Source organism: Zea mays, chromosome 6 (assembly GCF_902167145.1).
Source record: "Zea mays cultivar B73 chromosome 6, Zm-B73-REFERENCE-NAM-5.0, whole genome shotgun sequence".
NCBI classification, from domain to species: domain Eukaryota; kingdom Viridiplantae; phylum Streptophyta; class Magnoliopsida; order Poales; family Poaceae; genus Zea; species Zea mays.
In genome coordinates, this window is record NC_050101.1 from 63,265,837 (window position 1) to 63,337,925 (window position 72,089).

The 72,089-nt window shown below is 45.0% G+C and overlaps 1 long non-coding RNA gene across 1 annotated transcript; it reads left to right on the forward strand.

Annotated features, from left to right (window-relative positions):
- Window positions 1-25,808: 25,808 nt before the first annotated feature.
- LOC103629355 (uncharacterized) lies at window positions 25,809-33,474 on the forward strand. The gene is made up of 3 exons (XR_554324.4): window positions 25,809-26,300; window positions 26,388-26,512; window positions 28,521-33,474. It is a non-coding gene; the product is annotated as an uncharacterized lncRNA (long non-coding RNA).
- The last annotated feature ends 38,615 nt before the right edge of the window (window positions 33,475-72,089 follow it).

Sequence of the window (72,089 nt, forward strand, 5' to 3'; positions counted from 1 at the left end):
CCTCCACGAGCTCCACAATCCCCTCCAGCACGCCACCCTCGTCTACTGCGACAACGTCAGCGCGGTCTACCTCTCCACCAACCCCGTGCAGCATCAGCGCACGAAGCATGTGGAGATCGACCCGCACTTCGTCCGCGAGCGTGTCGCTGCCGGTGACGTCCGAGTTCTCAGCGTCCCCACCACGCTTCAGTTCGCCGACATCTTCACTAAGGGGTTACCGTCGAGTGTCTTTTTAGACTTTCGATCCAGTCTCAACATCTGTACAGGATAGAGTTGTGACTGCGGGGGGGTGTTAGACTACCCGTCTAGGGTTTGTGTTATTCCCCTTGTAATGACTGTCATACCCCCAGTGTAATGGGCCTGGCCCAGTTACTTACTCTATTAATACCACTCCCAACCCTGTTTAGGGTATGGGTTCAGTTTCCAACACTTGCAGGTAAATACAAAACTTTATTATTGGTTCTAAATATGCTTAATTTTATCTTCTAGTATGCTGTGTACTTTTATTTTTTTAGATGATTCCTCATTGGTTCGCCGCGCATCCTGAGTGCTGGGAGAAGATGGTGCAGAGGTGGTGCTCGGCTGAGTGGGACGAGGCGCACAACGCTAGCCGGGAACGACGTTTAATGATGCAAGGTCCCTCCCACCATCAAGGCAGCCGCAGCCTGGGCAAATACGCGGAAGCATGGGTACGCGCTCATTTTTATTTAGGTATATAACTTTCGATTAGACATGATTTCTAACCATCTCATTGGTTTTCTCGCAGTCGGCAGCACTTGGTGGCGCGCCTTGCTCCACGTTCTCGGCATATGCTATGGCCCACAAGGGGAAGGCGACGTCCGACGTCACCTACAACCCAGATGACGGGCCCGAGGCGTACACCAACCCCACCGTCCACAGCCGCCTTAGTGAGTACACCGCCATGGCCAAGGAGGTCCATGGGCCAGATTACGATTCAAGGACCGAGGACATCGACGGAGATGTCCTCATGAGGGTCGGAGGAGGCAAGAGGCATGGGCGGTACTTGATTGCCGACGGGGCAATCGACTCGTCCTCCACTCTCACTCTCTCTCAGGTGCGAGCAAGGAGCACGAGCGCGAGCCCAGCCATACGACCTCGGCAGGACAGCTCACAGCATCGTATCCAGCAACTCCAGGTTATTCCTTATCTATTCATTGTTCATTGATTATTATACATCTTCTCTTTGCATTATCGTAACATTAGGGCGAAATATTACAGACTCAGCTAGATGATGAGAGGAGGCAACGTGAGGAGCCGGATAAGAGGATGGCGGAGATGTTCGCGTACATGCAGAGCCTTGGCACCGCACAGGGTCATGCTCCACCACCTCCGTTGTTCCCTACAGCTGACCCTGCTGAGTTTACTACTCCTGTGAGTATCAAAATTTTAGTACTGCATGATATATATTCATATGTTCTCAAACATGCAATCTCTTCTCTGTGCAGGGTCAATCGGCGGCGTCGAACAACCCTCACGCTTCGTCCAGCCCTTCGCCGAACCAGTCCAGATGCCCACCTCGTTGATGATCTGTTTTGTGATGATCCAGACTTATATTTGTGAGTGTTGGTGATGTTAGTTATACTTGGTCTTGTGAGATACTTAGTGAGACTTATGTGCTGTGAAACCTGATTTATGTGGTGATATTTGTGATATATATGGTGTTGATGATAAATGTGTTGATTCTGTGATGCGATTGATATATAATGTGATGTGAATGATATATATCTTTTGTTTGTTTGGATGGAACAGCAAAAACAAATAAAAAAGGGACTTCCTGGTCACTTTGCCGAGTGTAACACTCGGCAAAGGGTAGCTTTGCCGAGTGCTATGACCATGGCACTCGGCAAAGAAGGAAACCTGGGAACCGGTAAAGCCATCTTTGCCGAGTGCTGACCATGGCACTCGGCAAAGAAGGAAACCTGGGAACCGGTAAAGCCATCTTTGCCGAGTGTTGTGGTCAAGGCACTCGGCAAAGGGACTGGCAAAGGGGCCCATTGGAGGACTCTTTGCCGAGTGCCAGTCAACTAGACACTCGGCAAAGAAGCCTCCTTTGCCGAGTGCCTAATAGAGCTCTCGGCATAGGGACTGGCGGTGGGGCCCACTGGACCCGTCTTTGCCGAGGGCCGTGAGAGCAGACACTCGGCAAAATTGGCCTCTTTGCCGAGTGCCAAAGAAGACACTCGGCAAAGGATCCGTCACCGTCACTTGGTGTCACACCCGGTTTTAGAAGGCAAACCGAATGCGAACCATGTACGTGCCAGGATCAGTGATTCACGTACACAGCAGTTACATAACATGGACATCATCACACAGTGCTCAAAATAGTATTAAAAGGGAAATAATAGTCGATTACATCATACGTCTGAGACGTCCATATAGTCCTTACAATAAATCAAAGTGTGAAAACGAAACGTAGATAATCGCGGCCTTCACAGGCAGCCGACTGGGGGGTTGCCGCTAACCCACGCCTAGAACTCGTCGTAGTCTTGGAACTCCTGGAAGTCTCTTTCCACGGCTTCATCTTCTCCCGAGCAGTGGTTGCAATGCTGACAACCTGGGGATGGGGGGGTTTGGTGTGTAGAGCAAGGGTGAGTACACATCAACATCCTCAGCAAGTATCCTGTTTGGATGTAGTGGACTAGCTTTATGTGGGGATAAGTCAAGCAGTTGCTTTTAGTTGGTCAGATTATTATTTACTAATAGAAAGCCAGGTTTTAGCATTAACCCAAGTTATTAGCCCGATGTACCCTTTCCAAACGGAAAGAATACCACTTACCAGTACCATAGTCATAACCAAAACCATCAATCCCATTGCCACCTGTAAACCAAAGTATCTCTGATCAAGTACCAATAATAACTGGAGCTCCCTTGGCCGCTCATAACCGCGAGCACGGCTGATATATCAGTTTTCAAACACTCTGCAGAGGTTGTGCACTTTACCCACAAGCCGTGATTCCCTTTCTGCCTAGAGATCATGACTCTCCATCGATCACTACCAAGGTGACCCAGCAGGGCATCACTACGTAGCCTTTACAAAGATTCCCCAGGGCTGTAGTCGCCCGTTAGGTTTCCTAAATGTACCGCACTCCTCCCCAAGGGACGAATCAACCTTGGCAGAGCGAGCCGCATACATCGAGCCCCATTGACGGCACGACGGCTAAGCGAACTACACCCCGGTTCCTCTAATTATTCAGCTAAGGGCACCCCATTCCACCCTCATGGTTGCACTGTTTTCCCGGGCGGTCATCCATAGAACAGGTCCTTACGGAGAGGCACTCGAGAAACCGCTCGAGCCCCCTTGAAGACCACAAGTATAACATCATAACAGGAGAGGGGAAAACAGCGTATCATAGATAATCTCATCATGTTCATTGATTAGAGTTAAGCAATACCATAAAGCTAAACAATAATAATCCAACCCAAATAGGTAAACAAGGACATGGATAACAAAGCTAGTCAATCCTTAGGCATAAATGTGTAATGCGGGAGGTGAATTAAAGAATGAATAGGACAGAGATAGGTCAAGGGACACTTGCCTCCACCAACCGACTGCTGCTCAGGGGCTTCTCCTGCGAGTTCCTCGGGCTCTTCAACCGGATCGTTCTCTATGCGATTGCAAGCATACATACATACATCCATCCATTCAAATTAGGAAAACAAACAGTACACCATACAAGAGAACAAATAAAGTAAATATGCATAGAATATCACATACGATAATGAACTCACCATGGTTAGAAAGAAATGGGAAAAGGTCTCGCGAGAGTTAAAGCTTATGCTCGAGGTGCACTACGGGTAAACAAATAACTAGACGTCACGTGCTCTAGTTCCAATTGGTTCTAACAAAAGAATTAGCTACATGCACTAATGTAAACATGACCACTTTTAGTAGATTAACATTGAATGAGTTAGACGATTAGCTATACAAATTAACTAACGTAACCAATTTCCAATTTGAGACTCGTATCTTATTAATATGAACAACGGGATTAGCGCACATAGGGTAGGGGGGGGTAGACGGGGCGTCTGGGGGTAGACGGGGACACGACGGGTCGTGCTAAGGCACGCGCACTACGCGAGCACGCGCGCGAGGCCGCACGGACACGCCACGAACTAGCCGTGCGCACGTCGGGGCCGTGCGCTAGCCGAGCTCAAAGCCGCGCGCCATAGGCACGCTGGGCCAAGCTCGAGGCCACGTCGGGGTCGTCACGACGCGAGCAAGGCACGGCGGGGCGAGCGAGCAAGCATGCCGGGGCAAGCGAGCACGGGCGAGCGAGGACGCGGCCGGGCGAGGACACGGCCGGCCGAGGCCGGGCGCGGGTGCGGGCGGCCGAGCCGGGGCACGGGGCGGCCGAGCTCGCCGGGAGGCGGGCGGGCCGGGTACGGAGGCGGCGCGGCCGGGGACGGCGCGGCCGGGGGCGGGGGCGGCGCGGCCGGAGACGGCGGACGGGGCCGGCGAGCACCGGGGCGGGCGCGGGCGGGGCTGGCGAGCCGAGGCCGGGGGCGGCGCGGGCGGGGCTGGCGAGCCGAGGCCGGGGTCAGGGGGCGGCGCGGGCGGGGCTGGCGAGCCGAGACCGAGGCGGCGCGGGCGGCCGAGACGGGGGCGGCCGGGGCCGGGGCCGACCTCGCCGGGGGCGGCCGAGCTCGCCGGGGCCGGGCGAGCGCGCCCATGGCGCGGGGGAGGGCGCCGACGGGAGGGAAGGAGGAGGGAGGGGGAGGAGAGGAGGGAGGAGGGGGGAGGAGCCTCACCGGAGGGGGAGGACGGCGTGGCGGCGGCGCTGGGGAGGGGCGGTGGCGGCGCTAGGGCAGGGAGAGGGCGGCGGCGGTTAGGGTTAGGGAGAGGGAGAGAGAGAGGGGATGACGGGCGGGGCCCGCGGGGAGGGGATTTTTGGAAAAAGAAAAAAAAGGGGAGGGGGCGGTTGGGCCGGCTGGGCCCAAAGGGGGGAGGGGGGCGCGGCTTGGGCCAACAGGACGGCCCACGGCAGGGGAGGGGCGGCTGGGCCGCCGTGGGGCCAACGCGGGAAGGGGAGGGGGGGCGGCTGGGCCGCTTGGGCCAAGGGGAAGGGGCGGCTGGGCCAAAAGGGAAGAAGGGGGGGAGAGAGAAAAAGAAAAGGCTTTTCTTTTTCTAATTTCCACATTTTCTTATATGCCTAATTCTCCACTTCACTCAACCGCAAACAAAAGAGTGCATGATCCGACATGATGCAACAAACAAAAATAGTTCTAGGTTTTGGTTACACAAGATGTCGAGCTAATTCTCTCTATAACTTTTAGAAAAGATCAAGGCTTAGCGAGAAGAAAAGGGAAAAATGAAAGAGTAACACCTTAATTTGGTGAGAGAAAAGAAGAAAAAATTCTACCCCCAAATTCAGGGCGTTACACTTGGCGCCGTGACGGTGACTTTTCTTTGCCGAGTGTCAAATGGCACTCGGCAAATTCTTTGCCGAGTGCTCGACAAAAAGTACTCGGCAAAGAGGTCGTTGCCGATGTACAGTTCGCCGAGCGTTCTTTGCCGAGTGTAAAATAGCCTTTGCCGAGTGTCTGAGACACTCGGCAAAGGAGCTATGTCTGGTAGTGTGTGCTGGGCCCATTTTATTTTTCTAACCGGTCCAGTATTTCATACACCATCACGCGGCCCATCTCAAACCATCTGCGCGTTCCCTCTCCAGCTACTGGTCACGGAGTAACACCGTCGCAGCCCTGCTTCCTTCCGCTCTTGTGCCACAGACAGGTGGGTCCTGTGGGCAGAATAATCAACGAATGCCTGAATGTCTTGCTCCTCTGGCGGGTGGGGTTGAGGGTGCCAGGTTCTTCTGTAACACCTCAAAATTGTGTTGGTCGAATTCGTTACAATTCTTCAAAGAGTTTGAATTTAAAATACCTTCTCATAAGGTTATTCCTTTGTGAAAGCATTTCTTAATAGGATTAATAGATAAATAAATAGATGAACAAAATGGTGATGCATCTCATGCTGGAATTTTCACCTCTGCATTTCATTTTAAAATTTGAGCTTGGGCTTGAATTTGAGTTTGTAAATGCAAAAGAAAATAGGAAAATAAATAAAAAGAAAAAAAAAGAAAAACGTTAGCTGGGCCCAAAACCACCGCTCGTGGCCCATCTTCATTCTTATCCCGCGTCGGCCACTTCTACCTCAACGCGCATGTCTCCACTAAGCAAAACCCTCGCCGCCGCTGCTACCTCACGCGACGTGCTCTTGCGTTAATGATGCTCACTGACGGACCGGGCCGTTCGTCAGCGGGTCTCGTGGCGGGCCACTACGGTCAGTGCTTCAACGTCACTAGCGTGCGGGCCCCACAGACTAGTTTCCTCTTCTCCGTGCGGCGCGCACCCGCGCATGGCGTGCTCCATGCCGATCTCTGCTCTAGCGCGATTTCTGCTGACCACGAGCGAGGACTGGTCCACGAGCTGGGCGGGCCCGATGCGCTGGGTCACTGCTCATGGGTCCCGACATCCAGAAATCCTCCTTCTCCGCGGATCTCTCAACGGAATTGGACTCGGCTGCTCACTGTAACAAACACGTCGAAATCTACGGCGAGCTCCCGGCCTGCGGCTTCCTACGGGGGCGTGTGCCCCACACGGATATAAGGCTTCCCCTCCCGTGTCCTTGGATTCCTTGAATCAAGCCATACCCGAACGACGTAAGCCTGGCCACCACCGTCGCGAGAGAAATAGAGGAGAGAGAAACCGAGCGCCGCCGCCATGAACTTGTGCCTTCATCAACTCTCGGGTCCCAGGGTGTGGTCGACAAGGTTAACCGAAGCATGCCGCACGCGCCCATGGCATCATCACGGGTGCTCGGTGATCGGTGTGATGTTGATGCCTCGTCGGAGTCCTGGGCCCCTGGCCAATCCGTGCCGCACCGTGGATAGGGCAGTTAGTTACGCAACTCATGGTGAGATTACTTCTCCTAGGTTACGTATTTTTTCTGCTACAGGTAGCAACGTTCGAGGTGAGAAACGGACCTCTGGAGCTTGTTTGGGCACTGCGCCAGCGAACTCCTTGCCATGGGCATGCGCCACCGCCGTCTCTGGCTGGAGGTGGGGGAAGACACAGCGTGGCCGCTGATCTTGAAACGGGCGGCTGTGATTAAAACCTGTAACCCCCATCACCGGTGTATTATGTGCCGTGGATCTCAGATCCGTGGGTCAGGATGGGATCTCGTTCGCGTTAAATCCTGAGTGTAGGATCTTGATCCAACAGCCAGGGCTGCGTACCGGTTCGATAAAGTGACGATTTAATCTGGGCCACGTGTTTCGGATCTAACGGCTCATATTTGTGCGTACCCCCTTCACTGCGGTGTTTTTGTTAAGAGCCCCTTGGCTTATTCCAAATCAACCCGCCGTCCATAGTCACTATGCGCTGTGTCTCGGGTTTCTTGTCCCGAGCCCCCTGGACTTTTATTGATTTGACGCCCAGTCCAGAACCTTATAAAACCAGAGAAAATAATTTATAAATGGGTTTTTAATAGGAAAATAATTGCTAGAACTTCAATAATTCATAGAAAATGCATATGAACTCCAAATTAACCCATTTCAGTTCCTAAAATTTTGTAATATTATTCTCTATCACTTATAGACCCTGTTTTGTCATGAAACAGTAAGAAAAATAATTTCCCATTTAATCTTGTTTTAAGCACATAAAACCTTTGAAAATCCATAACTTAAAATATATAACTCCAAAATTAATGATTCTTGTTTCTATGATCTTATTTTAGTATGTATATTATTAATATGAATTTGTTCTTATTTTTGATGTAATGTTAATTTTGCCTATACACTGCTTGTTTGTATTGCTACGGCTAGCGTGAGGTTACGAGTCACCTGAAGATCATCCTGGTACCTGGAATCTCGAGTCCCAGGCAAGTTGTGCCCTTGATCACTTCTTTTTACCCACTCATGTTCTAATTAATCATAATGATCTGCATAGGTTAATTTTGATGGGACCTAATAGGTTACCCTAGTTTGTCTATCTTTATGCCTTGTTTACCACTAAACTTTCTGGGTAGTACTTGCTAGTGCTATATGTGGATTTGGGCATTGAGATACATATTATTCATACTTTTGTTATCAGTTGCTATTTACTATTCATGATAAGATCATTATGTTAATTGGAACATGGAGAACCACCCGGGAAAACAGTGCTACCACAAGGGTTTAATGGGACGCCCTTGGCCGATTAATTAGGAAAGCTAGTGGAAGACTACCTTACCCGAAAGGGGCAAGGGCAGTAGGGGAGTGGTCAGTGTAGGGAGGCCCTCGGGAGGATTTTGCTGCGATGGCGGTCCTGCAAGGGATTCCTGCATTGGAGCTTCCTATAAACTGTAGCGGGTTTTCTGAAGCTAGTGGAACTTTGTAAAGGCCTCGTAGTGTTACCCTGCCTCGCCTCCTCGGTAGAGGTGTATGGGAAGTCGCGATCCCTTGGCAGATGGGTAACATGACTTGTGGGTAAAGATGCGCAACCTCTGCAGAGTGTAAAACTGGTATACTAGCCGTGCTCACGGTCATGAGCAGCTCGGCCACTCACATGATTAAATTATGGAACTTAAACTCAATTTGTCATATGCATTGCATCGCAGGTGAGGTTGTTACTTTTGTTCTACTATTTAATTGGGCTGGTATTTACTTATACTTAGTAATTGCTAATAAAATTTTGACCAACTTTAAAAGCAATGCTCAGCTTCAACCATCCTCTTTGGTAAGCCTTACACTTCACATGAGCTCCCACCTTTGGCGAGTTCATGCACATTATTCCCCACAACTTGTTGAGCGATGAACGTATGTGAGCTCACTCTTGCTGTCTCACACCCCCCCACAGGTCAAGAACAGGTACCACAGGATGAGGCGCATGGAGGATGCTGCGATGTGTTCGTGAGAGGTCTAGGTCGTCGTCTCCCAGTCAACTTTGGGTTGCTGGATCGTTTCCTCATATGATGTAATTATTTAATTATTTTGTATAGAACTCCTGTTATATAGTAAAGATGTGACATTCGATCCTGTGCCACTATGTATCATATGTGTGAGACTTAGTCCCAGCACACCTGGTGTTTATGTTCGCGCCCGGGCTTTGGACCCCTAAAACCCGGGTGTGACATCTTCTTTCCTGGAAGCTTGGCCTTGTCCGTTGGTGCGGCCGCAATTTCTTCGTGCTCTCGGGATTTTCGGAATATAGTTGAGATCTTCTCGTGTTGGATAAGGATTCTAAGACCGGACTATAAAACAAGGTTCCGCTGCTTTGCTGCAGCCGTGCGGTAGTCCTCGACCTCCAAACCGGGTCTTAGGCTGTCTCCAGCAACGTCCCCTAAATTTGATCCCCTAAAGGAATATTCTTTGTCCTTTACAGCACTCTCTAAAAGATTATGTACTCTATATCTTCTTCATCTCCAGCAATATCCCCTAAATTTCATCCTCTATATCAACAACGTACTAGATTTGACATTCTATATTATTTTTTACTACTCGTCACCACGTGAGCGTACAAACACAAAAAGGTGTACAATTTATAGAGCACCCTCTACAGGTAGGGGACGCATGCCATCCTCTAAATTTTAGAGGACACTTTAGAGTTCCTTGCTGGAGGGATAAAGGACCTGACTGTCCTCTATATTTAGAGTACAGGACCCTTTACAGTCTCCTGCTGGATAAGTGATGCCTTGGATCTCGGAACAACAAGGTGAATACCGCCACATGGGCAGCTCGCCTCCGCTGGTGGATGATGCCGGTGGCGTGGCCTAGGGGAGTGATTCCGTGTGCTCTGACCATGTCCTAGGGGAGTCCTCCTGCTACGCGTCGATTTGGAGCTTCGTCTGGGGCCTCAGCCATGTGGCCATGGCAGACACAGTGTCTGGCCCTCGTGCAGGGCAGAGCCACGACTGGCTAATCTGGGCATCAGCTCGTCGATTCCCCTAGGCGCGCAGTGTTCTCGGCGCGGGTGGTCGGATCTTGGCCAGAAATGGGAACCCCGCCAGACCCACGCTCCGCAGGGCCAGCTTCGGGGGAGCTCCTCTTCCTCGGTGGCTGCTACTCGCCACGATGGCGTTGGCTCACACAAAGAACAGCAAGACCCCAGCCATGCCACCGCGTGTGCTCGTATCCTCGGCAAGCGACGACCGCCGCCGTGGGGTCAGTGGTTCCTTGTCGTCGACAAATCTGGCCACGGGCCACCATTCACCATGGTGGATTCTCTCTCCATCCCCTCCTCCGGTAGGGATCCTTCTACTGGGTTCGCCTTCCTCTCTAATTAGTGTAGCACACGTCGGATTTGGCGGGGAAATCCTTGCATGTCGCGTTCGCATTCTCCGGTGTGGGCGCCGTCGTCCCGGGCATGCGCCCGTCGTGCGCTCGGTGTTTGCATTCGGGGCCGATGAAGAAGCCCCCTGCACCGTCCGTCCTGGGATTAGCGGTTGGGATTCACTCTGGCGTGCCTGCTCGCATGATGAGTTATGCGTCGTTGGATCAAAACTCGACGAATAAAAACAAACCATGTCACGTATTGAAATCCTAAGCGTAGATCTTTAATCCCACGGCTGGGAATGCGTACCGGTTAGATTTATAAAATGTTCTAATCAGGACCATTGGTGCCGATCGGACGTCTAGTGGCGCATACCGTTTCGGGTGGGTCAGAATCTAATCCTAACCCTATGATTTTGATCTGGCAGCTCGTGTTAGCTCCTACCCCTTCGCCGCGGTTATTTTTCTTAAGAGCCCCTAGGATTATTCAAAAACAATACGCAGTCCATCACTATATAACTATGTGTCTCGGGATTTTGTATAGTTTAGCCCCTGTAGTTTCTGATATTAATGCGCCCAGTCCAGAGAATTAGAAAATCCTGTAAAAGTAATTAGAAAATGATTTTTAATGAGAAAATAAATGCTAGAAACTTGTATAATTCATAGAAAATTCATAAAAGTCCAAATTGATTTATTCTAGTTCCTATAATTTTTTAATATTATTGTTTATCATTTTGTGTCCCTGTTTTGACATGAAAGCCATATTGAAATTGATATCCTAATTAATCTTGCACAAAACACATAAAATCTTTGGAAATCCATAACTTAAAATCTATAACTCCAAAATTAATGATTCCTGTTCCTAGAATCTTATTTTAATATGTAGATTATTAATATGTATTTTGTTCTTATGTTTGATATGATGTTAATTTTGCCTATACCATGTTTGTTTGTATCGCTACGACTAGCGCGAGGTCACGAGTCATCTCAAGAGCAAGTTGGTACTTGGAATCTCAAGTCCCAGGCAAGTTGTGCCCTTGATCACTTCATTTTACCCAATCATGTTCTTATTAATCATAATGATCTGCATAGGTTAATTTTGATGGGATCCAATGGGTTACCCTAGTTTGACTATCTTTATACCTTGTTCACCACTGAATTTTTGGGTAGTACCTGCTATTGCTTTATGTGGTTTTGGGTATAGAGATACACATTATTCATGATTATACTGTTATTATCAGTTGTTATTTATTGTTCATGATAAGATCATTATGTTAATTGGAACATGGAGTGACCACCCGGGAAAACAATGCTACCACAAGGGTGGTATGGGACACTCTTGGCTAACTAATTAGGAAAGCTAGTGAAAGACTACCTTACCCGAAAGGGGCAAGAGCAGTAGGGGAGTGGTCAGTGTAGGGAGGCCCTTGGGTTGATTTTGCTGCGATGGCAGTCAAGCGAGGGGTCTCTACATTGGAGCTTCCTAGAAACTGTAGCGGGTTTTCGGAAGCTAGTGGAACTTTGTAAAGGCCTCGTAGTGTTACCCTGCCTCGCCTCCTAGGTAGAGGTGTATGGGAGTCGCTATCCCTTGGCAGATGGGTAACATGACTTGTGGGTAAAGGTGCGCAACCTCTGCAGAGTGTAAAACTGGTATATCAGCCATGCTCACGATCATGAGCAGCTCGGACCCTCACATGATTAATTCATGGAATTAAAATTCAGTTTGTCATATGCATTGCATCACATGTGTTGCTATTACTTTTGTTCTACTACTTAACTGGGTTGGTATTTACTTATATTTAGTAACTGCTTATAAAATTTTGACCAACTTTAAAAGCAATGCTCAGCTTCAACCATCCTCTTTGGTAAGCCTTACACTACACATGAGCTCCCACCTTTGGCGAGTTCATGCACATTATTCCCCACAACTTGTTGAGCGACGAATGTATGTGAGCTCACTCTTGCTGTCTCACACCCCCCACAGGTCAAGAACAGGTACCGCAGGATGAGGCGCATGGATAATGTTGTGACGAGTTTGTGAGAGGTCTAGGCCGTCGTCTCCCAGTCAACTTTCAGTTGCTGGATCGTTGTCTTCATATGATATATTTATTTATTTATTTTGTACAGAACTCCTATTATGTAGTAAATATGTGACATTCGATCATGTGCCATGATTTATCATATGTGTGAGACTTGGTCCCAGCACACCTGGTGATTATGTTCGCTCCCGGGCTTTGGACCACTAAAACCTGGGTGTGACAGTATCTTAATAAATTCAATCACCTCTTCCAGTATGCCATTGATCACGGGGATACAAACCTGAAAAAGAAGAATTGTTTTATGAGGGGACTAAATGATAGACTCCAGCATAAGATGGCAACATGTTTGGACCTCACATACAGCAGGGCTGTCAATACAGCACTGGTAGTTGAAGCCAAAAATGCGGGACACGGAAAGTCAAAAGGATATGCGGGTGAAAGATCAACTCAAGGACCTGAAAAGAGAACAAGGTTGGTAATCCGACCTTTCAATCCAAACCGTTCTTCACCTCGCCAACCTACATATCCATTCAAACAACCCGTATTTATTTGTCCCACTCCCGCCCCCGTTCCGACCAATTAGCCGAGTGCCCCTAGTACTCGTTTCCCTGCCCTTCCCAGTTCCTCCAGTGGTTGCCTCAATTGTGGAAAGTCTGGACATTTCATCAGGGACTACCCATATCTGAAGCAAAACAGATCCAACTTTCAGCAGACTTCTGGGAACCCAAATCAAGGAAAGGGGGACACGTCCAACTCTTCGATGGGCAAAAAAATGAAGAAAACTAGACGGGTCTATTATACCTAGGTGGCTACTACATCGGAAGGCAAACTGGTGATTATGGGTACGTTCTTCGTTGCCAACCACCCAGCAGTTATCCTTTTCGATTCTGGTGCATCACATACCTTCATAAGCAAGACTTTTGTGGAGAAATATTGCATACATTGCACTGAATCAAGGGAGGGATTTATTATCCACTCACCTGGGGGCGAATATTTACTAAGGAAGTATCCTTCCACATACCTGTAACTTTGGCCAAACGGGAATTCCTTACAAACATGATTGTTATAAAGGGCAAGATATAGATGTGATTCTAGGAATGAATCGGTTAGCCCAGAATAAAGCCGTCATCAATACTGACCAAAGGACCATTAAGTTAAGTTATGGTCATGAAGAAGTCCAATTGTCCATCCCTATAACTATCCCAGTCAAAGCATCTGGACAAGTTTTTGAAACCATAGTACAAGAAATTCGGGATATTCTAGTGGTATGTGAATTTCCGTATGTTTACCCGAAGACTTGCCCGGATTGCCTCCTGAAAGGGATGTGGACAATTTGTTATTGAATTAAAGCCTGGTACGACTTCTATTTGTAGAAGGTTGTACTGCATGCCACCTAATGAACTGGCAGAACTCAAGACTCAACTGCAAGACTTGTTGGAGAAAGGGTTCATTAGACCAAGTTCATCACCATGGGGATGTCTAGCAATTTTCGTCAAGAAGAAGGATCAGACACTTCCAATGTGCGTGGATTATAGACCCCTCAATGAGGTTACCATCAAGAACAAGTATCCTCTTCCTCGGATCGATATTTTATTCGATCAACTTACTGGAGCCCGAGTATTCTCCAAGATTGATCTCAGATCGGGCTATCATCATATCCGTATTCGACCCGAGGATATACCCAAGACTGCATTCACCATGCGGTATGGGTTATTTGAATATCTGGTCATGTCTTTCCGATTAACCAATGCTCCAGCCCACTTCACATACTTAATGAACTCGGTATTCATGCCCGAGTTAGACAAGTTTGTGGTGGTCTTTATTGATGACATTCTAATCTATTCCAAAAATGAAGAGTAGCATGTAAAGCACTTGCGGATCATGCTAACGCACTTCAGGGAACATCAATTGTATGCCAAAATTAGCAAATGCGCATTCTGGTTGGAGGAAATCCAGTTTCTGGGACATGTATTGTTTTCCAAAGGGATTGCGGTTGATCCTAGCGAAGTCAAGGATATTCTAGAGTAGAATTCACCTACTATAGTACATAAAGTTTGGAGTTTCCTTGGACTGGCTGGATATTACCGTAGGTTCATTCCGGATTTCTCCAAGATTGTTAAACCCATTATGGGATTATTGAAGAATGATACAAAGTTTGATTGGTCCTCAAAATGCAATAAAGCCTTTGAGCAGCTGAAGGTGTTGTTAACTACCGCACTGGTTTTGGCCCAACCGGATATTGAAAAGCCTTTTGATGTGTTTTGTGACGCGTCAGGTAGAGAACTCGTATGTGTCTTGATGCAAGAAGGGTGAGTTATAACATATGCTTCAAGGGAGCTGCGCCGGCATCAAGAACACTACCCAACTCATGATCTGTAACAAGCTACAGTCGTACATGCCCTTAAGATTTGGTGGCACTATCTGCTGGGGAATACATGCCATTTGTATATAGATCACAAAAGTTTGAAGTATATCTTTATCCAGTCAAAACTAAATATGAGGCAGAGAAGGTGGCTTGAGCTAATTAAAGATTATGATTGGAAATCCATTATCACCCAGGCAAAGCTATTATGGTGGCAGATGCTTTAAGTCGCAAGACTTTTTGCCATTGTCTTACAGTAAGAGCACCTGACACCACTTTATGTTAAGAAATGGAAAGATTGAATCTAGGGATAATCCAACAAGGAACCTTGATGAATTTGAAGCTTGAGTCAGTTCTTCTGCAAAGAATTATTGATGCCCAAAGAACCAATAAGGGTATGAAGTACATTCATGAGAAAATGGAAGCCAGCAAGGCAAATTGCTTCAAGAAAGATAATCAAGGAGTAATATGGTTTAAAGATCGCATAGTAGTGCCAAACGATACTAAGGTCCACCAACAAATCCTAGACGAAGCTCATCTTAGTTGATATTCCATTCATCCGAGGAGCACTAAGATGTATCAAGACTTAAAGCAGCATTATTGGTGGACTAAAATGAAGATTGAAATTGCACGCTATGTGGCAAAGTGTGACACTTGCAAACGGGTCAAGGCCATACATATGAAGGCTGTTGGGCCATTGCAATCTTTGCTAATCCCAACCTAGAAATGAGAAGATATTAGTATGGATTTCATTGTGTGATTACCCAGGACCTCTAAAGGATTTGATTCAATCTGGGTCATAATTGACTGACTCACAAAGATAGCACATTTTCTTCCTATTAAAACAAATCGCCCAGTTTCTATCTATGGCCAGTTATACATTGCTCGTATTCTCAGTTTGCACGGAGTTTCGAAGACAATAGTGTCGGACCGGGGACCACAATTTGTTTCCAAGTTCTGGAGTGAACTTCACAAATCCTTGGGTACTAAATTACTCCACAGTTCGGCTTATCATCCTCAGACAAGTGGACAAACTGAGAGAATAAATCAGATACTTGAAGATATGCTACGGGCATGTGTCCTAGAGTTTCCGCAGAAATGGGATGACTATCTGCCATTGGTAGAATTTTCTTATAATAATAGCTATCAAGAAAGCATTAAGATGGCACCGTTTGAAGCACTGTACGGATGACGATGCCGAACACCCTTAAATTGGTCTCAATCGGGAGAACGGTGGTTTTTCAGGACTGACTTGGTCAAAGAAACAGAGCAAAAAGTTCATGGATAAGACACCACTTGAAAGAGGCTCAAGCTTGGAAGAAAAGCTATGCGGATAAACGACGTCGACCTTTGGTCTTTCAAGTCAAAGATTATGTATACCTAAAAGTATCACCGATGAAGGGTGTTAATTGGTTCAGGGTAAAAGGAAAGTTGGCACCCCGATATATTGGCCCATTTCCCATTCTTGAACAATGCGGACCAGTGGCGTACAAACTTCAACTGCCTGAGTCATTATCTGCGGTACATAATGTGTTCCATGTATCCCAGTTAAAGAAGTGCCTTCGGATTCCTGATCGAACCATAGATGTGGTGGATGTTACTTTGGAACCAGACTTGACTTATTTGGAACATCCTATTCGAATTCTGGATCAAAAGGATAGAATCACCCGAAAAAGGACTCCTAAATTCTATAAGGTACAATGGAACCAGCACACTGAAGACGAAGCTTCCTAGGAGACTCAAGATTTCTTGGAGAAAAATTTTCCTAGGTTTTTAGCTTCATGTAACATGTAAAATTTGTATATCTTATTGTAAAGTTGGAACAACCCCCATACCACCCCTGCTCTATAAGATAAATAAGGAAATATAGATGTGACGTGTTTCCTTTTCCACTACTTACCCTAGGACCTTAAATCTTGGGACAAGATTCTTTTATGAGGGGAAGGATGTAACACCCCTGGTGTCACTGGCACTAAAACTTGAGCATGACATCATATGCATTGACATTTCATTTTGTTTGTTACACCTAGAATGCATCCACTAGGTAAAACTTCAAAACAAGTGTGATGTGGTGGCTTGAAGTATTCTTAACCCTAGGATAGGGTACTTAACCCTGGGATTAGGGCATGTGGGTAATGGGAAGCCAAAATAAGTAATACCTCAAAAGTCATTGGAAATATTCATAAGAGATCAAGTTTGATGGATTTGAGTGGCACAAAAACACTAGAGTACTCAAAACCCTAAAAGGAACTCTAGTAAACCGTAATTTGTACCCTATGGCGTGATTGCAAATTCTATACACTTTTGGACCAAAGTGTATATATAAAAGTGGTAGAACATAAAAACCCAAGCAACTTTTACATTGGAGAATTTTCAAGTAGTATGGAGCAATTTGGACTTAATTGCAAAAGTCCCAAGAACACCCATGTGTTAAACTCTGAAATTTCAGTGAGATTAAGCTTACTTTGGAGTCTTGTATTTCTTAATTCATGAGGATTTTGCCCTAGGTTAATACATCAAACTTGTAGAGCCATTATAGGAGTACAACTTTGATTAAGTGACTAAGCATTGGTGCTGTACAAAAATTGGAGAAAAATGAGCCTGAAGTTGGACTGTCAGTCACCACTGAAGACTGAAAATTAGCTGACAGTGAGTTCTGATGAACTTTGGAGTCGATTCAAGCTTGATCGAGTAAGCAAATGACCAAGGTTCCTATGGTCGAATTGGAGCTGGCATATAGGAGATTAACTTTGTTACAGACAGATTAGGGACTTGCCACATAAAAATTTGTGAAAAACACCCCTAAAGATGCTTTGTCAGACAGGCTAATGAAGGTCCTGATGGTACAGTAGCCTGACCAAGATCGTCAGATACATCGCACCTCACCGACGGTGATCCCCGTGCCTGGATTTGCGCAGGCCGTCACGATTCGTGCTTGGCGCAAAGTGGATAACCGTGGGGGAGTAAAAGATCCAGTGGGGAGACGTATTGGGTCGCGGACAGTAGCTTATCGGAGGGCTTGGGGGCTGTGCGATGTGGCCGAATGGCCGTGGTTGTAAGAGGTCACCGGTGAGCTCGACTGCGCCACGCTGTGGTCCTTTACCACGTATTCGTAGCCGTGGCATGCTCAGAATTACTCTCCCTGCATTTGTAGGCCGTCGAGCGCCACGTCGTGCTCGCCAGTGCAATGTCTTGTCACCATCGCCCTCCAAATCCCTTCCAAATTCGGAGTAATCATGGCCAAGCTCTATAAATTGAGCACCTCCCTTGCTTCGCCTCCTCATAATGAACCCAGTGCAACTCTAACCTCGGTCGGTCATCCACCATAGCCTGAGCAATTCCGTTTTCCCCCAAATCGGTTCTCCGCGCCGTCGTTAGCATCTTACCGTGGCCAGCCATCCACAGGTTGGTTCATGCTTCTCTACTTGGTGTTCTAGCATCCCTTGAGTCCCCTATTGCTCGTACGCCCGCTTGATTGAACTAGACCACGCTGAATCATCGAGAACACCTTAGTTTTCCCTCGGGTCTCGCCGTCGTCGTGGGCAGAAGAACTCCGGGCTGGACTAGTTCAATTGAGGGATGGATTAGGATCGCCAGGGGTGGAATTAGATGTAGAACGACTTAGGGTGTGAATGGTTTGGTGTTGCGGCCGGTGCAAGCTCGTCGAAGCGCGCACGCCGTCGTTCACCGTCGAGGACCTGGAGTTGTGAAGATAAAGAAGTTTGAGAGGTTTTGTGCAAATGTCAGAGAGACACATGAATAGAGTGGCTTCTTTGCTGGTTATTCAAAAGGCTAAGGTCCTCTGTGCATGATGGCCAGCGCGGGCGCGCGCGAGCACGAGTTTCCCCCATTAGTGGGCTGGATTGGGCTGGTTTCAGCCCAATACTGTTCCTTCTTTTTCCTTTTCTTTTTACTGCCAGGCTTGAAAATTTATAGGAAATTCTATAAAATGGTAAAATTATGGGACCAATTTTGCTAGACTCCTAATAACCTATAGTATTTAATTAAAAATAGTTCCAAGATTTTTAGTCGAAACCTGGATTTATTTAGCATTTAAAGATGCCTAAACCTATCCTTTTAGAAATTTAGAATTATTTTGGTAGCTCCAAAAATCATAGAACTTTTTAGGTAAGCTTAGTTTAATGATTAAAGCCCTAGGGTAAAGTTTGACATGCTTTGGACCTTTTTTGATCCCAAACCTAAGACACTAGCTTCCCAGGATATAACTGCCTAACCCTAAGAGAGTACTAACTCCGAAAACCCTAGTAACTAGTGTGTCCCATGAAGTAAAGTTGTATTCAAGATACAACTTAGTGTGGTTCTATTATAACTGCATATTCATAGCATCACATAAGCATTCATGTATATGTATGGTTATGTATAGAAAATGAAGAAGTGGTAGTCGAAGAAGAAGTTGCACCGCAAGCTGAAATTCGACCTGTCGAGAACAACTTCTACTTTGATATCTGTGGGACAGACCCTGAGCCTCCTATAACACAAGGCAAGCCCCGGTGCATTTACCCTTTTCCTTGTTGTTTTAAACTCTTTATCACTTGAGATGATGCATTAGGTAATAGGAGTTGAGTGCTAAACAATTGTTGCATTTTCTTCCTTGGATCTGTTTACCATTCCTTGATACCCGTTTTACTTAAAAAGTTTTTTGATGCTTAGTCTTGCCTTAGAAAACAAAATGTTTTGTTTTAAACAAAGATGATGCGTCATATGGGATGGGAAGTTTTAAAAGAAAAGACTTGATGGTGAATCCATCATGGCCATGATGGGTTCAACATCAGAAAAGATGTAACTCTGCCAAGTACCAAACTTTGGGTTTTAAATGATAAAGACGAGACCGGGCGGGTGACTTGCACGAGAAGAGAGTCTCGGTGTAGTGTCTCCGTCTGAGTCACTTAAGGACCGTGTCGATGTGGGCCTACTGACCGAGGACCCTTTAATTGGCCACATGCCTTGTCATGGGTAAGCTTTGCCTCGATCGGACCAATACCAGAAAGGCAACCGTACAATGGGAGTGGAGAGAGTAGCGTGTACCCTCCGTAGCAAGAGGCTGGACGGTGGTGTATCTATGCTCTCGGTTGGCGTGAACCCGTTCTGCTCTTGAGAAACCCGGTGGCAAGTTGCGAGATGCAAGGGTTAAGTGCTACATATGTCGTGTGGTCGGAGATCCCCAGCTGGGTATTAATCGATTCGGATCGACGTTACTTCTCGGACATGAAGACTTGGTCACTGACTTACACATAGCATTCCAGTGAACTCAAAGAGGGATAAAATATGGCTATTGTAGGTCAAGTGCCTGAACTAGGAAAGAAAGAACTCTAGATGCAGGTAATACCTTAACCTAATAAAAATTGGATTTTTAAGGATCCAATGTTAGTAAGCATTTCTGCAAATAGAGTCTTTGATTCTTGATCAGCTTTACCTTGAATCCCACAAGCCAGCATATCCTGGAGAGTATTTTCCTTTGTCGGGTAAGACTTGTGAAAGTACACTCTGTACTCAGGGTATTCAAACCCATGTTGTTGTAGGTGATGAAACAGCGGAGTTTCGCTGTTTCTGCTCGAAGGTGGTGCCAAAGGAGGAGGTAGATCACTAACCAGTTGTGGGAGGATGTTTTACCTCCCTATTTTGTAATAATAAGTTATGCACTCATAACACCCGATATTGTAATAAATACTCTCCTTATATTTTATGAATGTAAATTAAGTTATTGTAATCCGCTTCCACTTATTTCCTTACTCTGGCTATGTGTGTAATGTCTGCGTGATGGGTGAAGCGCTCTTGGGTGACATGATGATGATACAGAAGACCGAACTTGTCGAGTGATTATGTGCATCTACATGGTTGTTCGAGGTCCTTAGGACAAGGACATCTGTAGGTGGGCCTAATATCTTGGGAGGTTCTGCCACACAATTGGAGTGGAGAGATGGCAAGAGTATCGTGTATCCACCTGGCAAGAGGCTGGATGGTGGGGTACTAAGCTCTCGGTTGGCGGGGACCCATTCTGGTCTTGAGAAACCCGTGGGCGAGTGACATATGCAAGGGTTAAGTGCTACATATGTCATGTGGTTGGAGATCCCCAGCTGGGTATTAATCGATTCGGATCGCTGAACTTCTCGGATATGAAGACTGGATCTTCGACCCTCAACGTAGATAACAAGTGAAACTAAAGTGGATAAAATGAAGCTAGTGTAGGACAAGTGAATGCTCTAGATCAGGCAAATCTAGATTTAGGAAAAGAACTTAACCTGTGAGGTAAACTTTTGGCATAAGGATCCACTACTAGTAAGCTTTTCTGCAAAAAACGAGTCTTTGAAATTTGATGAGCTTTACCTTGATTCCCAATAAACCAGCAACCCTTGAGAGTCTTTTCTTTAGTCAGGTAAGTCTTGCTGAGTAATTGCATACTTAGGGTTTTATTCCCTGTTGTTTTTCAGGTTATAAGTTTGTCCTGTTGTGGATGGTGCTAATTGCCGGTGGGCTCGGCCTTCTTATATAAGTATATCCCATCTTTAGCTTCTTTATGAGGATTGTCACTTAAGCTAGCATGTATTTTAAAACTTATAAATGTTTATATATTTCAAAGTGTAATTCTTTTGAATCACTTTCTTTTGTAATCACTCCGATATTTGTATCATGTAAAGTTATTGTAACATGTAATCATTTTGCAATAAAGAACTTATTTCCCCTGCAAATGTTGGTGTGTGATTTGTGTTTACTTAATCCTGCGATCTTGGCGGCAAGTCGTTTATCCGAGGCCCTTGGGGCACTCGGACAGATCCTGTTAAGTTGTTTGGTGCACATGCATAGCCGTCTTAGGTCTTCGAGACAAGGACAGGTGCATGTGGGCCCGATAACATGGGATGTTCTACGACAGCTAGTATCGGAGCAAGATTAAGTATCACATAGTCACATACATATTTTCAGAACAAAGTTTTGGTTTCGAGAAACCTATTTTCAACTAAACACATTGTTTGGTTTTGAAAAAATAGATTTGAAAAAAAACTATAATGCTAGCGACATCCTCTGTTAAGCCCTAAATTAAGGACTACTTGGTGGTTTAGTTCAGAATACTAACCCACAACCTGGAAAGGGTAATGCATACATGTGTAATGTTATTTTTAAGGCCATTCAATCTTGAATGGATCGACGCTCAGGTAATGTGAGATGTGAGATCATGACCGAACAAACCTCGGTCTAGGGGAGAGCATAAAAAGCGCTTGATTATATACATGTTACACATATGTATATATGAAGGCTGCGATATGGAGTAATTACTTTTCGGGATTCGGTACCCCATGGATGTGTATGGGTATGCTGACATGGGAGTACTGAGAAGTGTAATGTACTTGTAACGACGCACCTACGCTCAGGTAAGAAGGTGAGTTACAATAATGGGCTGCCCTATGGTTAAAGTGTGGCAGCGGCGCATATGCGTGGCTCGGTGCTTAATGAGGAGCTGGCCTCCATATAGAAATATATGGAGTATAAACTATGATAAATTGTCATGTGTGAATTGCATCATGGGTAAATTGGGCTGTGATGGAAATTTTCTGCTGGTACACTAACATCGAAATCGTATGTGTAGCTAACGACTAGCTATATACCGAGAGAGACATAGATATGCCATCGATATAGAACGCTATTGCCACATTATGTTGGCAAAATCCGTGAGGACGAATAGGACAAGCATGCATCCTGATTGTTGCATTGTGTTTGTCGTTTGTGTAAAGATATGCTTCTCTCACCTTTATTCTAATAATTGGTGATGGTGAACGAACGTGCTTCTCTCGTCTTTATTCCGATAATAAATAATTGGAAATTGTGTGTAGTATCGCTATCATATGAACTTTAATAAGCTCCTTGACCTCCATAGGTTACCTTGTTAGGTAGTATATGTGTTTCTCTCGCTTGATTGGGTAGAAGGTATTGCGACTGTTTAACCCTTTGGCCTTTAAATGGTATGAGTTGTTGGTTGTTTTGCTTATGGAAAGACGCTAAGTTCAAATTAGAGGTCTTGTATGGGTGTATGTGATTTCTCATCTTTGTGTGTTGGACACTAGAGGTATGTATCTATATAGATTTTAGGTTTCTTTAATTTGACCAGTAGTCTCCCTGTTGGACAAAAGATGCACTCGAGCTTAAGACAAAGATCTCAAGTTCGTGTTCTTGTCGCTTAATCCATGACTATATAGTGGTCATGTCTTCCTCCTAAGCTTCACCATGTTTCGGTTGGTGCAAGCTGATATCCCTATTTTAGTTTGTGTCTCCATCAGGATCACATTGTTGCTTTCTCAGACCAACCTAGGAAAGGAATGCCCAATAGTTTTCTTGAATTTAATGCCTTTGGTTTCCTCATATCTCTCGAAGGCATACCAATTTAATCTTCCGACCGTTTTCCTGCGTATCTAATCAGACGCTCATCCTTGACCTTGAAATTGCTGCGATGGGCATAGAAATATGCTTGGGGCTGAAATAACAGTCTCCCATCGTACTCATTCATCAACAAGTTTAGGTTATGGCCATGTCTTGTTCGTTTCATCAGGCCATGATCTATTTGGCTCTCTACTTGTAATTATTCTTACAGCTGGAGTCTCTTTGTATATTATCACCCTTGCTCAATAAATTGTGCCGCCTGAGATTTCTTATTGGTTACATCTGGTAATGGTGTTATGACTAAAACTGATGGTGCTATGACGAAACCAAGGGCCTCGTGTGAATGTACACACATGGTTGCGGTACTTGGCACACGCTGGTATCACAATTAGTAGTTATAATCCATTATGAGACTATATCGATATGTTATCTCTGCAGAAATTATTCTTACCACGTGAGATTCATTATTGGTGTCAGTTCGGTAATGGTGTCATGATTAATGACTTATGGTGCCGCGACGAAACGGAGAGCCTCCTATGAATGCGCACACATGATTGTGCTACTCGCCGGATGCTGGTATCGAGGTCTCTGGTCATGATCCATTAGGGAACTACACTGATATGTTATCTTCCATAGACCACTCCCTTGAAACAATTTCTATGTTTTTTGTGAAATGATCAAGCAACATTTATCATCTCTGTTGAATCAAAGGAGTATACTGCTTTAATGTGCTCTTTAACGAATTCACTACCAATTTAGAAGTCTCCATTGAAAATCAGAACCTACCTGTATCTAATCGTGTGATAAAAATCACCCCTTCCATGTGTGATCCTTTTTCCTTATCTTTTGTAGTGACTACACACATACAAGTTCCCTTTGTCGCCTTTGTGTAAAGGTGAAGTCTTGGAGCTTTTTAGTGTTGAGAGACACCTGATTAGTTCTCAAATCGAGATTTATTTCCTATGCTGCTGAGATGCAGGAGTTTGTTCATTCGCTCTCTTGTTTAATCCATGTATTCTTGAACCAAGTCATTTCATCTCACATGAAGAAACAGATGAACAACCTGACCAATTGGATTTCTACCCAAATGCATTGGATTTCTACCCAAATGCATGATCAACTGTTAACAAATGTAAACTCTCAACCTGGTTTACCAATGGGTAATGAGAAGACTTACTCAATGTCAAAAGTAGTTCAACAAGTTGGTTTTACTAACTTGTAACTGCCCAATGAACAAAGATTGAGTTTAGATATTGTTTTATCGAGTTGTCTGATCTCGCTTTAGTTCAGCCTATCCTAAAGAAACCCTTATCAAGATCAAGTGAAGGTTATGAACATATGCGTAGATCTTGTGCCATATTGGATTATATTATGAGCATATGCATCTTAACTCTACATTGTTGACCAAGGTACTTTGCCATCCCTCAGCTAACTGGTAACAGCCTAACCACATTTCTAGTCGTGTCTCGATCGTCTCACATGTGATTTTCCAACATGGGTGGTCTAACAGAGTCATGCTAGCGCTAGATGAAGTCAGTCCATGATGAAGTCAACAATTGTTGATTGCCTTCATTGATGTATTCATCAAATCTCTATCATTTTTACTGGACTTGAATTCCATAGCTAACCACGAGTTAACTGTGATGTTATTCGACATCCACCCTCGTCTTACGTGCTAGGAATTTCCAATGACCACTTGTTGGTAAACCTCTTTCTGTGTGTTTTACCCAAGAGGTTGCATCTCACATGGTTTATGTAATTACCATCCATTTGTCCACCATTCTCAACAGACTCAGATAGTACAGTGTTATCAGAAGAATAAAACTTCACACATGGAATCTTATGTGGATAGTGTGATACATGCTATATCCACTAGAGAAATAACTGTATCCTGAAATACTCATCTTCTCTTGGAATTAGTTTATCCTATCACTAATATGGTTGGGGTTACATGCTTCTTTACCCTTAGAAGTCTTTCGCTCCGAATCTCGGGATGAGATTCTTTTAAGGGGGAGGGTTGTAATACCCCTGGTGTTTACCTCCTATTAAACTGTGCATATGGACTCAAGCACAGAATATCGACAATAATAATGGTCTCTATGTTCTAATATTCACCTATAAAAATTTTGATATCTTTTATGTCTTTGTCTATCCGGTCTATTCTAACTGCTTTGCGAAGTCAGAACATATTTGTTCCGGAGATTGGCGAGTCTGGTGATTATCTAAAATTCATCACTCGCGCAAATACAAATTTGAATATTTAGTTCAGTTCTCTGATTTCATACCAAACAAATTAAATAGAACTCGAAGACTAAAGTTTTCGGTACCAAATAATTTAGTCCCTGCTTGCCAACCGAGAAATCGTCACGTCCGAGGATTTATAAATGAGATTGTTTCTCTAGTAAATTATCTATAACCGTGGAATCAGGTGTTCATACCACGAATGAAATTATTTGATTTCAAATCAAATTGAATGCAGTATAAAATAGCGTTGTTGACATCGTTCCAGTTCATTCCGATTGCATCTCGCCTAAATCCAAACGTTCTGGTATAAATATCTGGTAAAACTTTATCTGATTCTAAGAACGTCTACCAAATCAAACATCGTTCAAATATTATCGTCAATCTCAATTCGGCCCAATCGATTTGTGCATCTGTTAAATGCAAATTTAAGCACCCGTATTTATCCATAGGTTATTGTAAAAAAAGGAAAGTTCTTATTTTTCTTATCATTTCCTTCTATTCTTATCCAGACACCGCTCAAGCTCATCTCAGCCTTATCCCCAAGTTGCCTCCTCTCTGCTGATTCCATGGAGCATCAGCCGATCTCCTCTCCTGCGACTCGCCTCCCTCACGGCGCCCTCCATGCTCCTCTCTCTCTCATCTCTGCAACTTGGACGGCCAGCATGGAGCTTGCCCCAGCCCTCTCCCTCTTGGTTCTCTGCTGGTCGCGCTCCTCTCCATGGGCGCCCAGGTCTCTTCCCCATGGTGGCCGACCCTATGCCCAGCTCGCCCCCATGTCCGAATTCCGAAGGCAGCCGTCTCTACTCCCCTTGCCATGGCGACCTCGCCTTCACTGCATCTATTTCTTCTCCAAGCCGACGTCGTCTCCCTCTATCTTTCTCTCTGCTGCAGCGCCTAGCGCCCTCATTTTCCCAGCCATGGACAACAATGTCCCTCTACTCCTTCCCCATGGCTATGCACCTCTCTGTAGCAGCACGTTCGCAACGCCGTCGACCCTCGGTGAGGTCCTGTTCTAGCTCTGTCGTTTTAGCGTTCTACGTCGATTGCTAACTTGTGATTTGTGTGTATGTGTGTGATTTTGTGGAGGTATGGCACTTAGGGTAATTGGGATGAAGTGGAATGTTTCAGCACATCATCCACCAGGTGTTCGGTGAAAGGTCCAAGCCAAAAGTCGTTGTCATTTTAGAATATATCGAGTCGATTCGAATTTGGTGAGCCTCGTCACTATCCTTGCAAATTAATTTGATTGATGGATTGATTAGAGATGTAGTCGATGATTTTCTTGTTCTAGCACAGGTGTGCTAAAGTGAATATGTCTAGTTGTAATTGGATGGAGTCGATGTTCGTCGTTGCCCTTGCGAGTTTTTAGTCGATTTAGGTTTTGATGTGCAAATTTATATTTTGGCCAGCTAGTTTAATTATGAATGAATGGATGGTTAGGTGTTTGTGTTGATAATGCTCTTGTGATTACCAAGTGTGGTGTGATGTGGGATTCATATTTAAAATGCAAGATTAGGTGAAGTATTTGTGTTCTAGACAATAAAATAGATGTAGCCTTTAATTGGGTTAAGAAATTTCTATATATGTGAGGATTATAGTCATGCTCATAGAAGTATAATTGAATAAGTTCTATGTTCACCAAATATATGTTGTAGTAAATTTAACCTATTTGTAAGATGTTGGTTACGAACCCTGATAAAAATTGGAATGTTTGCTGTTTGGACTTGCTGTTTGGACTGTGTCCAGTTTTAGTATGTAGGTAGTTTAGTGAAGTAAACCATGTTTTCTGTAGAAGTGATATATATAAAAGTTGTAGATCACCTCTCTATCTTACTTGTGTTAAAATTTCAAGACTATAGGCCCAATAGTCTGAAAGTTATGCTTTTCACAAGTTCAGTATCAGAATCTGTCCAGATTCTGTACAGATTTCGAAAATGACCTTGTTTGCCCAAGTTAAACTTAGAATCAGTTCTTAGTAATTATAAATAAGTTGTAGTACTTTTCTTAGGCTTTCCAAAAAAGTCTTGAATCACCCCCTTTTGGTGGTCTAGAAATCAAGTTATGGCTGTTGGAAATGTGATGTTTGAATCTGTCAAAAGTCTGGACAACAATGTTTGTTTGTATTAACTGACTTCGATACACATTGAATAACCTTGAGATGATAATAAATGAGTTTTAGACATTTTTATTAGCTTTCTAAAAATTCTAAGATCACATGTTTTGGATGATTAAATCTCTGGTTATGGATTTTTGAAGGGAGTAGTCAAATTCTGTCCAAATCTGGACAGCATTATCGTTTAATACTGATTGACCTTTCAAAGTGTCTAATCTTATGGTGATGATAATATCAAAGTTGTAGAAGATTACTTAGGCTTTCCAGAAAGTCTTAGTACACTATTTTTGGATGAATGTTTTGTGAGTTATGAGCAAAACCGTTGACTGCTGTGCTGCTGTCCAGAAATTCTGCAAGTGTGAAATTAAATTGATTGAGGTTATTCTTGTTTGACTAAGTAAATTTAGTAGTTCTTGATTGGTGCAGTCTTGTATTTGCTAAACTCAAGTGAACAAGTGTCCCAAGCTTAATGTGCTATACTAAGTAATCTAAGGAAAGTATGGAACACTTCTTATATTTCATCTTTTATGCTTTAGATCTTTAATTTTTGAGAATGCAAATTCTATGGAACTTTATGTTGTGTGGTAAGTGTTCTACTGGTGTGATTGAATAGAAATGTGATGATTTATTAGTTGGTGTTTTACAATAAGTTAATTTGGGAAAGAAGTTTAGGAAACTAGTTAAGCTACTCATATCTTTAATCTAAGTCTTAGGTGACTATCACTAGTGAACCTAAGTTCTAGAAATCCTTTGAGATGTACTGCTTTCTTGATGCTTGTGCCGGGCCTTATTTAATTAGAAAGTTAGTTACATGTGTTCTATCACCTTTTCCAAGTTTTGAGTGTTAAAAAGTGACAAGTCTAAGGGTAACAACCTATTGATGTTATGCTTTAGCTTATGGCTTGGGTTTAGTTATGATTTCCAAATGTTTGAATTAGGTCCCTCTAGCTCGAGGATCATGATTGTTGTTAATTTAAAGGTATCGAGTGTTTGCCTTGGAGTTGTAATGCCTTACTAGTAATATATATTACCCGCTTCGGCATAGTGTTATTATCTTGTATTGTTTATGCTTATTCTCGCTCATATACATTATGCATATCATATAGGTACATTAATTGATCACCAATTACGAAGGACACGGGATGGATTAATCTCAAGTGAAGTTGATGAATGAACCTGAAGCTGGATAATCTGATCGAGTGCTAGATTGGGAGATACTCGCCAAATGAGTGTCATCTAGCAACACTGTCAGTACCCTAGAACAGGGGTACCCGTTACTACAGTATGAAGGCACGGCGTCCACACGGCTATCTTTAGTCGCGCAGTGAACAACACCCAACCCCTCCACGTGGGTGGCTCCGGGGCCGCCACGTGGCCAGAGGAGACGATATACTCCAAGGTGGCGACAGTGGGTCCGGACCCCCACGGGAAAGTGCTAGACCCCTGGATGCACAGCCCGGACTTCCTAGCGGGGTTCAAGACCTCGAAAGGTACAAACCAGACCACCGGGACGGGTCCCAGACCCCTCAGGAGGGGACCGGGCTACTCACAGTAGGGCCCCAGGATTCTAAGGAAAAGAATACCCAGGCCTCAATCAAGGCCAGGCGTGTAACACCTCAGGTGTTACCATGGCCAGAGCACATCTATGCACTGATGACTGTGATCACATGTGGTAGAAACTTGAGAAGAACATAAGAACCTTGGAGACCATGTGTTAATCAAGATTGTTAATGACCTAAGAGCATCACTCAAGCTTTTGTGCACTTACTACCTTGGGCAAGAGGAGAGTAAACCCTAGACCTCTCTTGAACCCTATCTCCCAAAACCATGGTTGAGAGGGGGAGAGAATAAGCAAATGTGCAAATCATGAGTTAATCTTTAACCAAACTTTAAGTAACTTTATAACCAGCAAATATGGGAAGGAAATGTTGCAAAAAGACCCCTTGAGAAACCCCAAATCCCTTCCTTAAGTAGAGAAAGAGCTAGAGCTCTCAAATTCCCTCTAAGTCAAAAACTACACCTAATCTAAAGATCAACCGTGTTCACCTTGAAGATGGCATCAAAACCACCTAAGTTCTATACCAAAAATGTGGCATATCACCTAGGGCACCCACTGGAAAAAGTTGAGCCCGAGACCTTGACGTTTGACATGCCTTGGCATTGTTTTTGTCGCGAGGTGGGCAGAGAGACATACCTGATTTGGCGTCCAATGATCTCCCTACCTAGGGCATATCTGACATGGCGACTCACGGATGAGAGACAACCCTAGGTGCCAGGAAAAGACTCGCGCCGGATTTTTGCCAAGATTCGCACGTTTGTGACTTGGGCGAGCTGTGGAACATGGGCAGAAGAAAACCTACACGTGTTCGACGCGCTCTGTGCACGCCAGAGCACGCCCGTGCGCGCCCCGCGTCGCGCCAAAGGCCAGCCGACGCCATGGCCCGCGCCCACGCCTATAAAGCCCACTCAGGCGTCGACCATACCCTTCCACGCACGCTCAACCTCACCGGAGCTCAAACTCACCGTCGGTTGCCCGTGCACGGCGTGTCCGCGGCCACCCGAGCCCCTGCCGCCGTAGACCGGCCAACCAAGCCTTTCCCGACCCCGTCCAGCCCTCGGAGAAGACTGAGCACACCTCTGTGAAGCTCCCCGAGCGAGGAATCGAAGTCTGCTTCGCCGAAGAGGCCAGTCCACGGTCGCCGGAGTTCACAACCCCGCCGGAGTGCGTGGACCGGGTAATCCACTGAACCATTTTTCGATTCCTTGTGCACACAGTCTCTACATCATCTCGTGAAGCTCACCGTGCCAATGGATTGAACTAGATCGCCGTGATTTGGCCGGCACACCCACCGCCGACGAGGACACCCGCCTGCGCACGTGGACCGTGCGATTCCAGCCATCCCCGCCGTCGAGCCGTACATCGCTGTGACCGCCAGAGCCTCCCCGAGCCAGCCCTGCCCCTCGCCAGACCTTTCTCGCCGCCGGTAAGCCGCGCCGCCCTTTTTTTCCCGCGGGTACTGTTTACATTAGGGGAAGGACCTCGGGGAAGAAGAAGGAAAGGTCAGGGGTTTTTTGAACTGTCGGTGACTCAAATGAATAGTAACGCGGGGGTATAACTGAGAGAGTTAGTTTGGAAATAACCCAGGGTCCTCGATGCAAAGTAGTTTTCCAGGAAACCCTTATTTAAATCTGATTTAAATTTTGACAGAACTTGAATAATCCATAACTTCTGTTTTATTCATCCAAATTTAGTCAAACCAATTTTGTCAGACTTTAAATAATGTAAACTACTTAGGAAAAATATAAAACCCTTATGTACTACAGAAAACTTTAGGGTTCTGATTTAATTATTGTTTTGGCCAAAAGCTAAATAATAAGAAGAAAAACAGTTGCACTATTTGACTAGGTTTAGGAAAATTTGGAGAAGTTTATATCCACCTACTGACCTGTTTAAAAATGCTAAACCTCTCTGTCTACCCCATTAAGTTGGTTTTTGTCATTTATTTTACAATATGCTTAAGGTTAAGAAAAATAGAAAAGGTGAATTAAATAATGAACCAGAGGGCACCCCTATTTTTGTTAGAGTACTTATTCAATGTAGTTTACTAGAAAAATCTATTATACCCTGGTTTAGTATAAAATAAGTAGGATCCCTTTTATTTTAAGAAAACAAGGAAAACTTAGAAAAACCCTACAAAAATAACCCCAAGGTGAAAACACCCCAACCCTTGGGATAATTAATGTTTTGTTATTAAGAACTTAGGAAAAATATGAAATCTGTTGTTTGACATTTTTCAAATAACAATGTAATAGAAAGTGCCTTTTTGGCATTAAACTTTAGAAAATCATAACTAAATAACCATCCCTTAGCTTTCTGTGATCTTTGGCACAGAAGCTTATTATTACTGTTAAATGCCAACAAAAATAACCCTTAGGACAGAACCCACCCCTAATTAAGAGATGTAGTGCAAAGTGGCCCATTTTACACAACTTTTGTTATTTTTGTCTAAAGCATAGCCTTTTTATTTTAAACTTCAAATTCCTAGAACAGGCTATAATGACCCATGGCAACCCACTGTAATTTTTACAGAAGTTTTGGAAAAAAAGTTAAACCACTATTGTAGTTCAAACCTACACTAGAAACCATAAATAGAAAATAAAGAAAGGGAAAAATGAATAATAGGAATTAGTGTCATCCTAAAACCCTTTATAACTTGTCCACTGAAATATATAAAGGCAATACCAATTCACTATGCCTAGCCCTAACAAAACCTAAACCTAGAGTGATAAGCATAAACCACTAAAAGCCACGTATGACCCAGAAACCCTAAGTTACTCATTAACTTAGTTTTTCTTCTCTTAGCATAATGTTATTAAATCCTGCATAATCATGACATACATGTTCATTGCATTTAGATAGACTGTAACCTTGCTGACGGAGAGTACATCCTTGTGCCGGAGCAAGGAGCTGCTCAGGAGGTAGCCCCGGATCCAGCACCCGAGCCTGCACCAGAGGATCTGCCTGCCACAGCCTTGGAAGGCAAGCCCCGGTTTATGCATAACCTGTTAATTATGCTATTTTAATATACTTAATGATTGTAGGATTGATTGTGCACTTAAGTGTAGGAGTTGTTTGAAACCCTAGTTGCATGATCTCAGGAATCCCATTCAGATGAATACTAGTATGCTAAGTCGAGTAGCTGCTTTATTAATTAGGATCTCGGTAGAAGTCGAGTGATTTTTCTAGCACTCGCGCGAGGACAGGAATTGGCTGTATCCACTTTCTTATCATATTGATGTTGGTTTGTGGGCAACAATCCATGGGGATTGGTTGTCTACAGGATAAAAATTGGAATAAGGATTAAGGTGTGGTACCGTGAGTCAAGCGTTTGAACGTACTAAGCACATGCCGAGAAATATGGTAAATCGGTAAGCCTAGTACCTGATTGAACCTGGCAGTAGACTTTACCCCTCACGCGACCTAAGATGTGGTCTCCCATTCCGGTTATGGTGGGTACAAGTGCGGTCACTGCACGACGGCAGTCGGGGTCAGTGAGGCATTGTACACCAAGGCGGTGAGCCCTGATCTGCTGACGGGGAATCGATGGGGACGGTTGATGTGTGAGGGGACGGAGTGCCCCTACATGTCGTGTGTTTAGGTTTAACTTGCAAGGATGAAAACTCGATTCGAATCGTCTGCTTCTCGCAGCTAATGAGACTGCTTGATCCATGCTGCTACATTGAGTAACAAGTGGAAATGTGATGAGTTGACAAAAGAGGTTGATTGCTAAAATGTTTGATACCATGTATGAGTAGATAGTACACTTTTAGCCTTAAGAGAGTCACACTTAAATTTGACAAAGTTAAAACTTGACTTAGAAACTCAGCTAGTGCTTTTGGCAACCAAACCCCACAGCCAAACAGCTGCATGTCTAGAGGTAGAGGAGTAGACTCCTCACACCGGGTAAGTATAGCTGAGTATTAGTATACTCAGCCTTGCTTGTGGCATAATTTTACAGGTTCTCTGGAGGACATGGTTGCTGGAGTGACTTGGCCGTCCATCTTGCCACCGGGTTGGACTGTCGAGTGGGACCCTACCTCGGCTGAGGAGGAGCATGAGGAGTGATGGGACAGGCTTCCCCATCTCTCTATTTATTTACCGTTAGTTTTATTCCGCTGCACTTCGAACAATGATGACTACTTTTGCAAAACTCCGATGATGTAATAATTTAATACTCCTTAATGCTTGGTTTTATGCTTTATTGTATTTGCTCTGTGACTCACCATCGAGTGAGATTGTGGTACTTGATCCTGTCAGTGGCCTTGTCGGACTAGATCTGAGGGATTGACGGGTTATTCCCATTTAAGTGTGGTCTAGCCTCTAAGGCGGGACTTAGGCACTTAAGTTGGAATAATTCGGGCAGTTCCGCCAGAGCTGGTATCGGAGCTTGTACCACCACAGAGGAATCAATAAAATATAAATATCATCCTTTTCCGAAGTAAAACTTGATAGAAACAAATGTTGGATAGATCGTAGGACGATCAGGATAGATTTAGGACGTGAAGCCTTGGGATGATAGAGGGGTAGTTAGGTGGCTAAGTGATTAAGCCCTACAGGCTATTATAAGGGATGGGAGTTCTTCCCTATTCTTTTTTTATTGATGTGAGGTCATTTAGGACGAACATGCATGCATTCTTAATTAAGCAAATGGATAATTGAGTAAAGACTTAAAAACAAAATGATGACCAACTAAGTATCCCAATACCACTTTTATAGTTGGAGAGAAGCTGAGTTTTATTTTTCTTGTTCTATTTATAATTCTTTTTCTTTTACTTACGCTTAACCGTACACAGATGACTTCCCACGGATCCTCAGACGACGGAAATGCACTGTCCCACACTGACGGGCTTGCACGAGAGGGCTTTCCCCGTATTTTGTGGGAGGTACTTCAGGGGGCCGGATACACGACACCTCCTCAATACGCGGTGCAGCAGTTCGAGAAGCACCGAGTGCCCCGCTGTAGGGTGAGGATGACCCTGGAGCCTCATCCCCTACAGCCAGGCTGGCGTTCACTGGACTCTGAGTCCTTTAGATATCGGGCTGAGGACACGATTGAGGCGATTGCTCTGCACGCGTTGACCACTTTCTGCGGATTCCATCCCTTGGAGCTGTCTACCCACCCCATTGGCTTGTTCCCCGCGGAAAGGGAGGACGACCCAATGTGGAAGGATCGGGTGGAGCGTGCCAAGGACATCTGGGCTATCTACCCGGGTTAGACTGCGCACTTGACCATACGGTGCATGAATGCTCTGTACCGTCTGCAAGTGATGCGTGGTGAGGCAATGTCTCATCTGATGGCACTATTGGAGGCAACAAAGATCACCTTGGACAACAGAGAGGAGCTTGTGGTTGATTTGTCCACTGAGATGGTGGAAAAGGACTCGCAGGTGGAGCAGCTATCCAATGAGATCCAAGAGCTGGAGGAATTAGTGGGTACTAGGGAGAACACCATCGAGGTTCTCGAGGATCAGCTCATTAACACCCAGCAGCAGCTTGCCGAGGCTAGTGAGCACCTAGATATGCATCACCAGGAGATCCAGGACATGGAGGCCAATGAGGACGTCGACATTGAGGGAGGAGAGGAGCCTGCCTCCAGCGTGGACACTGCTGGCTCAGGGAGACCACCTTCCCCCGAGTCGAGTGTTGCCTCGTTCGCTCACTAGGTGTCAGGGATAGAGTTAGAAGTCGGTGATGGTAGGACTCCTCGCAGCTAGCTTAGCTTTTGCACCCTTGGGGTACTAGGCTAGATAGAGTTGAGTCTTTTTGGAACCATTGATGTAATCATGTTAAACTCTTTTGGAACCATGGTTGATGGATGTTGTTAGTTTTAAATTTGGAAAGAAAGTTATGCCTTTTGAAATCCTTTTGTTTATGTCGGAAGCTATCAATTCGCCTTTGACTCCTTCACCACGATTAAACCGTAAACTTGAAGATATGGTATTAAGAATATATGTGATTTTTCAGATGGCCGGGAGACAGCGTCGTGGCCAGAATGAGCGCGTTCCTCCACCGCCGCCACCGCCTCCCACTCTGCAGGAGCTAATGGCTCAGCAGAATGAGATCTTGAGGCAGCTAGTTCAGCGTCAGCCACCACATCAGCATTATGGTGGTGGAGACCATCAGCGTCACCCCGATGCAGCTACCTACCAGGAGTTCCTCAGTACCCAGCCTCCATTGTTCACCAGGACAGAGGACCCACTTGATGCAGATGTGTGGTTTAGAGTAGTGGAATCCAAATTCCCGCTACTCCATGGAGCTTGTTCAGAGGTCACTAAAGTCAGGTTCGCCACCCAGCAGCTTCGCGGACCCGCAAGGACTTGGTGGGACCATTTTCTTGCCATGGAGCCAGAGGACCGAGAGGTGGAATGGAGAGAGTTCAAGGCAGCTTTTAGGGGACACCAAATACCAGCTGGAATTATGGACCGAAAGCTCAACGAGTTTCTGGCGCTCACTCAGGGCAACAGAACAGTGTTGCAGTATGCTCAGGCTTTTAATGACCTGTGCTAGTATGCTGGATATCACGCAGATAGGGACGAGAAGAAGAGAGACAGGTTCAGGAGGGGGCTCAGCACTAAGCTCCGTGACCGTCTCAACACCGTCACGGCCAACAGCTATAATGAGTTGGTCAACATGGCTATCTCCCAGGAGGACTGCATCACAGCTCGTCAGGCAGAAAAGAAGAGGAAGACCCCTGTGGCAGGACCCTCAGCTCAGCCACAGCGCTTCAGGATTGTGTCTGACACTCAGAACAGGGGACCTCAGCAGCAGCAAGGGCGATGGGTGATCCGACCACAGTAGCAGCAGCAGGCACCCAACCGCACCCAGTTTCCAGCTCAGAGGAGCAATCAACAGCAGCAGCAGTATCGCCAGGCAAATGACAACAGGTGTTTCACATGCGGAAACACCGGACATTATGCCAAGAATTGCCCCAGGAACCAGCAGAGGCAGGGGTAGAATGTTAATCAGAATCAAGGCAAGAGACAGAAGGTGCAAGTGAGGCAAGGCAGGCTAAACTTCACCACCATGGCTGATATTCCAGAGGGGGCACCCGTCATGACTGGTATCTTTACAGTTTTGAATTATCCTGCCATCATTCTTTTTTATTCTGGTGCATCACATAGTTTTATCAGTGCCAAATTTAGTGCCAAGTGCCAGTTGCCCTTTCACCACACCGATGGGGGCATTATAATTTCAACACCAGGAGGCAGGGTTGCCACCTATCAAATCAACAGACATGTGCCCATAAAGTTTGGTAGTCTAATAATTAAAACCACCTTCCTCATTTTGGGTTTGGATAGCGTGGATATTATATTGGGAACTGACTGGTTAACCAGGCATCAGGTAGTTATTGACATTGCAGCTAGGGCCATTGAGGTGCATTCACCAACTTGTGGTGAAACCACACTATTTTTGCCCGACCAGGGATGCACCCGTTCTTGTGCCTTCATTATGATAGAATCCCCAGTGGAAAAGATCCCAGTGGTTTGTGACTACCCGGATGTGTTTCCGGATGAATTGCCAGGGATGCCACCTGACCGAGACATTGAGTTTGCCATCGAATTGCAACCCGGGACTGCTCCTATCTCCAAGAGACCCTATAGGATGCCTCCCGCGGAACTGGCAGAACTGAAAAAGCAATTGCAAGAGTTGTTAGACAAGGGGTTTATTCGCCCAAGTACTTCACCATGGGGATGTCCAGCCTTATTCGTGAAGAAAAAGGATGAGAGTTTGAGAATGTGTGTTGACTACCGCCCTCTCAATGCGGTGACCATCAAGAACAAATACTCGCTGCCCCACATTGATGTGTTGTTCGATCAGTTGGTAGGAGCCAAGGTATTCTCCAAGGTAGATCTTCGCTCAGGTTACCATCAGATCAAGATCCGTGCTAGTGATATTCCCAAGACGACCTTCTCAACTAGATATGGGCTTTATGAGTTTTTGGTGATGTCCTTTGGGCTGACCAATGCCCCAGCTTATTTCATGTACTTGATGAACTCAGTATTCATGCCAGAGTTGGACAGGTTCGTGGTCGTTTTCATTGATGATATTCTGGTCTATTCCAAGAATGAAGACGAACATACTGAGCACCTGCACATCGTGCTTCAGCGACTGCGCGATCATCGTCTTTATGCTAAGTTGTCTAAATGTGAATTCTGGCTAAAGGAGATTAAATTCTTGGGTCACACAATTTCTCAGGATGGGATATCAGTTGATCCTGAGAAGGTACAAGAGGTAATGGATTGGAAACCCCCGACTACAGTGAGGCAGATTCGGAGTTTTCTGGGATTGGCAGGGTATTATCGACGATTTATTCCGGATTTCTCCAGAATTGCCAAACCAATGACTGAACTGTTGAAGAAGGGAGTCAAGTATGATTGGAGCCAGAAGTGCGAAGATGTCGTTCATACTTTGAGGCAGCATTTGACAACAGCCCCGGTGCTGGCTCAACCTGATAACACCAAGCCCTTTGAGGTTTATTGTGATGCTTCTGGTACGGGATTGGGATGTGTCTTGATGCAAGATAACATAGTAATTGCTTATGCTTCCCGAGCACTCAGACCCCATGAGCAGAACTACCCTACACATGATCTGGAATTAGCAGCTGTGGTTCATGCTCTGAAGATATGGAGACACTACTTGATGGGAGCTCACTGTAACATCTACACTGATCACAAGAGTCTCAAATACATCTTCACTCAGGCAGATCTGAACATGAGGCAGAGAAGATGGTTAGAATTAATCAAGGACTATGATTTGGAGGTGCATTACCATACTGGCAAAGCCAATGTTGTGGCAGATGCCTTGAGCAGAAAGGCCCAGTGCAATTGTATGAACATGGATGCGAGAGTTACCACACTATGTGATGAGTTGTGCAAATTGAACCTGGAAGTTGTTTCTTCTGGCGACTTAAACTATATCTCGGTGGAGCCCACATTGCAAGAGCAAATAGTCAGGGCACAAATTGAAGATAAGGGTGTTCAGGTTATCAAAGAAATGATCAAGCAGAAGGCAGAGAAATACAAGTGCTTCCGTCAGGACAGCAAGGGAATTTTATGGTTTGGAGATCGATTGGTTGTTCCCAAGGACCCTGAGCTCAGAAAGAAGATACTGGATGAAGCTCACCTTTCCAAATTCTCCATGCACCCTGGTAGCAACAAAATGTATCATGACCTCAGATCTTTATATTGGTGGACCAGGATGAAGAGGGAAATTGCCAAGTACATATCCGAGTGCGATACCTGCCAGAGAATCAAAGCCAGTCATTTGAAGGCAGCAGGCCCTTTGCAACCCCTTCCTATACCATCTTGGAAATGGGAGGACATTTGCATGGACTTTATCGTAGGATTGCCCAATACCTCCAGGCACCATGATTCCATTTGGGTTATTGTGGACAGGTTGACCAAGACGACTCATTTCTTACCTGTACACACCACCCACAGGACAGAGAAGTATGCAGAAATCTACATTGACCAGATAGTTCGTTTGCAAGGGATACCCAAGACTATAGTATCAGACAGAGGAGCACCATTTGTGGCACGATTTTGGGAACAATTGTAGGAATCACTTGGGACCCATGTAATACGAAGCTCAGCATACCATCCCCAAACAGATGGCCAGACAGAAAGGATAAACCAGATTTTGGAAGACATGTTAAGGGCATGTGTACTACACTACGGAAAGGATTGGGACAAGTGTCTTTCCTTGGCAGAGTTTTCATATAATAATAGCTACCAGTCCAGTCTAAAGATGGCACCTTTTGAAGCCTTATATGGGAGAAGGTGTAGGACCCCGCTTAATTGGTCTCAAGCAGGAGAAAGGGAAATATTTGGGCCAGATTTGGTACTTGAGGCAGAGGAAAAGGTCAGGGTTATTACAAATAACTCAGAAGCTGCTCAGGCCAGGCAAAAGAGCTATCATGACAAGAGGCGGAAGCCTCTACAGTTTGAAGTTGGAGATCATGTTTATCTTAAGGTATCACCCACCAAGGGTGTCCAGAGATTCGGGATTAAGGGCAAGTTAGCTCCTCGTTACATCGGACCCTACGAGATCAAGGAAGCTTGTGGACCCGTAGCCTATCAATTGAAGTTGCCACCCAGCATGTCAACGGTTCATGATGTGTTCCATGTATCTCAGCTGCGGAAATGTGTCCGCCTACCCACTGAAGTGCTACCTGAGCCAGACATTGAGATAGAACCAGACTTGTCCTAACAAGAGTACCCCATCAAAGTATTGGATCAGAAGGAGAGATCAACACGGGCAAGGTCAATCCGAATGTATAAGGTTTAGTGGAGTCACCATTCAGCAGAAGAAGCTACATGGGAGACTGAGGATTTTCAACGCTCTCGCTTCCCCGACTTTCTGCCCAAAGGAGTCGGTACGTAACCCCAAGACCCCACCCCCACCTACCCTTTGAATACAATTATAAGAAAAACTTAGATAACAAGGATAGTCTAAGTTGTGAAATTTTAACTTAAAAAGGGCTTCCTTCTGAAGTTGCAAAGAGAATGACATTCGAAGAGCAGTTAACTAGAGAAACTTGAGTATAAGAAAGAGTATCCCATCAACGTGCTCTCGTAGCACCCTCTAGAGGACTCTGCCTAAAATCTCGTGGCGAGATTCCTTTAAGGGGGGAGGGTTGTAACACCTCAGGTGTTACCATGGCCAGAGCACATCTATGCACTGATGACTGTGATCACATGTGGTAGAAACTTGAGAAGAACATAAGAACCTTGGAGACCATGTGTTAATCAAGATTGTTAATGACCTAAGAGCATCACTCAAGCTTTTGTGCACTTACTACCTTGGGCAAGAGGAGAGTAAACCCTAGACCTCTCTTGAACCCTATCTCCCAAAACCATGGTTGAGAGGGGGAGAGAATAAGCAAATGTGCAAATAATGAGTTAATCTTTAACCAAACTTTAAGTAACTTTATAACCAGCAAATATGGGAAGGAAATGTTGCAAAAAGACCCCTTGAGAAACCCCAAATCCCTTCCATAAGTAGAGAAAGAGCTAGAGCTCTCAAATTCCCTCTAAGTCAAAAACTACACCTAATCTAAAGATCAACCGTGTTCACCTTGAAGATGGCATCAAAACCACCTAAGTTCTATACCAAAAATGTGGCATACCACCTAGGGCACCCACTGGAAAAAGTTGAGCCCGAGACCTTGACGTTTGACATGCCTTGGCATTGTTTTTGTCGCGAGGTGGGCAGAGAGACATACCTGATTTGGCGTCCAATGATCTCCCTACCTAGGGCATATCTGCCATGGCGACTCACGGATGAGAGACAGCCCTAGGTGCCAGGAAAAGACTCACGCTGGATTTTTGCCAAGATTCACACGTTTGCGACTTGGGCGAGCTGTGGAACATGGGCAGAAGAAAACCTACACGTGTTCGACGCGCTCTGTGCACGCCAGAGCACGCCCTCGCGCGCCCCGCGTCGCGCGAAAGGCCAGCCGACGCCATGGCCCGCGCCCGCGCCTATAAAGCCCACTCAGGCGTCGACCATACCCTTCCGCGCATGCTCAACCTCACCGGAGCTCAAACTCACCGTCGGTTGCCCGTGCACGGCATGTCCGTGGCCACCCGAGCCCCTGCCGCTGTAGACCAGCCAACCCAGCCTTTCCCGACCCCGTCCAGCCCTCGGAGAAGACTGAGCACACCTCGGTGAAGCTCCTCGAGCGAGGAATCGAAGTCTGCTTCGCCGGAGAGGCCAGTCCACGGTCGCCGGAGTTCACAACCCCGCCGGAGTGCGTGGACCGGGTAATCCACCGAACCATTTTCCGATTCCTTGTGCACACAGTCTCTACATCACCCCGTGAAGTCACCGTGCCAATGGATTGAACTAGATCGCCGTGATTTGGCCGACACACCAACCGCCGACGAGGACACCCGCCTGCGCACGTGGACCGAGCGATTTCGGCCATCCCCGCCGTCGAGCCATACATCGCTGTGACCGCCAGAGCCTCTCCGAGCCAGCCCCGCCCCTCGCCGGACCTTTCTCGCCGCCGGTAAGCCGCGCCGCCCTTTTCTTTCCCGCGGGTACTGTTTACATTAGGGGAAGGACCTCGGGAAAGAAGAAGGAAAGGTTAGGGGGCTTTTTGAACTGTCGGTGACTCAAATGAATAGTAACGCGGGGGTATAACTGAGAGAGTTAGTTTGGAAATAACCCAGGGTCCTCGATGCAAAGTAGTTTTCCAGGAAACCCTTATTTAAATCTGATTTAAATTTTGACAGAACTTGAATAATCCATAACTTCTGTTTAATTCATCCAAATTTAGTCAAACCAATTTTGTCAGACTTTAAATAATGTAAACTACTTAGGAAAAATATAAAACCCTTATGTACTACAGAAAACTTTAGGGTTCTGATTTAATTATTGTTTTGGCCAAAAGCTAAATAATAAGAAGAAAAATAGTTGCACTATTTGACTAGGGTTAGGAAAATTTGGAGAAGTTTATATCCACCTACTGACATGTTTAAAAATGCTAAACCTCTCTGTCTACCCCATTAAGTTGGTTTTTGCCATTTATTTTACAATATGCTTAAGGTTAAGAAAAATAGAAAAGGTGATTTAAATAATGAACCAGAGGGCACCTCTATTTTTGTTAGAGTAATTATTCAATGTAGTTTACTAGAAAAATCTATTATACCCTGGTTTAGTATAAAATAAGTAGGTTCCCTTTTATTTTAAGAAAACAAGGAAAACTTAGAAAAACCCTACAAAAATAACCCCAAGGTGAAAACACCCCAACCCTTGGGATAATTAATGTTTTGTTATTAAGAACTTAGGAAAAATATGAAATCTGCTGTTTGACATTTTTCAAATAACAATGTAATAGAAAGTGCCTTTTTGGCATTAAACTTTAGAAAATCATAACTAAACAACCATCCCTTAGCTTTCTGTGATCTTTGGCACAGAAGCTTATTATTACTGTTAGATGCCAACAAAAATAACTTTTAGGACAAAACCCACCCCTAATTAAGAGATGTAGTGCAAAGTGGCCCATTTTACACAACTTTTGTTATTTTTGTCTAAATCATAGCCTTTTTATTTTAAACCTCAAATTCTTAGAACATGCTATAATGACCCATGGCAACCCACTGTAATTTTTATAGAATTTTTGGAAAAAAAGTTAAACCACTGTTGTAGTTCAAATCTACACTAGAAACCATAAATAGAAAATAAAGAAAGGGAAAAATGAATAATAGGAATTAGTGTCATCCTAAATCCCTTTATAACTTGTCCACTGAAATATATAAAGGCAATACCAATTCACTATGCCTAGCCCTAACAAAACCTAAACCTAGAGTGATAAGCATAAACCACTAAAAGCCACGTATGACCCAGAAACCCTAAGTTACTCATTAACTTAGTTTTTCTTCTCTTAGCATAATGTTATTAAATCCTGCATAATCATGACATACATGTTCATTGCATTTCGATAGACTGTAACCTTGCTGACGGAGAGTACATCCTCGTGCCGGAGCAAGGAGCTGCTCAGGAGGTAGCCCCGGATCCAGCACCCGAGCCTCCACCAGAGGATCTGCCTGCCACAGCCTTGGAAGGCAAGCCCCGGTTTATGCATAACCTGTTAATTATGCTATTTTAATATACTTAATGATTGTAGGATTGATTGTGCACTTAAGTGTAGGAGTTGTTTGAAACCCTAGTTGCATGATCTCAGGAATCCCATTCAGATGAATACTAGTATGCTAAGTCGAGTAGCTGCTTTATTAATTAGGAGCTCGGTAGAAGTCGAGTGATTTTTCTAGCACTCGCGCGAGGACAGGAATTGGCTGTATCCACTTTCTTATCATATTGATGTTGGTTTGTGGGCAACAATCCATGGGGATTGGTTGTCTACAGGATAAAAATTGGAATAAGGATTAAGGTGTGGTACCGTGAGTCAAGCGTTTGAACGTACTAAGCACATGCCGAGAAATATGGTAAATCGGTAAGCCTAGTACCTGATTGAACCTGGCAGTAGACTTTACCCCTCACGCGACCTGAGACGTGGTCTCCCATTCTGGTTATGGTGGGTACTAGTGCGGTCACTGCACGACGGTAGTCGGGGTCAGTGAGGCATTGTACGCCAAGGCGGTGAGCCCTGATCTGCTGACGGGGAATCGATGGGGACGGTTGATGTGTATGGGGACGGAGTGCCCCTACATGTCGTGTGTTTAGGTTTACCTTGCAAGGATGAAAACTCGATTCGAATCGTCTGCTTCTCGCAGCTAATGAGACTGCTTGATCCATGCTGCTACATTGAGTAACAAGTGGAAATGTGATGAGTTGACAAAAGAGGTTGATTGCTAAAATATTTTATATCATGTATGAGTAGATAGTACACTTTTAGCCTTAAGAGAGTCACACTTAAATTTGACAAAGTTAAAACTTGACTTAGAAACTCAGCTAGTGCTTTTGGCAACCAAACCCCACAGCCAAACAACTGCATGTCTAGAGGTAGAGGAGTAGACTCCTCACACCGGGTAAGTCTAGCTGAGTATTAGTATACTCAGCCTTGCTTGTGGCATAATTTTACAGGTTCTCTGCAGGACATGGTTGCTGGAGTGACTTGGCCGTCCATCTTGCCACCGGGTTGGACTGTCGAGTGGGACCCTACCTCGGTTGAGGAGGAGCATGAGGAGTGATGGGACAGGCTTCCCCATCTCTCTGTTTATTTACCGTTAGTTTTATTCCGCTGCACTTCGAACAATGATGACTACTTCTGCAAAACTCCGATGATGATGTAATAATTTAATACTCCTTAATGCATGGTTTTATGCTTTATTGTATCTGCTCTGTGACTCACCATCGAGTGAGATTGTGGTACTTGATCCTGTCAGTGGCCTTGTCGGACTAGATCCGAGGGATTGACGGGTTATTCCCATTTAAGTGTGGTCTAGCCTCTAAGGCAGGACTTAGGCACTTAAGTTGGAATAATTCGGGCAGTTCCGCCACAAGGCGGGGGTCCGGTGCTGACACGTGTCCGGACCATACCACGAGCGCTCCCACTCTCCGCTCAGGCGGAGACCCGATGCTGCCACGAGGCCTACTGCCCGTGACGTAAGCCAGCGGATGGAGCCAGATGTAAGGCCTCTGGGCCGCGGATTTATTGCGGAGGAGGCGCGCCGCCTGTCAAGCTGGCAGGTGATGTGCCGCCTCAGCATTAAATACGCCTTGTCTACTCCACTGACAAGCGATGTGCCGCCTCAACATTTAATGTGCCCTGTCCACTCTACTGACGGACGGCGGCCAGGCCATCCTGCAGGCGGCGTGCCCGTCCGCTCCGGTGGCAGGCAGTACGCCCGTGTTGTGGCATACATTGTGCTCATCATCACTCGTACGTTGCCAGTGAAGCTTCCGCTGCACGCCGATACTACGTAGGCTACGGATATCAGGGCACAAGGAGATTGCACTGGCAACCGGCATTAGTTGCTCCAAGTATTACATCCGTTATGTCCCTGGGCCCGCATGTCGGGGCTCAACACCCTTGTATGTGCCCCCTTCAGCTATAAAAGGGGAGGCACGCAACGCTACAACTGAAGCAGACTAAAGCTCACTTAGACCCAGCTCAGGCTCACAAGTTCATACAAGCTCTCTAGCTCAATACATCACATAGTGGAGTAGGGTATTACGCTCCGGCGGCCCGAACCACTCTAAACCCTTGTGTGTTCTTGTGTTCGTTCTTCACTTAGCAGACAGGCAAAAAGCTTAGGCCCCTCCTCATCTTAGGATTTAGGGCGGGTGCGTTCCGCCACCCGACCGGATAATTTCCTCTTTGACATTTGGTGTGCCAGGTAGGGGCTTAGGCTTTAGGTTTTTGCTTGTTTTCTTGCTCAGCATGATGGTGCAAATCGTGGAGCACCGCGCTGAGACTTCGGTGGATTTTCTGATGGAGGAAGAAGCTGCTTCTTCCACGCCACAGGTTCCCAACCGCCCAATGCCGGGCATTGCTGCTGCGCACGCTGCACAGCCGCATACAACCACGCAGATATCCCGGACTCCATCGAGGGCCGCTCCGGGGGCGTTGTCTGCGGCCAGGGAGTTGTTGCACCACCCCCCAAGCTCCACGGCCTCACTAGGGGCCATGAAGCAGTGGCGTGACGACGTCGACCGACTGCTCGGCATGGCGCACTCCGACTCGACCAGGTCGAGGCCATGGTCATCCCGGCGCCAACATGAGGTGACGGCGTCTGTGCGCTCACCTTCGGTGAGGGGTGCACAGACCAACGACGTCCGAGCAGAACTCAACCGCAGGCGTGCGGGAGAGGATGCTCGAGTCTCTCTAGAGAGGGCGCGTGAGCGCCGGCAAAACATTGAGGGTCGCAACCTCGATCAAGATTTTGCTGCGGTAGCACCACAGACCCCCAGCGGGCGCTCGGATCAAGGCAGGTGTCCTGTTAGCTGGCGTGGGCTGTGCCACGCTCGCGGACCATCTCCGCGCGGTGACCTGGCCACCCAAGTTCCGGCCGCACTAGCCGGAGAAGTACGACGGTATGTCCAACCCGTCGAAATTCTTGCAGGTGTACGTCACCGCCATTACGGCAACAAGTGGAGACACCGACGTAATGGCAACATATTTTCATGTTGCCTTGTCTGGGCCTACCCGGACTTGGCTCATGAACCTTACCCCAGGATCAATCTACTCCTGGGAAGAGCTCTACACGAGGTTCGCAACGAACTTCGCCAGTGCTTACTAGCGGCATGGCGTGGAGGCTCACCTCCATGCACTGAAGCAGGAGCCTGGGGAAACTCTCTGGACTTTCATCTCCCGCTTCACCAGGGTACGAGGGACTATACCCCGTATCTCCGACGCTTCCATCATCACCGCCTTCCGCCAAGGGTTTAGGGTTTAGGGGGTGCGTGATGAAAAAATGCTGGAGAAGTTGGCCACGCATGACGTGGAAACTGTCACCACGCTTTTTGCTCTGGCCGACAAGTGTGCCAGGGCTACCGAGGGCCGTGCATGGCACTCGGCACCACAGACCAGGGTTGCCCAGACGAGTGGCTCGGGTGCTGTCTCTCAGGACGGCAAAAAGAAAAAGAAGAAGAACCGAGGCTCCGAGAGGCCGTCGTCTGCTGCTCCGGTCATCGCACCTGCGACTAGGGGCCGAAACGAGCGCAACAAGCGCCCGCGGCCGTAGAGGGGTAACAACGGCTAATGCCCTGTACACCCCAACTGTCGCCATAGCACCGCGGAGTGTCGCGAGATCATCGAACTCGTGAAGCGCGTCAGCGAACGGCGTGAGCAGACCTCCAAGGACGGCTCCCCTCCTCATTGCCGACCTGGCAAGGAAAGAGTCGACAGCGGCGAGGTGGCCGTGGGAGAACCGGACCTCGGGTATCAGTCACCCGAGGGGTCCTGAAGGACATTTTCACCGGAGACTCCAACTCCGGCGATGACAACTAGTCAGGCGATCGGGGAGACCACGTCCTTCCTGGTCTACGGGGCCGAAGCATGTCTTCCCCTGGAAACCTTTATGGGCTCCTCACAGGTCCAGTATTCTAACGAATCTGTGCAAGAGCGGCCACAGTGTAAGGATGTGGACTCTTTCCCTTGCACGCAGGGGGCAAGCAGCGACCTGAAATGCACGTTGCAACCAGGTGCCCAGGCGCTACTAACGGTTCGTGCATAGTAGGGAACCCTGGGTCGAGACCTAGCCCTATGGCGAGTACTGAACCAAGAAGGGTCCCATAAACTCTCCCCTAGCTGGGAAGGACCCTTCAAGGTGACGGAAATGTGCCGACGCGGGGGTAACCACCTTGCTACAGCTGGAGTACCTCTTCCTAACCCTTGGAGCATCTCTGTAAGTTCTATCCATAGGAGCAAGTCTGAGGGGTTGAGTTTTTCTCCCTTTTGTAACTAGGTTGTGCATACATGTGCGCCAGCCCAGTGAGGTCTGCCCTCATAAGCCCGGGCTGTTGGCCTGCACGCATGCATGTCGAGTTATAAAGAGAAGATTTACCCCCTCGGATGTGCTTCTATGACAGTTTTTTCCTCCAGTCTCCATGGATTTATCCTGCAGTTTCCGGATATTATTTTTTATCTAACCCACCCTTGCAGTTCCCATCTGTTCCGGCATGATGACATCAGAATTGAGTAGCCAGGCCTACAGTTTAGGACCCCTCTACGAAAGCAGGGGATCCGGTAGCCTGGGGGTCGGTTCTAAAGAACAGGAGCTCGTTCCATGGGGTGGTCCAGAGTAGTGTAGCCGCTTAGCCTGGTTTCGTACCCAAAGCCTGCACACTCCACCACTCTGTGACAGACACCCTAGTATTCGGAGCTATAGTCCTGTGGGTCCGACAACCTGGGGTCTGGCTCTAAAGAATGGATACTTGTCTCCTAGGGTGGTCCGAAGCCATGTAGCCGCTTAGCCTGGTCCCGTACCATAAGCATGCACGCTCCATCACTCTGCGACAGGTGTCCTAGTATTTGGAACCACGGTCCAGGGGGTCCGGACTCACAACTTGGCTTCCCAGACTAAAACCTGCAGGTCCCGTGCATGTATCAAAGGATGGCTAATGTCAAACGATGGGTCCTTTGGGTGTACTGCTAATGCTCCCTAGCCGAAGCTGTGTTCAGGTCCAGGTCCCAGTCGAGGCTGCCTCCTGGGGGCCGTTGCCAACTCTTTTAGGTATGCTGGTATCCAGTCTCGATGCGTCGAGCCTACATCCAGGGGGCCAGGTACCAGGGAGGAGTCGGCAACGCCACACACAATAGGGGCAAATAGTATGCAGATAATACTAATACTGCTCGATAAGTAGTACTCAAAAAGTACCTTACAAAAACAAAGTTATTAAATCCGCCTTCAAGCGAGGCCCTAGCCATATGTCTATAGGTATGACCTACTCGACATCAGTAGGGTCGAGCTTAAAGCGCGCGGACGCCATCTCCACGGCGTACGACGTCTTGTATGACCCCCCGGGCGGCGTCCTCAGTAGCCAGGCCAGCGATCACCATCGGAGGCGGCACCGAAGCCATCAAAGCCAAAGAGATGGAGCCGTAGCACGGCTCGCTTCCCACCCCAAGGAGTTGAGGGCGCGAGGGATGGAGCCGCAGCTCAGCCCGCTGTCCACCTTCACGAGGCTGGTGAACATCCTTCCCCCCAAATGCTTGAAGAAGAAGCGGGAAGGAGCGTCACCCCCACGGACATCCTGCGGAGGTAGGCGATGATGGCCGCCTGAAGGATGAAGCAGGGCGTGAAGTGCTGAGGTTGGAGGCCAACCTCCTTCAGCAGCAGCACGATGAAAGGCGGGATCGGCAGCACCAACCCGCTAGGTTGGTTGGAGATGAAGAACACAAACTCTCCAGCGGCGAGATTGCCATGAGGAGAGGCACCGACACAGATCCTTCCGGCGAACGCCGGCGCACCCCATCCAAACAGGTTGCGCACCAAGTTGAGTGCCACCTCGGGCTGGAGGCGCTCGGGAGGGTCTAGCAAGGCCATGGCGGCTACGATGGCAGAAGAGCGCAGAGAACTCAAGGGCAGCAGGGCACTGCAAGTGCAGAGAACTCGAGGGAGTCCCCTTTTTAAAGAGAGATTCCCCCAACCGACGCCCCGAAGCACCACAGAAGACCTCGCCCGATGCGCGCAATCTCTGACACGGGGGCCCAGGCCCACGAGTCATACTCTTCGGGCATCAGCCTCCGTGTGCGGCGAAGGCAAACCGCCGCGTGAAGAGCACGCCACCGCCCGCGGTAGTGCACCTCGTCACCTCCACCGAAAGTAGCGGACCGGTCTCTGGCATGGGGGCCCGGGCCCACGAGTCATACTCTTCAAGCATCGACCTCCGTGTGCGGAGAAGACAAATCGCCGCATGAGGAGTATGCCACCGTCCGCGGTAGTGTGCCTCTTCAACTCCGCCGAAAGCAGCGGCCCAGCCTCTGACACGGGGGCCCAGGCCCATGAGTCATACTCTTCGGGCGTCGGCCTCCGTGTGCGAGGAAGGCGAACCGCCGTGTGAGGAGCACGCCACCGCCTACGGTAGTGTGCCTCTTCACCTTCGCTGAAACCAACAGCCCAGCCTCTGACACGGGGGCCTGGGCCCACGAGTCATCCTCCTTGGGTGCCGGTTCCTGGGTGCAGAGAAGTCGAACCGCCACTCGCGCCAGTACCGCGCCCCCTCAGGGCCACCGCAGAGGACGGAGAAGGTGAATTTTCAAAACCAATGCAGCGGTATTGAGGCACCCCGCGCGTGGCCCAGCAAAACCATCAAGTGCGGATCTCACGGGTCAGTCAGCCGTGAGGACAGGCGTGGCAGTTGGCGTGACCGAGGGCGGACTGGCAGTAATTATGCCAGCGAGCACACATAAGCAGCGCGGCAACCGACAATCCAGCTTTGGCCCCACCTGCAAGCTCGTATCCTCCCCTAAGGCGGGCCCGGGGGCCACTGTCAGTACCCTGGAATAGGGGTACCCGTTACTACAGTATGAAGGCACGGCGTCCACGTGGCTATGTTTAGTCGAGCGGTGAACAACACCCGACCCCTCCACGTGGGCAGCTCCGGGGCCGCCACATGGCCAGAGGAGATGATATACTCCAAGGTGGCGACAGTGGGTCCGGACCCCCATGGGAAAGTGCCGGACCCCTGGATGCACAGCCCGGACTTCCTGGCGGGGTTCAAGACCTCGACAGGTACAAACCAGACCTCCAGGACGGGTCCCGGACCCCTCAGGAGGGGTCCGGGCTACTCACAGTAGGGCCCCAGGATTCCAAGGAAAAGAATACCTAGGCCTCAATCAAGGCCAGGCGGGGGTCCGGTGCTGACACGTGTCCGGACCATACCGCGAGCGCTCCAACTCCCCGCTTAGGCGGAGACCTGATGCTGCCACGAGGCCTACTGCCCGTGACGTAAGCCAGCGGGCGGAGCCAGATGTAAGGTGTGACACCCCAGGTGTCAGTTTCGTGTTACGCCGGGAGATTTATCCCAATCTCGGATGCTCAGTAAAAATTTCTATTTCTCGATCGTGCCTATCTCTGTTCATCAGGCTTTCTCTTGGAAGTTCACCGAATTCAGAGTTAATCGATCGCGAGAAACAACCAATTTTGGAGCGTGTTAAAACTTTTAATTCTCGGAACTAATGCAGACTCGAAGATCATTCTCGAATTATAAATCTCGTCTGAAGCTCTTTAAATCAAACTCTCGACGACTGTTATCTGATCTGAGCCCGAATCTAATTCCTCGAAACTTCGATCTATGTTCGACTATTTTATCCGGGTCCGTATTCTCCAACGGGATACTCAGTATGTCGCCCTCTAATTAATTCTTATCCGACTCGACTTCATACCTCTGTGTTCGATCCCGATTTAAAAATCAACATCGGCGATGATTTTAAATGTCGAGATTTGTCTCTTTCAATCAAAAATCCGAAAGCTGGTCGTATCCCGAGACAATTTATTTTCGAATCACGCGTAGGTAATTATTTTCGAGCGAAGTCAAATTAGACTCTCGTCGAATTAATCGCTCAATTGTCCATTTGCCGAAACTCTAATTCGCTCTGTTCTCTGTAGAAACGAATTCCGCGGGAGCATTTTTATTCGAAAAAATAATTTAGCGCAGCTCGATTCGTGTTTTGGGCCAGCCCAACCCAGCCCATTTGGAACCCTAACCCTAGGACTTCTCTATAAATAGAAGTGCCTCCCCTTGCAAATTGGAAAATTTGCATCTACTCCCCTAGCCGCCACTCTCTCTTCTCCCTCTTTTCCCACGCACCTTCTTCCTCCCTGCTTCACTTCACGGCAGCAAGCATGGACGTGGCTCTCTCCCCACGGCCGGACCTCTTCTCCTCTTCCTGGCGAGCAGCAGCCCCTTCCTCCCTCGCTCGGCCGTCCTCCTCCTTCTCTGCTTCGTGTGCGCAGGAGCAGAAGCTCCTTGGGAGCACGCTGACGCCTCTGCTCGGCCAGCAGCCATGGACGCCTCCTGCCACTGCTCCAAATGGCGAGCTCCACATCTGCATGGAGCCGAGCTCTCCCATCTCCACCAGCCGGCTCTCCTTCCTCCTTCCCCCTTCTTTCCCATGGCCGAGCCCTAGCTCCGGCCAGCAGTTTTGAGCGCCCTTTCTCCACTGCATCTGCCTTCCTCTGCTGTCCACGGTGAGCAACCCAGCAGCCGAGCGCTCCACTGTTGAAGCTCCCTCGACGGCGCCCTTTCTTCTCCCCCCCATGGCCACAAGCAGCTCGCCCCTTTCCTCCAGCCACGCCCTCCCTGTTCTCCATGTCGTTGGGTTGCCGGAAGCTGCTCCCTTCATCTCCGCAGCGCAGGGCGCCCCTGTGCTCCTCTCTCGGCCGCGAGCCCTCTGCCGATGCCTCCTCTCTGCTGCTGCGCAGTGTGCCGTTGACGCTCTCTGTGTGCTCGACGAAGTGCGCAGCAAGCCACGCGTCGTCGATTTCCTGCAGCAGCCCCGGCGTCTCCGCGCTCTGTGGGCTCGCTGTTTTTTTAAAGCGCAGTGAACAGCACACCGTCGACACTCGCCGGTTGTTTGCTGTTTTTGCGCAGCCCCATCGTCGTCGCCGTTCACCCCGGTGAGACCGCGACGCTCCGTGTTTGATTCCGGATCGACATTATTTTCCTATGATTAATTATGTATGTGTGCTGCTTTGTTTTATTTTTGTGGAGGAGAGAACCTCGTGTTTTGCGTGGAGAAGAAGGCAAGCCGCTCGACGCTCGTCGATGTGCGGAGCTATACACAAATCGGAATCGCCATCGTCCTCACAAACACCGTTTGGGTTTGTTTATGGTGAGTCGATGCATATCGCTCTCGATCGACTCGATTAATTATTTTGAATGGATGTGTGTAAAATGTTTCGATTATGCGCATTGGTAGGATCGCGTTTGCGATTGGAGAACAAGAGGTTAATTGATGTGCGCGATTTGTAGTTGTCTAATTATGTTTTGGTCGATAATGTGCATGTGGTTATATGTGTGTGAAAAGTATAATTGTTTTATGCAATGTGATGGGATTCATGATTATATAGGGAGTATATTTATTGATGTGACGAGTAGTTTAGAAAATGCTAGTTGTGTAGAGGATGAATTATTAAAACATGAGTATCGGAGTTCATATATTAGTGGTCGCACCATATTGATTGAAGTGTCTCGAGTGCACGCCACCATATGGTTGTATGCGAGACAAGGTTATGCACAGGATGAGTTTAGTAAAAATCCATTGGTGTCACTAGTGTTAAGTTGAGATTTATTTGCGCATGGGAAGTAACAATGTGTTTAATACTTAGAACTCTTAGTCGTTAGTAGAAATTGTTTGGGCTTATGTAGAGAGGTGATGACATGCCGTAAGTAGCCATGACTTCCTCTATAATTATAAGTCGAGTCTATACGCGTTAGGCGTTCCTTAAAGTGTGATTCGCAAATAAGTGTATTTTGTGTAGTGTGGATTGATTGTGAGTGCATGTGTCGCAAGAAAAGAATTAGTGCGCATATAGGCGATGAATGAGTGTGATGAAATGGTGACATGCCTTCGTAGTCATCATGTCGTCGGTTGGTGACCTAACTGAAGGTCGTAGAGAAAGGTCGATTGCTTGTGTGTTATTATTGTCACCTTGTGGATCTGTATGATTTGCAACGTGAAGTAGTAGGCTCTGCATGTGATGCTAGATGTCTAGGTAGACGTTCTCGAATTGTGGTGCTCGGACCGTCGAGATGAAGGTTAAGTCGGTCGATGCCGATTAAGTAGTTAAATTGATTAAGGGAATAATCATGGGGTTAAACTAGAAACTAGTGTTCTCGCACCCGTTCGGGATGTTGTAGTCTAAATGCGTATGTTTATGATCGTGGATGAAAAGTAGTAGTGCTCAGGTGATGTCTAAATTAAAATGCAAACTATTGGTGAAAAGCGCTTCGATATTGATTGTTATAGATAATGCATTGTTAATTGAGTATGGTACTTTTAGTGCGCAAAATAACTTGTATAAAAATTAGTAAGTCTACATGTTAGTTCTCACTTAGTTATTTTAACTCTAACAATTGTCAAAGTGTTAGAATGATTTAAGTCTCTAGAACATGGCAATTCTTGAATTGTATAGGAGCTGAAATTTATTAATTTCTGTTTTGGGCTGCACGCACTATTTTAGTTGTGCTGCATGTTTGATGAACCAAATTGTGTTTTCTGTAGATATGTGCTATAGAAAAGTGGTAGATAACTTTATTATCTTGCTGGTGTTAAAATTTGACAGCCATAGGTCTGACAGTTTAGGAGTTATGCTTTTTACAAATTCAGTAACTGAATCTGTCCAATTTCTGTACAGATTTCAGAGACTGTACTGTTTGCTTAAGTTAATGTTTGAATCAGTCCTTGTAGATTATAAGAAAGTTGTAGATGCTTTTCTTATCTTGCTTGTGTTAAAATTTCATAACTATAGGCCTGACGGTTTAAGAGTTATGAATTTTACAAACTGGTTGTTGTGTTCTGTCCACTGTCAGAACAGATTTCGAAAACTGTAATGTTTGATTTAGTTAAACCTGGAATCACTTCTTGGTGATTATAAAAGTAATGTAGTGCTTTTACTGAGCTTTTCAAAAAGTCTTGGATCACTATTTTTGGTGGTCTGAATATTAAGTTATGTATGTTTAACGTGTGAAGACTGAATCTGACCAGTTTTGGACAGCACAGTTTTCATAGTGTATTTTACCCTTGATACATACTGAACCAGCCAGAGATGTTTATAAATAATTTGTAAACAATTTTATTACCTTTCCAGAAAGTCTAGGATCATCTTGTTTGGATGTCTGAATCTTCAGTTATGAATTTTTAAAGTCACAAGTCTGAATCTGTCCAAATCTGGACAGAGCTGTTGTATTAGCACTTTTTAACCTTGCTAAGTGTTGAATCATGCCGAAGTGAAAATACCAAAGTTGTAGAGCACGTTTTAAGCTTTTCAGAAAGTCCTAGTTTGTTATTTTTGGGTTAATATTTGAAAAGTTATGATTAAAACAAGTAGCTGCTGTGCTGCTGTCCTAAAAATCTGCAAATGCGTTTTGATTGTTTAGTTCACCCTTCTCGCTAAAAATGTTTGGTTTGCTCTTAAGTAATGTAGACTTGCCATAGCTAAGCTAAAGATGACATGTGTGTATTGTTTTATATGTTTCTTCTTTAGTTGATTGTGATATAGAATTTCCATAGACATTGATGCCTACGTCATCGGTTAAACTTGTGTTGGATGTTTTTGTGTGCTTAATAGAAGAACTAATGAAAAGCCGTAGCTAATTAAATAAATGTTCATACGTGTGATGTCCTGTTTGTGTTGGTTAATTATAGGTAGTAATCGTCGTCCTTCCAGTGGTATTGATGTGATGCGCTCGATGAAGTGTAGATAGCTAATGCTAGCATATGGTTGTTTACGGTGTCTTAAAATTAAGTGTCTACCTCCCTACCGTGTATCTTTATATATCTTGTGCTACTTTCATTTTATTCATACATATGTATCTTGCATCTCATTTAGGACCGAGAGATGATGATCGTGCAAGTGATGTGGTGTCAACCACAAGATGCAGTTGGTGGATGACCTGAAGAATGATGGGCATGACCAGTAGATGCTCGCCAAGCGAGTACCTCCCCCGGCAAACACTACCTGAGTGTTAAATTAAAGGCAAGCCCCGGTTTTATGCATAACCGTTTATATATGCTATTTTACTACACTTAATGTTTGTAGGCTTGTATTGTGCACTTAAGTGTAGGAGTTGCCTGAAACCCTAGTTGCACGAACTCGGGATTCCTTTGAGATGGATACTAGTATGCTAGGTCGAGTAGCTGCTTTAATAATTAGGGATCTCGGTAGAAGTCGAGTGATTTTTCTAGCACTCGCGCGAGGTCAGGAATTGATTGTATCCACTTTGATAACAGAATAATGATGGTCTGTGGAAACGGATCCATGGGGATGCGTGGTCTACGAGATGAAATTGGAATAAGGATTAACGTGCGGATACCTGTGTCAAGCATTTGAATGTACTAAACATATGCCGAGAAATATGGTAAATCGGTAAGCCTAGTACCTGATTGAACCTGGCAGCAGATTGCCCTCCTCACGCGACCTGAGACGTGGTCTCCCATTCTGGTTATGGTGGGTACAAGTGCGGTCACTGCACGACGGCGGTCGGGGTCAGTGAGGCATTGTACGCCAAGGCGGTGAGCCCCTCTCTGCTGATGGGGAATCGATGGGGACGGTTGATGTGTGTGGGGACGGAGTGCCCCTACATGTCGTGTGTTTAGGTTTACCTTGCAAGGATAAAAACTCGATTCGAATCGTCTGCTTCTCGCAGCTAATGAGACTGCTTGATCCATTGTACTGCATTGAGTAATAAGTGGAAATGAGGTGACTGGCAAAAAGATGTTGATTGCTTAAAAATGTTTGATATCATGTATGAGTAGCTAGGTACTCATCTAGTTTAAAAAGGATCATACTAAAACTTGAAAAGCTAAAACTTGATTTTAGACTCAGCTAGTGCTTTTGGCAAACCAAACCCCTCAGCCAAATAGCTGCATGTCTAGAGGTAGAGGAGTAGACTCCTCACACCGGGTAAGTCTAGCTGAGTATTAGTATACTCAGCCTTGCTTGTGGCACAATTTTTGCAGGTACTTCTTAGGATGATTTGTTGCTGGTGTGACTTGGTCTCCATCCCTGCCACCGGGATAGATGGTCAAGTGGGTTACTGCTTCCGCAGGAGAGGACCAGGAGGAGTAGCGTGGCCAGGCTTCGCCATGTTACTCGGTTTTCTCCGTTAGTTGTTTCCGCTGCATTAAAATTTATGGTTATTATTTCTGAAACTCCGATAATGTAATCACTATGATACTTATTAAATTTGTGGTATTATGTTTTATTGTATTTCTCTGTGCCTCACCTTCGTGTGAGCTAGTGGTATTCGATCCTGGTTAAGTGGCTTTATCGGACTAGATCCGAGGGACTGACGGGTTATTCCTATTTAAGTGTGGTCTAGCCTCTAAGGCGGGACTTAGGCACTTAAATTGGAATAATTCGGGCGGTTCCGTCACATAAGGCCTCTGGGCCGCGTATTTATTGCGGAGGAGGCGCGCCGCCTGTCAAGCTGGTAGGTGATGTGCCGCCTCAGCATTAAATACGCCCTGTGTACTCCACTGACAAGCGATGTGCGGCCTCAGCATTAAATGTGCCCTGTCTACTCTGCTGACGGGCGGCGGCCAGGCCATCCTGTAGGCGGCGTGCCTATCCGCTCCGGTGGCAGGCAGTACGCCTGTGCTGCAGCATACACTGTGCTCATCATCACTCGTACGTTGCTAGTGAAGCTTCCGCTGCACGCTGATACTATGCAGGCTGTGGATATCAGGGCGCAAGGAGATTGCACTGGCGACCAGCATTAGTTGCTCCAAGTATTACATCCGTTATGTCCCTGGGCCCGCATGTCGGGGCTCATAACCCTTGTACATGCCCCCTTCAGCTATAAAAGGGGAGGCACACAACGTTACAACTCAAGCAGACTAAAGCTCACTTAGACCCAGCTCAGGCTCATAAGTTCATACAAGCTCTCAAGCTCAATACATCACACAGTGGAGTAGGGTATTACGCTCCGGCGGCCCGAACCACTCTAAACCCTTGTGTGTTCTTGTGTTCGTTCTTCTCTTAGCAGAGAAGCAAAACGCTTAGGCCCCTTCTCATCTTAGGATTTAGGGCGGGTGCGTTCCGCCACCCGGCCGGAGAATTTCGTCTCCGACAAACACTAACCCAGTGTTACCCAGGCAAGCCCTGGTGCATTTGCCATCTTCTTGTTGTTATAAAACTTTTATCACTTATATGCTACATTAGGTGATAGGAGTTGAGTGATAAAACAATTGATTCATTACTATTCCTTGGAATTTGATTATCTTCCTTGATACCTGTTTTATAAAGAGAACTAATGAGGCTTAGCCCTGCTTAGACAAACTAAAAGTTGTTTCTTTTAAAACAAATGATGTGGAACACTATTATGGGATTTTTGTTTCAAAAATCAAAGCAAACTTATGGTGATGATTCCCCTTTGTCCTGAGTGGGTTCATCATTTGGAAAAGAGTACCCCTTCCGGGTACAAAAAATGGGGAAAATGGTTTAAATAAATCTAGACCAGACGTTGAGCAAGAAAGGTCGCCCGTCTATGTCGCTAAAGGACCGCATGATTATTGGCCTGCTGATCTAGGACCCTTTAACTGGCCACATGCCTCATCATGGGTAAGCTTAGCCTCGGCTGGACCAATACAAGAAAGGCCGGCCCGCAATGGGAGTGGAGAGATGGCGAGAGTATCGTGTATCTACCTGGCAAGAGGCTGGATGGTGGGGTACTGAGCTCTCGGTTGGCGGGGACCCATTCTGGTCTTACGAAATCCGTGGGCGAGTTGACATATGCAAGGGTTAAGTGCTACATATGTCGTGTGGTTGGAGATCCCCAGCTGGGTATTAATCGATTCGGATCGCTGAACTTCTTGGATATGAAGACTGGATCTTCGACCCTCAGCGTAGTTAACAAGTGAAGCTAAAGTGGATAAAATGAAGCTAGTGTAGGACAAGTGAATGCTCTAGATCAGGCAAATCTAGATTCAGGAAAAGAACTTAACTTGTGAGGTAAAATTTTGGCATAAGGATCCACTATTAGTAAGCTTTTCTACAAAAACGAGTCTTTGAAATCTGATGAGCTTTACCATGATTCCCAACAAACCAGCATACCCTTGAGAGTCTTTTCTTTAGTCGGGTAAGTCTTGCTGAGTAATTGCGTACTCAGGGTTTTATTCCCTGTTGTTTTTAGGTTATAAGTTTGTTCTGTTGTGGATGGTGCTAAGTGTCGGTGGGCTCGGCCTTCTTATATAAGTATATCTCATCTTTAGCTTCTTTATAAGGATTGTCACTTAAGCTAGCATGTATTTTAAAACTTATAAATGTTTATATATTTCAAAGTGTAATTCTTTTGAATCACTTTCTTTTGTAATCACTCCGATATTTGTATATTGTAAACTTATTGTAACATGTAATCATTTTGCAATAAAGAACTTATTTCCACTGCAAATGTTGGTTTGTGATTTGTGTTTACTTAATCCTGCAATCTTAGTGGTAAGTCGTTTATCTGGGGTCCTTGAGGCACTCGGACAGATCCTGTTAAGTTGTTTGGTGCACATGCATAGTCGTCTGAGGTCTTTGAGACAAGGACATGTGCATGTGGGCCCGATAACTTTGGAGGTTCTGCGACATATCTTGCCTTGGTGGACACCAAAAATGCATTTTTCCGAATTCAGCTGGAGTCGGGCTTCGCGCATGTTTGCGAATGTTTCTGCGAGGTCTGATAAGTGGTCTTCTTTGTTTTTTCTCGCAACAACTATGTCATCAACATACGTAAAAATGTTGCGGCCCATCTGGTCTTCAAGGAATTTTTTGGTGAGTCGGGAGAAAGTTGCATTCCTGAGTCCTTCAGACATTCGCACGAAACCGTATGTGCCGAAGGGGGTGATGGAACTTGTGCTGGCTTTTTCTTCTTCTTTCATGTAGGTCTAATGATAGCCCGAGAAGCAATCCAGGAGAGACATGACTTCGCAACCAACTGCAGAATCAACTATCTTGTTGATTCGTGGTAATAGGAAATTATCGTTTGGGCAGGCTTTGTTGAGGTTGGTGAAATTGATGCACATTCTCCATTTCCCATTCTTCTTTTGCACCATGACGACATTGGCGAGCCAGGTGGGGTAGGCAATTGGCTCGATAAATTTCTCTTCTAGCAGACGGTGCACTTCGGCTTTCGCAATATCTATCTTTTCATCAGACATCTTTCGTAGTCTCTGTTTCCTTGGGCGCAAAGAGGAGTCTATGCCTAGACTATGCTCAATGATTATGTAGCTAACCTCGACTAGGTCTAAAGCTGACCAAGCGAAGACATCCTTGTTGTGGTTAAGGCAGGAGAGAAGTCTTGCTTCTTCGTTTGGCAGGAGGTCTTCGCTGATTAAAATTGTTTGCTTGGGGGTAGTGAGGTCGAGGGGGACTGTCTTGGTTCCCTTGTTGCTTTGTAGTAGTGCGTTAATTTTTTGTTTTTGGTTGTGCGCAGACTATTGGTGTCTTCGCATTCTGTCGTGAGACAATGCACATTACGCTGGCTTGGGATGAAGTCTCCTTCTATGTTCCTGGCTGACTGTTGATCTACATATATCGTGATTACACCTTGAGGTCTTGTGACTTTCATGCATAGGAGAGTTCGTGTATTGTTGCCTCGAACTTTCATGTCAGCTATGTCGAAGGTGATTTGCTCAGTTCACACATTCGGTGTTGTGCAGAAAGACAGTGGCAGCTCTATTTTGTCGATTGGAAATGTGCCTTTGCCTCCAAAGCCGTATAAAGAATAATCTGTAGGCTTGAGTAGGCTATGGCTGATGCCCAAGCGGTCGAAGGCGTGCAAGAAGATGATGTCAGCCTGACTGCCATTGTTGACAAGTACCTTGTGCAAATCCAATCCTGCTGTCACACCCGGGTTTTAGGGCCACCAAACCTGGGCGCGAACTTCACCAAGTGTGTTGGGATCAAGTCTCACACATATGATGACTCATGGTACAGAAACGAATGTCACATCTTTAATATATAACGGAGTTCTGTACAAAATAATTAAATAATTACATCATACAAAGACAATGATCCAACAACCATAGTTAACTGGGAGATGACGGCCTAGAGCTCTCACGAACTCATCACAACATCCTTCACACGCCTCATCCAGCGATACCTGTCCTTGACCTAGGGGGGATGTGAGTACAGCAAGGGTGAGCTCACATACGTTCATCGCTCAACATGTTATGGGGAATAATGTGCATGAGCTCACTTACAGTGGGGCTCATATGAAGTGTAAGGCTTACCAAAGGAGATGGTTAAAGCTGACCATTGCTTTTAAAGTTGGTCAAAGTTTTATTAGAAGTTACTAAGTATTATTAGATACCAACCCAATTAAATAAAAGATCAAAATTGATAATAACACCAACGATGCAATGCATATGACACATGAAGTTTAGTTCCATAAATTAATCATGCAAGAGTCCTGAGTCGCTCTTGATCGTGAGCATGGCTGATATACCAGTTTTACATTCTGGAGAGGTTGCTCCCTTTACCCACAAGTCGTGTATCCCGTCTAGCCAGGGTTTGCAAGGCCCTTTAGACACTTCTGAGGTGAATGGCTAGGGATCCACTACGAGGCCTTTACAAAGTTTCACTAGCTTCAGAAAACCCTCGACAGTTTTTTTGAGAAGGGTAATATAGGAATCCCTCATCCCAAAAGCCATCGCAACATGATCGACCCGAGAACCTCCCTATATGCAACTCCTCTACCGCCCTTGCCACTTTCGGGTAAGGTAGTCCTCCACTAGCTTTCCTAATTAGTCAGCCAAGGGCGTCCCATTCCACCCTTGTGGTAGCACGGATATCTCAAGTTAAGCTCCATGTTCCAATTAACACAATGATCTTATCATGAAGAATAATTAAAACAGCAGCATAACTGGAACATGATCATAATGTAACATTAATTTCCTAAAACCAGGTAGAGCAATAGCAAAACTACCCAATAGTTCTTTTGTCTGCAAGGTGTGGGATAAACAATGCTAGGAAAGCCTATTAGGTCCCACCAAATTAACCTGAGCATGTCACACTGATTAACCGGAACATTATTAGGTAGAGAAAAGTGGTCAAGGGCACAACTTGCCTTAGACTTGAGATTCTCAGGTACTTCACCAACTTGGTCTTAAAGTGACTCGTGACCTCACTTCTATTCGTAGCAATACATAAAAATGGACAAGGAGTACATAAAAATAACATTACACCAAACATGAGAACAAACAACGTAAGAATATTCTATGTGTTGCAACGAGGTCGTAGGTTCGAGAATCACTAAATTCAGAGTTACGATTATAAAGTTATGATTTCCAAAGTTTTAAGTGTCTACTATAAAACAAATGAGGTACATGATTTTATCCATAGGTTTCATGGTAATACAAGGTTACTAAATGATAAACAATATTAATATGAGATTAATGCATCTGGAATGTATAAAAAAGGAATTAAAATGAATTATTTATGAATTAAACAAGTTTCTGGAATTATTTCTATACTAGAAAACATTTTCTTAAGTAACTTACTCATTTTATTTATCCTCTGGGCTACGAGCATTAATTCCAGAAAACTTGGGATTACATTCATAAATATCAGGGACTCAGTTTTGATTATTTCCTAACGGGTTGGGTGGTGGCTTGATTTGAAAGAAACTCGAGGGCCTCTTTATAAAGATGGACATGGCGAAGCGGTACGGTGGATTGCTAGCCGTGGGACGCAAATCCGACGACAAGAATCAGAGACTTATCTCACTTGACCGGTATTCTATCACAACGGTCGGATCTAAAATCAATGCTCGATATTAAAGGATCTTGCGATCTAATCTCGGCCAACGGATCCGAGATCAACGACTATGATTTTCGATCACGATGGGGCAGTTGACATTCAATCGTGAGCGCTCATCACCAGATCGACGGCCAGGGCCGTTTCTCCCCTACATGATCCTATTCACGCCGAAACGGGGCTACGACATCCTACCCGCGGTGGCAGGCCCACAGGCGAGCGGTGGCTGCTACGAGGCTATGGATGAGATGAGTATTTGATTGATGGTTTGATGTGTTATGGTTGCATGTATTATATAGGTCAGAAGGTGGGTGGTTACATGATAGATCTAATCTGGTATTTATCTGTTATAATCCTATCATGTCTCTTAGGAACTCTAACAAACTCGAAACCAAATCAATTACATGACATGTCTAATCTGCTAAGTACCAGTTATAATCCTATCCTATCTTTTAGGAACTCTAACTTATCTCTTTTATTCCAATAATATTGTTGTTAATTTGTAATAATCATATTAGTCATTCAATTTAAATAAATCTTAGAATATATTTTTATTTAAATTTTTAAATTAATTTTTTGGGTGTTACACGTGAGCTGAAAGGAGTATTTTTCTTTAATATCTTATTGCGATATCCTAATTTGTATCAAATTTACCTAAAGGACGTCGTGTATAAACAAACCAACCAAACATACATCGATAAATTATATTAGCTTATATTTTTAATTTTTGCTTTCTATTTTAAATTTAAAATTCAAGTCTAATTTAGAGATGTGTTGAATTTTCTATTTCAAGCATAAATTGCAACAAACAAAAACTTAACATGAATGCAAAGCATTTTTATTAATTAATTTATCCATTTAAGCAAATGAAAATTAGTATGAATAATTCATGTAAGATGTTTTACAATACTAATTATTAAAGAAAATAATTCAAACACATAGCCACATTTTAGAAGTACAATAAAATAAATTTATAATCTTCACATATTTATTTAAAAGGATATAATTTCTTATGTAAATACTATATTAAGAGATAGTTTAACTTAATTCTTTTTTTGGAGAATAAATCTTTAACACAAAGAATAGTTCACATAATAATATTTTAGGTAATCTATTATTTGAAAACACATTTATTTAAATAATGAAATGAGTTTTTCTAATTTATCCAGAATAGGATTTTGGAGTGTTACAAGTTCTACCCCTTAAAAATAATCTCGTCCTCAGGATTAGTAAGAAAGGGATGTAAAAAGCCTTATTTATAGTTTAGCTTTTATTTTCTAATTAGTTTAAGAATAAGAAGTTTTATGTTAATTAGAAAGTGATTAGGAAAGCATGGGTATCTTCTATGCCTAGCCACCTTTTAGGCAATATGGGATTTGGTTAGAGCAAGGATAGATGATGGTAAGAAATACTGGGTAAGGAAAGACTTCATCTTAGTTGGTGGATCATGACTACTTTCGCGATCCAATTGACTCTTTTATCCTTTGCTGATGAGGTTAATCTCTTTCCTTCTTAGTGGGTCTTGGTGTCTCCATCCGAGTTAGGAACATGTGGTTAAGACAGATTTGTAGGTGACAAGTAGGTAGAGCAGCTAGTTTAGTAGGTGGCTATGAGTTAAATGAGATTAGTCAGAATCTGGTTTGGTTATTTGCTTCTAAATTGGTTGGATAGGTTATGTAACCTATTATGTAGGTTAAATTGTTGTTCATGGCCAAGTTGGTCTATGGCCCCAAATTTAGGTTAAAACATGTTTATAGGAGTAGGGTATAATCATTTTCACCAGTATTAATTAACATGTTTAAGTAACACACATTAGATTTGATTATATTAGATTAGATATGATCTAGATTAGATTGATATGGCTATTTTGGACTACATAAGATCTAATTAATTCGGTTTAGATCCTGGTTGTTACTCTAGGATAGGATAAGCAAATTGGTTAAAATAAGATAAGATAGAATCTTTTAAGATAAGAGGAATCTATTAGACATTATTTTCCTTTAATGGGTAATATTCTAAGTTGTCTAGTCATTTTATAGGCATTTTTTATGCCTACATGTATATGCAGATGAAATTATGGATATTACTCCGCAATTCATCACACTCAATCAACGAACCAAATCAAATAGTTATCATAAGGACAAACATTCAAGCGTATAGATACTTACAAAAATAGTTTTGTTTTTGTTCCTAAGATTAGGTCTCCTATTCCTAAGGGTCACTTTAGGTACAGGTTTTCAAAGTGTGAATTCCACTTTTTCAGAAGTGAAAAGGTAAGAGTAATCAGAGTAAAGTAGCAATAGATGAGAAAAGATTTAGAAAAGTTTAGAAAGAATTAGAGTAGCAATGTAAGTAGGTAGTGGTTGTCCAGTTCTATCTAGGTTTCGACCTATAGTCAACATTCCTCTGATACCACTTCTGTCACACCCGGATTTTAGGGGGCCAAAATCCGGGCGTGCAATAATCACCAAGTGTGCTGGGATCAAGTCTCACACATATGATGACTCATGATATAGAAACAAATGTCACATCTTTAATATATAACAGAGTTCTGCACAAAATAATTAAATAATTACATCATACGAAGACAACGATCCAACAACCTTCATGCGCCTTCATGCGCCTCATCCTGCGGTACCTGTCCTTGACCTGGGGGGATGTGAGTACAGCAGGGGTGAGCTCACATACGTTCATCACACAACAAGTTGTGGGGAATAATGTGCATGAGCTCACTTACAGTGGGGCTCATGTGAAGTGTAAGGCTTACCAAATGAGATGGTTAAAGCTGAGCATTGCTTTTAAAGTTGGTCAAAGTTTTATTAGCAATTAAATAAAATATCACAATTAATAATAACACCCACGATGCAATGCATATGACAAATTAAGTTTAGTTCCATAAATTAATTAGGCGAGAGTCTTGAGTCGCTCTTGACCGTGAGCACGACTGATATAGCAGTTTTACACTCTGTAGAGGTTGCGCCCTTTACCCACAAGTTGTGTATCCCGTCTAGCTAGGGTTTGCAAGGCCCTTTAGACACTTCCGAGGTGAATGGCTAGGGATTCACTACGAGGCCTTTACAAAGTTTCACTAGCTTCAGAAAACCCGCTACGGTTTCTGAGAATGACGATATAGGAATCCCTCGTCCGAAAAGCCATCACAGCATGATCGACCCGAGAACCCCCCTAAATGCATCTCCTCTACCGCCCTTGCCCCTTTTGGGTAAGGTAGTCCTCCACTAGCTTTCCTAATTAGTCAGCCAAGGGCGTCCCATTCCACCCTTGTGGTAGCACGGATATATCAAGTTAAGCTCCATGTTCTAATTAACACAATGATTTTATCATGAACAATAATAAAAACAATATCATAACTGGAACATGATCATAAAGTAACATTAATTTCCGAAAACCAGGTAGAGCAATAGCAAAACTACCCAATAGTTCTTTTGCCTGCAAGGTGTGGGATAAATAATGCTAGGGAAGCCTATTTGGTCCCATCAAATTATCCTGAGCATGTCATAGTGATTAACTAGAATATTATTAGGTAGAGAAAAGTGATCAAGGGCACAACTTGCCTTGGACTTGAGATTCCCAGGTACTTGACCAACTTGGTCTTCAAGTGACTCGTGACCTCACTTCTATTTGTAGCAATACCTACAAATGGACAAGGAGTACATAAAAATAACATTACACCAAACATGATAACAAACAATGTAAGAATATTTTATGTTTTGCTACGAGGTCGTAGGTTCGAGAATCACTAAATTCGGAGTAACGGTTATAAAGTTATGTTTTTCCAAAGTTTTAAGTGTCTACTATAAAATAAATGAGGTATAAGATTTTAACCATAGGTTTCTTGGTAATACAAGATTACTAGATGATTAACAATATTAATATGAGATTAATGCAACTGGAATGGACCAAAATGGAATTAAAATGAATTATTTATGAATTAAACAAGTTTCTGGAATTATTTCTATACTAGAAAACCTTTTCTGAAGTATTTTACTCAGTTTATTTAACCTTTGGGCTGCAAGCATTAATTCCAGAAAACTTGGGGTTAAATTCATAAATATCTGGGACTCGAGGACCTATTCATAAATATCTGGTATTTCCTAACTGGTTGGATGGCGGGTTGATTTGATTGAAACTCGAGGACCTATTTATAAAGATGGACATGGCGAAGGGGTACGGTGGATTGCTAGCCTTGGGATGCAAATCCGACGGCAGGGATCAAAGACTTATCTCACCTGAACCGGTATTCTATCACATCTTTCGGATCTAAAATCAATGCTCGATATTAAAGGATCAAGCGACCTGATCTCGGCCAACAGATCCGAGATCAACGACTACGATTTTCGATCATGATGGGGTATTTGAGATTCAATCGTGAGCGCTCATCACTGAATCGATGGCCAGGTTTGTTTCTCCCCGCACGATCCTGTTCATGCCAGAATGGGGCTGCGACATCCTATCCACGGTGGCAGGCCCACCGACGAGCGGTGGTTGCTGCGAGACTATGGATGAGTTGAGTCTTTAATTGATGGCTTGAGGTGTTATGGTGGCATGTATTTATATAGGCTAGAAGGTGGGTGGTTACATAATAGATCTAATATAGTACTTATCTGTTACAATCTTATCCTATCTATTAGGAAGAAACTCTAACAAACTCGAAACCAAATCCGTTATATGACAGATCTAATATGGTACTTAACTGTTACAATCCTATCCTATCTGTTAGGAACTCTAACTTATCTCTTTTATTCCAATAATATTGTTGTTAATTTTTGTACTAATCATATTAGTCCTTCAATTTAAATAAATATTAGAATATATTTTTATTTAAATTTTTAAATTAATTTTTTGGGTGATACACACGAGCCAAAAGGAGTATTTTTTAAATATCTTATTGTGATATCCTAATTTGTATCAACTTTACCTAAAGGACGTCGTGTACAAACAAACCAACCAAACATACATCGATCCATTATATTAGCTTATATTTCTAATTTTTGATTTCTATTTTAAATTTAAAATTCAAGTCTAATTTAGAGATGAGTTAAATTTTCTATTTCAAGCATAATTTGCAACAAACAAAAACTCAACATGAATGCAAAACATTTTTATTAATTAATTTATGCATTTAAGCAAATGAAAATTAGTAGGAATAATTCATGTAAGATGTTTTACAATAATAATTATTAAAGAAAATAATTAAAACACATAGTCACATTTTAGAAGCACAATAAAATAAATTTATAATCTTCACATATTTATTTAAAAGGATATAATTTCTTATGTAAAATATATATTAAGAGATAGTTTAACTTAATTCTTTTTTGGAGAATAAACATTTAACACAAAGGATAGTTCACATAAGAATATTTTAGGTAATCTATTATTTGAAAATACATTTATTTAAATCATGTAATGAGTTTTCCTAATCTATCCAGAATATGATTTTGCAGTGTTACACCTGTCACCCGATAGTTGATCACCATGGCATCTGCATGTGGCGCACTGCGTAGGTCGACGTCTCTTGCGTCGAAGGTGATTGGTAAATGAGACCATTTTGTCTGAACCACCAGCCCAGTGAGGGCTACGTGATTGACTTTTCGGTAGTTGTCTTTCTTCTGCCGTTTAGTGTCAAAGTCTGCGCTCAATCCCCTGGTAATCATGTGAATGACCCCACGGAAAGGTTGATTGGCGAAGTGTTCTTGTTTGGGTACTGGTGGGGGTGGTGGTGGATTTTGGTGATGTGGTGGTGGAGGAAGGGCTTGGATCTCTTGGTGTTGGTGGTACATATGGTTTTGCTGGTGGAGGGATGGAATTGTTCATTGTGGAATTATCGCTGGTGGTATTGCTGGGGGTGGTAGGTTTGTGCAATAACTCGTTGGTTATCAACTTGTTGATTTCTGGCCATCCTGTCTTTGGCAGCCTTGGTTTTAGGGCAGTCCCTGGTGGTGTGCACGGAGTCTTCGCCGTGAAAAAGTCAATAAAACCTTCGTGGTTGCGGGACTCGGCCTTTGCCTCTGCCTCTGCCTCTGCCTCTGGGGTTGCTGCCGTGGCCCTGTTGTGTGGGGTACTCTTGGCTACGAGCGGTGTCTCCAGTCTGCTGTTGATTGGTGATGGTGTTCACTCGGGGCTGTGTAACACCTCAAATAGCATAAACTAAAGATAATATATTTAGAATATTAGTGGCACTAATAGTAAAGAATTTTTCTTCAAGTGTTTTATTTTATTTTCCTTTAGAATAAATTTTGTTTGCCCATAATTGATTTATGGTTGTTTTGTAGAATTTATTTATATTGAAAAACCCAATTAATTAATATAGATACATGGGTCCAAAAATAAATATTTTAGTGTACATAAGTTTAGTATAATTATTATGATTTTCTAGAAATATTTAAAAATATATTTATTTATATTTTTAGTAGAAAACAAAAGGAAAGAAAAAAGACAAATTCTGAAACCCTAGCCACACGGCTCTTTCGCCCCACCAGGGCCCAACCACCCACCGCGCCACCCCTTCCTCCCTTCCTCTCTCACCGCAAGACGGGGCCCACCCATCATGCGTTGTGATGGAACCTCCAAAGGTATTAGGACCACCTACAGTTGTCCTTGTCCTGAGGACCTGGGACAACCCTGTAGATGCACATAATCACTCGACAAGTTCGGTAACTGTATCCTCATCATTTCGCCCAAAAGCGCTTCACCCGTCACGCAGATATTACATCACATCGGAGGAAAGTATAAGCAGAAGCAATTTACAATAACTTAATTTACATTCATCAAATATAGAGAGAGTGGTATTATTATTATTACAATACCAGGGTATTAAGAGTGCTTAGAGTATTATTACAGACCAGGGAGGCAAAACACCCTCCCACACAAAAGTTTATTGTTTTTAAAGTGGGAGGCCAACATCCTCCCGCGACCATCTTCACTCCTGGGACTCCTCCTTGGGTACCACCTTTGAACAGAAACAACAAAACTCTGTTGTTTCCTCTCCTACAAAAACATGGGTTCAAAAACCCTGAGTACGGAATGTACTTTCGCAAGTCTTACCCGACATAAGAAAAGACTCTCAAGGATATGCTGGTTTGAGGGAGTCAAGGTAAGGCCATTCAAGAATCAAAGACTCTGTTTGCAGAAATGCTTACTAATAGTGGATCCTTAAAAATCCAGTTTTATTGCCAATTTAAGTCATTACCTGTAGCTAGAGTTCTTTCTACCCTAGTTCAAGCACTTGGCCTACACTAGCCGTCTTTTATCAACCCATTAGTTCACTGGAATGCTATGTGTAAGTCAGTGACCAAGTCTTCATGTCCGAGAAGTAACGATGATCCAAATCGAATAGTACTCAGCTGAGGATCTCCAATCACACGACATATGTAGCACTTAACCCTTGCATATGTCAACTTGCCACCGGGGTTCTCAAGACCAGACCGGGTTCACGCAACCCGAGAGCACAGATGCACCACCGTCCAGCCTCTTGCTACGGAGGGTACACGCTACTCTCGCCATCTCTCCACTCCCATTGCATGTTGGCCTTTCTGGTATTGGTCTGCCTGAGGTAAAGCTTACCCATGACGAGGCATGTGACCAGTTAAAGGGTCCTCGGTCAGCAGGCCCACATCGGTATGATCCTTAAGCGACTCAGACGGAGACACTACACCGAGACTTCCTTCTCGTGCAAGTCACCCGGTCTCGTCTTTATCATTTTCAATCCCAAAACTTGGTACATGACAGAGGTACATCTTGTCCGATGTTGAACCCATCACGACCATGATGGATCCACCATCAAGTTTTATTTTTGAAAACATCCCATTCCATCTGAAGCATCATCTTTTGTTAAAACCAAAACACTTTTATTTTCTAAAGCAAGACTAAGCATCAGAAAACCTTTTAACAAAATAGATAATCAAGGAAGGGTAAACAGTTCCAAGGAAGGAAATGCAATAATTGGTTAAGCACCCAACTCCTATCACCTAATGCATCATTCAAGTGATAAAGAGTTTAAAATCACAAGGAAAAGGTAAATGCACCGGGCTTGCCTTGTGTTGTAGGGGATTCGGGATCTGTTCCATAGATATCGAAATAAAAACTATTCCCGGCAGGTGGAGTTTCATTTGGTGGTGTAGTCTCTCCTTCGACACTTACTTCTTCGTTTTCTATACATAACCATATATAAACATGAATGTCCATGTGATGCTATGAATATGCAGTAATATTAGTGATACATCAAGTTGTATCTTGAATACAACTTTCCTTCACAGCACACCTAAGTTATTAGGGTCTTCTAGGTTAACACCCTGGTAGGGTTAGGCAGTTTTATTCTAAGAAGCTAGGGTTTTCGGATCAAAAAATGTCCAAAACATGTCAAACTTCACCCAAGGACTCTAATTGTCATATTAGGCTTACCCAAAAAGTTTTATGATTTTTGGAGCTATCCAGTAATTTCTAAAATTCCAGAAGTCTAGGTTTAGGCCTTTTTAAATACTAAATAATTCATGGTTGGGGTTAAAAATCTTGGAACTATTTTTCTTAAATACTAGAGGAATTTAGGAGTCTTGTAAAATTGGTCTCATATTTTTACCATTTTTCAAGAATTTTCTATAAATTCCTTAATTCTGGCAGAAAAAGAAAAAAGAGAAGGAATGAATAGTAACGGGCTTAAACCAACCCGAGCCGGCCCATGAACAGGGAAACGCGCCCGCGCGCGCGCCCGCGTTGGACAATTTGCGCAGAGACCCTCGGGGATTTTAATAACAGGTAAAGAACCCTTAGCACTATTTATCTGTGTCTCTGACGTTTGCACCGAGGCCCCTCCCTTTTCTTTTCTTCGCAAGATTAGGTCCCCGACCACGGACGGCGGAGCTGTCGCTCCGGCGAGCTTGTACCAGCCACAATACCCAATAATCCGCACTCAACTTTGGTCTACACCTAATTCTACCCTTGACGCTCCACTGGGAATCCCCAATTTGGTCGGAACGCCATTCTAGAGCTTGGTTCCCGCACACCGCGGAACTTGAGACAACTCCGACGTGTTCCAGGCGACACAGTACAACAACACACAAATTGGGAGCACGGTGAGCTTCTCCAACATACCAGGACCCAAAAACGGCCGCTAGGAAGGTGGATGGAAGGCCAGGACAGCAGGTCGACGGAGGAGGTGTTCACGGTGGCGCGGAGAGTGGATTTGGGGGAATTCCAAATTAGAGCGCTACGATGGACGATCGGAGGCAAGGGCGGGTGCTCTGGCTTCGTGACAACCTAACGGAGCTAGCGACATACTTAATTTATAGTGTCCGAAAGAGGTGGCTTCGAATTTTGAAAGGGAAGGCTGGCGGCCGAAGAAAGGGGGTGAGTCACCGGCACAGGTTACGTGGCTTTCACCGTGGCAAAGCCTCCGGCGATGGACGGACTTGCTGCTATGGTTCACTGCGACGTGTTAAAGCTACTAGGCACGTGGCGCACGGTCGGTAAGCGGCCAATGCCGGCGAGGATCATCTCGGTCGACCGTAGGCCAAGTGGGTACGGTGAACCCACCAGTGACCGGGTCTGAGCCTATCCGACATCAAGATCTTTACTTTGCCACGACTATCTCCTCACCCAAGAGCACGAATCGTACCACCGGCGCGGATCACGGCGCGAGGGTCACCGGCGGCGAGGTGGGATGAATCTGAAGATCTTTTCGTGTACTGTACCATGGCCATCTTCTTAAGTCGTTCTGACAGCACGATTTGAGGAGCCTTGTTCTCCATTTTCCATGTGACAACTTACTAATCTGTTTGTAACAAAGTTACTAACCTACAATCCAGCTATAATTCAACTATAGAAGCCTTGAGCGAATTCTGATTAAATCATACAGAATTCAGCCTCCAAAGTCCATCCGAGCTCACTATCAGTCCAACCCTAACCCCTGATCTGACTGACAGCCTAACTTTGAGTCCATTTTACTCCAAATTTTTTATGTCACCAGGACTTAGTCACTTAACCAAAGTTATACCCCTATCATAGCCCAACAAATTTGATGTGTCTACCAAGGGCAAATTCCTTATGAATTTAGAGATATAGAGCTCCAAAGTTGGCTTTAATACATTGAATTTCTGACTTAGTCACATAGAGCTCATGTGACCCTTTTGCAAATAAGTCCAAATTTCATCATTCCACTTGAAAATTCTCCAATGTGAAAGTTACTTGGTTTGTGGTGTTCTATCACTTTGATATTTGCACTTTGGTCCAAAAGTGCCTAGAATTTACATTTACCCCCCTAGGGTTCCAATTAGGGTTTTCTAGGGTTTCTTTTAGGGTTTGGGCACACTAGGGTTTTTGTGCCACTAAAGTTCATCAACTTTGATATATTGTGAACATTCCTAATGACTTTTGAGATTTTTACTTATTTGGGCTTCACTTTCATCCATAGGCCCTAATTCCAGGGTCAAGTACCCTACCCTAAATTAAGCACTCTTCAACTCTCATCATCACAACATATTTGAAAACTTTACCTAGTAAATGCATTCTAGGTGTGAAAAGCAACATGAAATGTCAATGCACATGATGCTATGCTCAAGTTTTAGTGCCAGTAACACCAGGGGTGATAGAGCCAGAGTGCCCGATCTTTCGGTGAGTGGGGAAAATTTCGACTTGGTGGAAGATGACCCTCACGATCCGACTACGACAAGCGAACCTGAAGCGCCAATGCAATCACTGAACCAACTCCCTGTGGTTACCAA